General features: G+C 38.1%; 1 protein-coding gene, 1 long non-coding RNA gene and 1 pseudogene across 2 annotated transcripts; 2 read left to right on the plus strand and 1 right to left on the minus strand.

The window, feature by feature from the left end:
- Positions 1 to 3,775: 3,775 nt before the first annotated feature.
- On the plus strand, positions 3,776 to 19,076 carry LOC144371315 (uncharacterized). The gene is made up of 3 exons (XR_013431406.1): positions 3,776 to 3,924; positions 16,905 to 16,974; positions 18,403 to 19,076. It is a non-coding gene; the product is annotated as an uncharacterized LOC144371315 (long non-coding RNA).
- Positions 5,971 to 7,695, plus strand: LOC144371313 (glyceraldehyde-3-phosphate dehydrogenase pseudogene; annotated as a pseudogene).
- Positions 19,077 to 27,238: 8,162 nt separating the features above from the next.
- On the minus strand, positions 27,239 to 46,153 carry LOC144364792 (nuclear receptor-binding factor 2-like). The gene is made up of 4 exons (XM_078033738.1): positions 46,133 to 46,153; positions 37,105 to 37,189; positions 30,432 to 30,472; positions 27,239 to 28,713 (listed from the first exon to the last, which is right to left on the minus strand). The coding sequence occupies exons 1-4, from the start codon at positions 46,151 to 46,153 to the stop codon at positions 28,006 to 28,008; spliced, it is 855 nt and encodes a 284-aa protein (XP_077889864.1). The 3' UTR covers positions 27,239 to 28,005.
- Between the last annotated feature and the right edge of the window lie 25,936 nt (positions 46,154 to 72,089).

Here is a 72,089-nt window from a genome sequence, read left to right on the forward strand (position 1 = left end):
TGACAAGGGACACACTGGTACTGAAGAGCTATAAATTGTTTATCTGAATTTCAAATTTAACAGGTTGCTTGTATTTTTGTTTTCTGTTTCTGGTTTTCCTACATGATGTATACTTCCAACTTAGTGTAGCTTTTGAAGTCTAGGAGGCCTGTAAAAGAACAAGGGATTAGAAGTTTTTAAAAATCTACTTTTAATGCTCACCATTTTCACATTCACCTGTGTGTCCTTGGATAAGTGGCCTGATTTCTCTGAGCCTCACTTAACTGTCATAAACATAAAGACAGTATTGCTCACCCTGCATTTCTAGGCTGTATGCTGATAAGTGAGATGAAATGAAGCATACCCTGGAAAACAGTGTCTTGAAAATGAGATTATTCCTAAGAAAAATCCAGTTTTTTGAGTGTTGTAGTTTGGGGATTAAAAGCCAGTAAACAAGTCCAGAAGGAATAGGAAGAAACCAGGAAAGGGAGAAATGATTGGTCCTCTAATTATGGTGGTTCAGCTTATAATTTTTTGACTTTACCACTTTACAAAAGCAGCAACATTCAATAGAAACTGTACTTTGAATTTCAAATTTTTATTGGTGTACCTATTTGTACCTATGTTTGCGGTACATATTTATACCTGTTGATGTTTTGCATAGTGATCACTTAGGTCATTAGCATATCATATAGCAAAACCTTGATCATTTTTTTATGGTGAGTATATTCAAAATGCTGGATTCTAACTGGTTTAAGATATAAAATGCATTATTGTTAGTTATATTAGAATGTTCAATATAATCATCAGGGAAATGCAAATCAGGAACACAATGGGAAACCTCCTCCCCCCCATTAGAATGGTTATCACAGACACCACACGCTGGAAAGGCTGTGGTGGAAGGGGAACTCTGAGACACCAGGGTGGGAATGGAGATGGTGCAGCCATCGTGAAAATCAGGATGGCATTTCCTCAGAAAACTAAATAGAACTGCTGTATGATTCAGCAATCCCATACTGGGTATATAGTTGAAGAAAGGGATCGAGAGTCAAGAGATGTCTGTGCTCCTGTGTTCATGGCAGCACTGTTCACAGTACCCAGAGTGTGGAGCTCACCTAGATGTCCATTAGCAGATAAAAAGGAAATGAGGTGTCAATACAGGATGGGATGCTCTTCAGCCATAAGAGGGCATGAGTTTCAGTCTTTTCCCAGGCTTGGGATAGGTTGTAAGGTACTGTCCTGTGAGGCGGGGTGGCAGCAGCGAGGCAGGACTCCCCAGTGACTCAGGCGACCCTGAGGGTAAGTAACTGATACCACACAGTGCTCTGTGTTGTCAGTCGTTTAGTCACAGGCATTCAGCACATTACATAAAGTATTCACAGTTTTTCATAGAAGAGGCTTCAGGTTAGATTATTTTGCTGAGTGGACTAATGTAAGTGCTGAGCACATTTGAGGTAGGGTGGGCTGAGCTGTGGGGTTTGGTGTGTTAGGTCTGTTCAAGGCACTTTTTTACGTATAAGATATTTTCAGTTTGTTATGGGTTTATAGGAATGTAATCCCTTTGTAAGTCCAGGAGCATCTGTAACTGTGAAAAGTTACTGTACTGACCTAGAACACAGAATTAGCATGAAAATGAGGAAAGTGAGTTGCTCCATGTTCTCTAGTAGTTCGGCGCCTCTGCTGTGTTTTTGTACCACACTCTTTTATGTTTTTCCTTCCACAGCAAGTGAACTTCACAACCTCTTGCAGCCATTTCTGCTGAGGAGAGTGAAAGCATCGGTAGCTAAAGAACTTCCCAAGAAGACAGAAGTAGTGATATACCATGGCATGTCAGCATTGCAGAAAAAATACTACAAGGCTATTTTGATAAAAGACCTAGGTATTCAGAGGGCAGTTGGTCCATTAAGAAACTAAATGGGGATGTGATTTTTTATGCAGAGAAATATTTTATGATTACACTCACTTTGTGTAGCAAGAATATAAGGTAGAATTTTGTATTCTGAATGATACGCCAATCACCTGACATGGAACAATAGCAGTGTTAAGTGTAGCTCAGACTTGGTTGTTGCATGATGGAATTTCCCTTTTTACTCTTGCGTGCTTTTTCTTATGCCTGCAATATAGCAAACACTTTTAAGTGTCTACTCATGATTTTTATCCTCTATTTGTTTTTTTCTCCCCTCTTAAAACCACAATGGCAGTTATAGAAGAAATTTTAGAAGTTTACAATTGTTTTAACAAAGCACTGCTAAGTTTACCTTGTAGATTTCCTTCTCAAAAAAAGTGAGGAGTAAGAAAATCCCATATGGATATGATTTTAATTCTTAGTGAAATTCATTGCCATTTGGGAGGTTAGTATAAATTTGAGGGAAATACTATGAAATGAGTAAGGTTATGTTTGTGTTTTGTTTGTGTTTTGATTTGTTAGTCCCTTTTCATATCTATCTTTAAAATTTCAGATGTATTTGAAAATGAGATGGCAAGGAAAGTTAAACTTCAGAATATCTTATCCCAGCTTTGAAAGTGCGTGGATCACCCGTATTTGTTTGATGGTGAGCCAATGTCCTGTTTCCCCCCATTATTTTTCATTAGTAGTTCTGTAATCAAAATCATAGCTGGACTCTTCAACAGAACTGCTGCATTTATGTGTCTACTCTGCTCCTTCTCATTTTCTCTATATTGATGATATCTAGTGTTAATCATACTGAAGATTTCTTCACATGTCCCGTAATATCCCTTAAGCTGATTTCCTTTTTCTCTCTTAATGCAGGATCTATTGCATTTGCCTTGACTCTACTTTTCTAAAATCTAGAAATGTTTCTAAGCTTTTTTGGAGGGCAGGTAGCTTTTCTTTCTTTCATGATAGTAACAGTTGTGGAGAGGAAAACTGGCAGCTTTACAGAATGGTTATAATGGGGATTCATCTAACCCTTCTTCAGGATTGGATTTCCTTTTGCCTTGAGCCCCTTGGTCACTACGCCCAGTTCCCTGTGTTCTCTGTGATGCCCAGGCATTGTCATTTCACACTTTATTAACTTCTCAGATCCCTTGACACAGCAGATGGCTTTCTCCTTGGGACGCTCTTCACTCAGCTTCTGGGGTAGCAGTTTTTCCTGCCTTTCTTCCTGCCTGCATGCTCCTGTTCTGTGTCCTTTGCTCTCTTCTTTCATCCTAGTGACTTCTGTACATGTCCCTCTAAGTACTGCTCTTGTTGCCACAAATTTATGTGTAGTATTTCATTTTCATTCCCATTGGGGTTTTTGGATGCACTCTGATGGGCGATTCTCTGGTCCTGGGATTCCCTAGTGTAGAAAGATTGCAAAAGGTCTGCTGTACTTGTTTTAAGGAGTCTATGCCAAGTACCATTAGGAGCTGTTTAAAAGTTTAACAGAACTTTAATCAAGTGCACATTAGAACTTTTTTTAAGGGAGAAGGGGCATTAGGAACATAGATTTTGAAGGACATCTTCCAGAATATTCTGACTGCTGCCTGTACCTTGAGGATCACTTTTATACACACCTAAGCCTATTTCTTGATTTCTTATCTAGAGTGAGAGCCTTAGAATTTTCTTTGTGGATCTTCTTGATATCTGGCATCTTCCTTTCCCTCAGTTTCGTAAAGAGTGAGTTTGTTTCTTAGATAAATATTTATTAGACTTTTTGGATGTGCCAGGCTCTGCAGTTGATATTAAGCAAATAATTAGAAAATGCCTTGAATAGGTGAGACTGGAGGGCCTACTGCATTAGAAAGAGCTTGGGCTCTCTCTGTTGCCTACCTATTTGGTTTTCTACTCAAGAATTTTGCCCTGACTCAGGGCACATGATTAGGATTGGGCTCTCTGCTTTCAGGTGTGGAACCAGAGCCTTTTGAAGTTGGAGACCACCTGATTGAGGCTAGTGGGAAACTTCACCTGCTGGATAAGCTTCTGGCATTCCTGCATTCCAGGTAGGAATAGATTGACATGTACTGCTCTCAGGGAGTGACTGGTTCAAACCTGAGTAATGAAGAACTTACTGACTCTTGAGACTGATTCAAGTTCCCTTTTTTAGAAGCCTGGAATTCAGGGCCTACTTTCTCTGCAACTGTACACCCCCCCATTCCATCTCATCCAACCCCACTCCTCCACTTTTATCCTTTCTTTCCTGAATTTCTACAGCATTTAGGATCCCAGTCCAGGACTTGGCAAGCCCTACCTTACTCTGCTACCTTGTTATCAGTGTATGGTCACCTCATCAGTCCAACTATGTTGGTTGCATCCACAAGGACAAGTCAACATTGAGCATGGTTCCCAGCTAGAATCAAAGCCAGCCTTGTCAAACCAACACCCAAGACACATTTTCAGGTGGAGTCTGTTTACTAAGAAGGCTACGCCATAAATGTAGTTACCTGACATACTAAGTCTTGGGAGGTGGGGGTTTGGGGGAACTACCAACCAGGATCATCCAGCAATGCTATCCTTCAGAATCAAAGAAATAAGACTTTCTCAGAACTGAGATAATTAAGACCAGCTGTACAAAAGATACTTAAGGGAGTCTTGTGCCCAGAAGTCAAAGAAAATTACTGTCATAAAAGTAAATTTTACTAGAAGAGTAAATACACAAATGAAAAACATTTTTATCAGTAAAGTAAGCCATCAAATCACAAAGATAAATGAGAGAAAGTAAAGAGCAAATAATATTCAAAACAACTAACAGGAATAAGCCTTTACCTATCAATGACCTTGAATGGAAAAAATTAAAAGATAGCTGGACTGAATAAATCAAAAAGCAAGATCCAATAACATGCTTCCTAAAAAGAATTCACAACTAAAAACATAAAATGAAAGAATGAAAAATGATATTCCAAGCAAAGGGAAACTTAAAGCTAGTAGAAGCAGTAGCTACATTTACATGTGATGAAATAGACTTTAAGATAAAAACTGTAAAGACAAAGTCACTAATAATAATCAAGGATTCAATAAGAAATGTGATAAATTTATGTATACCTAACATCAGAGCAACCAGTTTTATAAAATAGCCACTATTAGACCTAAAGGGAGAGAGACTAATACCATAACAGAGGGGAATTTCAATACCCCACTTTCGTCAGTGGACAATTCATCCAGCCCCTCCACCAAAAAATGAACAAACATCAGAGTTCAACTATATGTCAGAACATTCCATTCAACAGCTGCAAAGTACACATTCTTTTCATCAATTCATGGAGTTTTCTCTAGAATACACAATATATTAAGCCCCAAAATAATTCTAAATAAAAATTTTAAATGAAATTATATTCTGTATCCTTTCTGATTACCATGGGGAAAAAACTAGAGTCAGCAACAAAATTAATTTAGACATGAACACTGAACAACATACACTTGAATCAATAGTGGTTTGTCAAGGATAAAGGAAGAGAAATATTAAAATTTCTGGAAACAAAATGAAAACAACATGCCAAAACTGACGGTATACAACAAAACCAGTATCCAGAGGAAACTTGATAGCAATAGTGCCTACATTAAAAAAGTTTTTTAAAAATTTCAACTAACCTTAAAATGCATCTCAATGATCTAGAAAAGCAAGAACAAACCAACCTCCAAATTAGAAGGAATGAAAGATCAGAGCAGAAATAAATGCAAAAGAGATTAAAAGGGCAATACAAAAGATCAATAAAATGAAGAGGTCATATTTTAAGAAGGTGAACAAAAGCAACAAACCTTTAGCTGAACTAACTAAGAAAAAAATAAGACCCAAATAAAATTAGACATTAAGCAAAAGAAGACATTAGCACAGAAATACAAAGGATCATTATGAGATTCTGATAAAAATAAATACGATATGCTAACATTTATAAATCTAATCTAGAAGAAATGGACAAATTTCTAGACACACATAACCTATCAAAATAAATCTGAGAACTCCACTTCTGGTTCACAGACAGCCACATCTTCTCCTCTTGTGCACATCCTCTTGTCTCTTGCGGTGCCAGCCATGCCGTCCCTAAGACATGATGGTGAGGGTCAGAGTAAATGTATTTGGCCACATTGGGTGCCTGGTCACCAGGGCTGCTTTCAAGTCTGGCGAAGTGGATATTGTTGCTATCAATGACCCCTTCATTGACCTCAACTACATGGTCTGTGTGTTCCAGTGTGTTTCCACCCGTGGTAAATTCAATGGCACAGTCAAGGCTGAATACAGGAAGCTTGTTATCAATGGAAAGTCCATTTCCAGAAGGAAGATCCTGCTAACATCAGATGGGGTGATGCTGGTGCTGAACCTATTGGGGAGTCCACTGATGTCTTCACCAGCATGGGGAAAGCTGGGATTAATTTCAAGGGTGGTGCTGAAAGGGTCATCTCTGCCTCTTCTGCTGATGCCCCCATGTTTGTGATGACCGTGAATCGTGAGATGTATGACAACTCCCCCAAGATCATCAGCAATGCCTCCTGTAGCACCCACCAACTGCTTAATCCCCTGGCCAAGGTCATCCATGACAACTCCAGCATTGTGGAAGGACTCAAGACCACAGTACTTGTCACCACTACTAATCAGAAGACTGTAGATGGCCCCTCTGGGAAACTCTGGCATGATGATGTTGGAGCTTCCCAGAATATCCTCTCTGCATCCACTGGTGCTGCTAAGGCTGTAGGCAAGGTCATCCCTTAACTAAATGGGAAGCTTACTGGCATGGATTTTTGTGTGCCTACCCCAGTGTGTCAGTTGTGGATCTGACCTGTTGCCTGAAGAAAGCTGCAAGATTTGATGACATCAGGAAGGTGGTAAAGCAGGCATTAGAGGGCCCCTCAAGGACCGAGTTGTCTCCTATGACTTTAACAGTGATATCCACTCTGCCACCTTCAGTGCTGAGGCTGGCATGGCCCTCAGTGATCACTTTGTCAAGCTTATTTCCTGGTATGACCATGAATTTGTCTACAGCAACAGGGTGGTGGATCTGATGGTCCACATGGCCTCCAAGGAGTAAGAGCCCCTGGACCACCTGCCCCAGCAAGAACACAGAGAAAGAAATAGGCCCTCGGCTGTGGGGAGTCCCTTGTTCCTAACTCAGTCCCTCAGCAAGAATCTCCCCTCTTCCCAATTTCCATCCCAGACACCCTGAAAAAGGAGGGAGGTTTAAGGAGCCCTACTTTCACCACCAATAAAGTCTACTGCACCTCCCAAAATTAAAAAAAAAATGAGGACATAAAAAACCTGAATAGGCTAATAACAAATAATGAGATTGAATCAGTACTGAAGTCTCCCAACAAAGAAACCTCAGGACTGATGGCTTTATGATTGAATTTTGACAAACTTTTAAAAAAGAACTATAACCAATTCTCAGATTTTTCCATATGATTGGAAGGGAGGAAACATTTCCAAACTCTAGGAGGCCAGCATCATCCTGTTTTCAACAACAAATAAGGACACAACAAGAAGAAAGAAAGTTGTATAGACCAATATCCCTGATGAACAAGGTTCAGACAACCTCAACAGAGTACTAGCAAACAAGATTTAACAGCACATCAAAAAGATTATTTCCCCTGATCAAGGAGGTTTTATCCCAAGGGTGCAAAGATGGTGTACATGTGCAAGTCAATAAGCAATCTATCATGTCAACAAAAGAAAGAATAAAAGCCATGTTATCCCAGTAGATGCAAAAAATAAGATTCAATATCTCTTCATGATAAAAGCCCTGATCAAATTAGGTATAGAAAGATTATAACTCAGCATAATAAAGGCTATCCACAACAAACCCTCCGCCTGCATCACAGTGAACCTGGGAAAGCTGAGTACAAGTCCTGTGTCAGGAACAAGACAGGAAGAGGGAGGGGGAGTGTGGCATGTGTAATACGACGGAGGATGGTGTGGCTGTGGAGGCTTTCAGGAGATGTGTTCTAACCAGGCCTCTCCTACTTTCCCTTGGGTTCATGACTGCTTGCCATCTCCCTACAGAAATTGGACACAAGAGCCTGTATGTTCAAGGGATAAAGTCTGGGCAGGACAACACATTTTGGGGCCAACAGACTAGGAAAGAAAGCTCAGGTAGCTGCTCCTCTTCCCTTCCCCTTAAGTCCCTAGGACTGACAAATCAAGGAATTGACCCCTCCCAACGTTGTTTCTCTATTTGAGAATTCAAAAGTAAAGTTCAGGAATGGCTAGGTGGTGAGATTTTTTTAAGGAGTGGATGACCAGATGTGAGATGTCTGAGGTTACCTGCTGTAGGATTTAACTCCCACCTCTATTAAATAAAGTTCACTGGTGCTGAGGATCTGGACATCTACCCTTTCCCAATACATATTACCAGTTAGACTAGTCAAACATCTTGGGGAATATTGCATATAACAGGACATCTGAGAATTAAAATATCTTTTTTTTGTTTTAGAGGGAGAGAGAGAACTTTTTTTAATATTTATTTTTCAGTATTTGGTGGACACAGCATCTTTGTCTGTATGTGGTGCTGAGGATCGAACCCGGGCCGAACGCATGCCAGGCGAGCGCGCTACCACTTGAGCCACATCCCCAGCCCTTAAAATATCTTAATAGAAAAAATTAACAGAAAAGAAACAACTTTACAATTAAAGTACAGTAAAGACCTTTGGATAATTAGCAATATGATTTTTTAAATAACCAGATAAAAATGTCATTATGAAAAAAAGATAAGTAGTGAAATCTATAGGGCAGAATGTGTTAGATATTTTTAAAAATATAGATCATCCCAGAAGAAAATAAAAAAAGAAAGAAATTATAAAAGAAAAAATATATACGTATGTAGGAGACAACATCTAAGAAATACAATAAAGATAAAATTTTTGAAGACTAGTGGAGACAATTTTTTTTTATAATCAAAGCAGAATCCTTTTAAACAAAAACTGTACAAAGGGAAAACAATTTTGTGAGTATTGTAGGGCTGAGCAAATGAGAAATATTTGATATTGATAGAAAGAGGGGTTCCCACTAGGAGAAGATACAAATATGGATTGGGGAAGTCAAAAAAGAACCCTGCAGCATCAGATTGGGATTAAAAGTATCAGTATGAACTCATAATTTTTATATATGATATATATACACATATAATTTCAAATTATATATATGAAATTGAAACATTAAAATAGAAAATTGCAACAGTTTTTCAATTCTCTCTATCCTGAGAAATGATGATCTAGAAATGATGACCTTTGGCAAGATAACTTGTGCTAAGATAATTGAGAAATAAGTTTCTTTGCTGTTCCTTTTCAGACTTCCAACAACTAGTTTTAATACCCACTAAGATTAGTGCTCAATTAAACTATTAAATAAGTAAACAGAGCTCAGATCTTGTTTTCTAAATATTTCCTACTAAAAGGACACAGGCACCAATTCAAAAGGGCTCCTACTGGCCAAAATCTGAATTTGAGCATCCAAATATATGATGGTAGTAGTAGATTATAATTCACTAAATAAAATATCTTAAATTCATATCAGTGAAAATTAGGTATAAAGAAAGGTAAATTCTTCCAGCAAATGTAGACAGAATAATAGAAAAAAAATCACTATTTTGCAAAAATCATAGAAATAATTAAGTATTAATTATTCTAACCTTTTTGGAAAGCCATCTGACAATATTAATTGAAATTTAAAGTACATCTACCTTTATACCATTTTCCAATCCTGACAATGTCCCTTAGACATAAAGACACAAACATATAAAAGGACATGCTTAAACTGAATATGACTGACCATACTATTTGTTTATAGCTGGCATGTATTCTAGGTAAGCTAGCAAAATGTTTGGTTAGGTTCCATGTCATGCTGGTGGCTATTGTTTTAATATTACTTCAGTATGTAATGGTTACATGCATACCTGTAAGGTTAGAAGTTGCACTAAAAAACAAAAAAAACCTGGGGCTGGGGATGTGGCTCAAGTGGTAGGTAGCACGCTCACCTGGCATGTACAGGGTGCTGATTTCGATCCTCAGCACCTCATAAAATAAAATAAACTTGTAGAAAAGTTAAACATCCATTAGCAAAGGACAAATAGTCAAACAAATGATACAACCATATTGTAAAATATTTAAAGTTGTATTATCATTGATTAAAAAAACAAGAAAAAATTGTAGCAGAACTACTCTTTGCCAATTCCCTTTCACCATGTAACAAAATGGTGGTTTTTATTGTTGTATTTATGTAAAATGTATCCAGTTAAACAGTAACACAATGTTAACTGTAGTGTTTACAGTTAGAAGTGACCATGTCACCTCCGGCTTGGTCGCGCACCTATAATCCCAGGTATTAAGGAGGCTGAGGCAGGAGGATTGCAAGTTTGAGGTCAGTCTCCACAATTTAGTGAGGCCCTAAAAAGGGCTGGGGATGTGGCTTAATGGTTAAGCACCCCTGGGTTTAATCCCCAGTACTCCCCCCCAAAAGTGACCACATCACTAGTTATGACTGATTGATAGTGTAAGTGAAAGTTGATTTTATGAGAAATTGCTCCAAACTTATGAGGTTTCTTGTGTTTCTGGTCATAGGAGTAACTAACTGAGTCCAGGATTTTGCTATTATTTTTGACAATTAGAAAAATACACTACATTTAGAAAAGTTTTGAGGCATTTAATAATAGAAAGCTCCAAGCCATGGTCCCTGATAGAAAAGAAATAAACGAAGAAAACCTTTACCACATTCAGGCCTTCTTCCTGTAGACAATTTCTGGACCATTGCACAGGGAGGATCTCCCCCCCCACACACACACACCAAAAATATAGAGAAAAAAAACAGGAAATTGCCAAGTTAAGGAAAGAAAAACAAAGTTCAAGGAAACTTGAGTTTGGGTATGGAATTCCAAGAGGAAGGAGATAACACAGAATAAGACTTACAGATATATTATAGAGATCTTCGTAAATTAATAACAGTGGAATCTGAATTGCAGGATACATGTCCATGAGCCTAGGCAAGATTAGCTTCCAGGAAAAGAGTTTCCAGAAAGAAGACAATTTCTAGAGATCCCAGTAGGCTGGAAATCATGGTTCCTATCAGCCAGGGTGGAAACATGGGAAAAGCACCTTGAATACTAAAAGATGGATAGGAAAGACCCCAGAGATGCCATGCCTTGGAAGTGAGGCCAAGGTAGCCCTGGACTCAAGCCCCTTAAACACTCTTAAAAAACAAACCTCAAGAGAAGTAAACTGAACAAATAACTACTGGTGAGAACATTGTCCAACAATAATTTTTTTAAAATACTAAAAACCCAGCAATCAGCAATGTATAATTAACATCCAGCTTCTGATAAAACATTACAGATAGGGAAGGGAAATATGACTCATAACCAGGAACAAATATATCACAATGGAAACAGATTCAGAAATGAAAGACAAGACAGAACTGTCAGACAGGAATTAAAACAGGTGATGTAGTTATGCTCACATGTTCAAAAATGTCAACGTGAATATAATCAGTGAACAGTGGAAGTTATAGATTTGGACAAAAACGGTAGAGATATCAAGTAAAATACTTAAATATTTTATTGGGTGTGATTAATAGAAGTTCAGAGACTAGAAAAAACAGTCTTAAAATAGCAGAATTTACCTAACCTGCATTAAGAGAAAGAGAAAAAAAATGTCTTAGTGATTTGTAGGAATAATAAACTAATGAATGTTTCACAAGTAGATGAGAGAGATTAGGGCAGAAAAATATTTGAAAAATAATGGCTCAACATTTTTTTAACATTTGAATGCTCCAAACAGAATAAAAAATCTCAATGAACCTTGAGCAGAAGACACACATACACACACAAATGACACCACTCCAGAATTAAGTTATTCAAAACCAGAAAAGTGACCAACTTGAAAAATATATAAATGATAATATTTTGAATGTAGCATGTTAAATAAAAAAGTAAAATTATATCTGTTTCTTTTTAGATTATTAATGTGTAGCTATTAGAAAAATCTCAGAATACATAGGTTCTCACATTTTTCCATTTGCTAGCACTGCTCCACAGCTTAAGATATGCACCTTTTCCTTATTACAGTCAAACTTTAAGGAATAGCACAACACTCCACATACACTTTGAAAGTCTTATAGTATTGTTTCTATTTTCTCTTCCTGTCCTTTGTGGCGTTCTTATTGTAATTTTCAGTTTTACATGTTGTAAAGCACACACTAAATTTTGAACCTAATAGTCAATTTTCCATTAAAGACCTTAAAAATTAGGGGACAGTCTTTTTTACATAGCCACTGTATGTTATTTACCTTCTTTTTCTAGCTCTCTTCATTTCTTTGTGTAGATACATATTTACAAGTGACAACATTCTCCTTTTGCCTGAAGAACTTTTTGTCAACAGTTTACACAGTGCAGATCAGATTCTGCATAATTATATCAACTGTTGTTTACACAGATAAAAAGTATTCTTTTATTTATTCTTTTTAAAGGATAATTTATCCTTTTTAAAGGATAATTTCACTGGATTGAAAATTCAAGGCAGACAGTCTTTATTTCCTCTTTCCACATTTGAAAGTTGCTATAGTGTCTTTAGACTTATATAATTTCTGAGAGGGCTATAAAAATGCTTATCTTTCCCCCTCTATATCTGTATAATGTCTTTTTCTGTATGGATGATATATTTTTCAAGTTGGTCACTTTTCTGGTTTTGAATAACTTAATTCTGGAGTGGTGTCATTTGTGTGTGTATGTGTGTCTTCTGCTCAAGGTTCATTGAGATTCTTTATTCTGTTTGGAGCATTCAAATGTTAAAAAAAGTTGAGCCATTATTTTTCAAATATTTTTCTGCCCTAATCTCTCTCATATACTTGTGAAACATCCATTGGTTTATTATTCCTACAAGTCACTAAGACTTTTTTTTTCTCTTTCTCTTAATGCAGGTTAGGTAAATTCTGCTATTTTAAGACTGTTTTTTCTAGTCTCTGAACTTCTATTAATCACACCCAATAAAATATTTGTTTTTTATGGATTGGCTAGCTTCACTTAGCATAATCTGCTCTAGTGCCATCCATTTCCCTGCAAATTCCATGATTTTGTCATTCTTTAGTACTGCGTAATACTCCATGGTGTATAAATGCCACAATTTTTTTAACCATTCATCTATTGAAGGGCATCTGGGTTGGTTCCACAGTCTAGCTATTATGAATTATGCTGCTATGAACATCGATGTGGCAGTATCCCTGTAGTACACTCTTTTAAGGTCTTCAGGGAATAGTCCGAGAAGGGCAATAGCTGGGTAAAATGGTGGTTCCATTCCTAGCTTTCCCAGGAATCTCCATACTGCTTTCCAAATTGGCCGCACCAATTTGCAGACTCACCAGCAATGTACAAGAGTACCCTTTTCCACACATCCTCACCAGCACTTGTTGTTGTTTGACTTCAGAATGGCTGACAATCTTACTGGAGTGAGATGATATCTTAGGGTGGTTTTGATTTGCATTTCTCTGACTGCTAAAGATGGTGAGCATTTTTTCATGTACTTGTTGATTGATTGTATGTCCTCCTCTGAGAAGTGTCTGTTCAGGTCCTTGGCCCATTTGTTGATTGGGTTATTTGTTATCTTATTGTCTATTTTTTTTTGAGTTCTTTGTATACTCTGGATATTAGGTCTCTATCTGAAGTGTGAGACGTAAAAATTTGTTTCCATGATGTAGGGTCCCTATTTACCTCTCTTATTTTTTCTCTTGCTGAGGAAAAAACTTTTTAGTTTAAGTAAGTCCCATTTGTTGATTCTTGTTATTAACTCTTATGCTATGGATGTCCTATTAAGGAATTTGGAACCCGACCCCACAATATGCAGATCGGAGCCAACTTTTGCTTCTATCAGATGCAGAGTCTCTGATTTGATATCAAGCTCCTTGATCCATTTTGAGTTAACTTTTGTGCATGGCGAGAGGAGGGGATTTCAGATTCTTTTTGTTGCATATGGATTTCCAATTTTCCCAGCACCATTTGTTGAAGATGCTATCTTTCCTCCATTGCATGCTTTTAGCCCCTTTATCGAATATAAGATAGTTGTAACTTTGTGGATTAGTCTCTGTGTCCTCTATTCTGTACCATTGGTCCACCCGCCTGTTTTGGTACCAGTACCATGCTGTTTTTGTTACTATTGCTCTGTAATATAGTTTAAAATCTGGTATCACTATACCACCTGATTCACACTTCCTGCTTAGAATTGCTTTTGCTATTCTGGGTCTTTTATTTTTCCATATGAATTTCATGATTTCTTTATTTATTTCTACAATAAATGCCATTGGGATTTTGATTGGCATTGCATTAAACCTATAGAGAACTTTTGGTAATATTGCCATTTTGATGATGTTAGTTCTGCCTATCCATGAACAGGGTATATTTTTCCATCTTCTAAGATCTTCTGGTGTGTGTCTTTTAGCCACAGCACTGTTATTGTATGAACCACTGTAAAATGGCAAACTTAAAAATATTTTGTTGGGCTACGTATGATGGCACATGCCTGTAATCCCAGGGACTCAGGAAGCTGAGGCAATTTCAAGTCTCAAGCAAGTCTCAGCAAATTAGAAAGGCCTTAAGCTACTTAAAGAGACCATATCTCAAAATTCAAAAAAAAAAAAAAAAAACTGTAGCCAGGGATAAAGTGCCCCTGGGATCAACTCCCAGTACCAAAACCCAGCCCAATTCTTTTATTGGTCAACAACTCAGTGTGTGAAACTCTTCTTTTACATCCCTAGAAAGAACAGCTAGACCTTGACCTCCAATGTTTACTTTGTCACAGCCAAAGCTTCTGAGTAACCTTTATTTAAACTGCAACAATTAAAATTCAAGCTGGGAGTGGTACAGCCAGTGTTCTAACACAGTCAATGGCAAACTAAATAGATAGATAGATAGACAGACAGATAGATAGATGGATAATTACATCTTTTTTCCCATGCATTTCTCTTTTATTTTCTGACGAACTTACAAGGTAAAAAGTAAAATTTTTCCCATTTTATAGAGGATGAAATTATGTTACAAAAAATGAGTAATAAATTTGTGATCTCAAACCATGTGGATTTTACATCTTTAATGATAAATTTTTCCTAAATTGCTTAAATTGCTGAATTGTGCAGCAGTCATGTCGTAATCAGAAAATTACTGCCAAATAATTGTTTAAGTTGTAAGATATAAAGTAGATACTAAATACAGACACTTAAATATTTTGTTGAAGCTATTGCCTGTATAATTAAACATTTTCAAAAGGTGTAATTTTTAAAAAATTGTCTCATTTTGGAAAAATGTATGTGAAGTTTTAAAAGCTATTTATAATGAATTTATAATATTTTAAAAATGTATTTTTTTTGCATTTATATGACCAGTTATATATAATTACAACTAATCCTTTAAGAGAAGTATAAGAAAGATAGTATGTGTCTAGGAAGTGAAGTATAAAAAACTCAAGACATGGTAGAGAAAAGGGATGAATAGCCATCTGTAGAGGAACATGCCTATAATCCTGGCATCTTGGGAGTCTAAGGCAAGAGGATCACAATTAAGGCCAGCCCCAACAACTTGGTGAGGACTGAGAAACTTAATGAGACCTCATCTCAAAAGTTAAGAGCTGGGGATGTAGCTCAGTAATAAAGGAAGCTATAAATCCCCAATACAACAAAGAGGTGGGGAATAAATGGAATGGGAAGGTTTGATGTCTTTAAAACTGAACCCTCAACTCTTAAAACTAACCCTCAGTCCTTTAAGAAAATACATCATGTGAAAACACAGTAGCATCCTGTAAGTGCTAATAGAACTCAACATTCTGGGATTTGGGTTTTGTTTGTTATGGGGGCCGGGTACCAGAAATTGGAACCCATAGGCACTTAACCCCTGAGCCACATCCACAACTCTTTTCATTCTTTTAAATTTTGAGATAGTTTCTCTCTCACTAAGTTGCTCAGGACCTCAGAGTTGCTGCCATTGGCCTCAAATATGAATTACAGCTGTATGCCACAACACCCAGCTAAAACTCGACATTCTGAAAGTCATTTTTAAATAACCACAAACTGTCAAAAATGGACAGAATCAACTTTTTTTAGAATCTGGAATTTAATCCAAAACTTTTAGTAACCAAGAGACTAATGAAGAAAAGGGCAGCTAATTTTTGATATCGAGGGAAATCTTTTTAGGCACTGATGACCACTAAAATAATGGAATACGGACTTCAGTGACTACATCAAACAAGAAATTCAGCCTTTGAGAAGAAATTGGTACAACTTACTAAACAATTACTGTGGTACTCAGAGATACACAACAACAAACTCCGAGGCAGGGGAGAATCTGATTATTACAGTTAACAAATTTACAAAGTTCAGATACCCAATTAAAAAAAAAATACAAGGCATGCACACACAAAAGGAAAGTGTCTCATTCAAAGGAGAAAGATATATTGACAGAAATATTCTCTGAGGATTCCAGATATTGAAGTTAGACAACAGTCTAATAGACTCAAAAAGCTTAAGCAAAGGCTGAATAAATAAATAACTAAAGGAAACCAGGAGAATGATGATTGACCAAAATAAAAATACAAATAAAGAACTTGTATAACCTACTAGAAATTTTGGGACTATAAGTGATTTTATGACATATTAGAACTAGACCTACCAAAAGGCATATACTGAACCATGCGTGGGTAATACACACCTGTAATTCTAGCTACTCAGGTACTCAAGAGGCAAGAAGATCACAAGTGTGAGGCCAACCTGGGCAACTCAGACCCTATCTCAAAATTAACATTTTAAAAAGGGCCATGGAAGTAGCTCACTGGTAGAGCACTTTCTTAGCATGCACAGCATACTGAATTCAATCTCCAGTACCAAAAACCAAAGGTATATACTAAAAATTTTTTTAAAGAGAGCAAGGGAGGGAGGGAGGAGAGAGAGAGAGAGAGAGAGAGAGAGAGAGAGAGAGAGAGAGAGAGAGAGAAAGAGAGAGAGAGAGAGTTTTTTAATATTTATTTATTTTAGTTTTTGGCGGACACAACATCTTTGTTTGTATGTGGTGCTGAGGATTGAACCCGGGCCGCACGCATGCCAGGTGAGTGCACTACCACTTGAACCACATCCCCAGCCCCTATACTAAAACTTTTTGAGGACATACTCTTAACCCTCCTTGCAGCATGTTCAAGTAAGTAAAAAAAGAAAGAGCATTTAGAAGCTCTGTGATGGAATTAGACACATAATGAAAGTTGATGTTAATAATATCTAATATAAAACATCTATTAGAAAAGATGTCAGAGAAGTTGGGCTTCTGTTGACTTACTTTTCATTGGCTGATTTGTCTTGGAACAAGCACTGAACATCTCACCCATAGTAAGCTGTTCTGTGAAACAGATTATCTGTTCTATGAACAAATGAAGAGCCAGTAAAACTGTACAGAACAGATAAAACTGTCAATGCACTATATTGGCTGGATTCTTATTAAAACTTTTTAATCAGGAAAGAGAAAACTGTTTTGAAAAACTGTTGTACTAAAGTCACAGGAAATTGGAGTCTATTTAATTGGCTAATTTGAAAGAAAGACCCAAATAACCAAAATTATAGTACAAATTTGAAACTCATTTGTGATCAGTTTTCTTACTCATTCCTAACAAACTGAACCACATTTCTTTTTCTTTATGCTCTGCTATAAGTTAACAGTAAAAGCCAAAGAAACAGCATCAAACATACTCAGATTTTGATTGCTTTGTTGATTCTTTCTAGTTACCAGTCTAAAAAGTCCATCTTTACAAAATTTAGGATCCAATTATCAGGTTTTGCAAAGGGTTTCTGAAGATCTTTTTGTTGTTGTTGTTTGTTTTTTATCAATTAAAAATATTTCCTTTACCAAGTCACTTTCAATGAAGATTTTCAATGGAAAGTGTGGTGTTCTGCCTTGAAATCCATTTGATACTTGGGAAAAATTAAATCTAGTTAAAAATTAAATCTCTGGTTAAAATTAAATCTCTATTGGTTTCAGACTATAGCTTTTCTTTGCTCCTATATCATTAGATTTACATTACACAAGTTTTCTTTTGGAAATAGGTACAGAATTTTCACAGCTGTATTCAGGTAACTAAAGACTTTGTGTCCCCAGAACATTTTGTACAGTCATTTCACTTAACACTGGAACTGAGACTTTTGAAGGAAGAAATCAATTATGATGATAGGCTCCAGGTAAGAAATGAATGTTCAGTCCTTTTATACTCAGAAATTAAAATATATGCATAATAATTTAGGCAGTCATTTTCTGGTTTGTCACAACAAGCTAACTGAAGGTTAATATTAATGTATATTTAATTGTATGAATTTTAATGGCCCTTATTATAACTTTTGGCTTAGAAACACTTTTAGATTTTGACATTTTTGTTATTGAATTTGGCTTTCCTAAGTCCCAATTTAAATTATTAATATTTTTAGCATGGTAGTTGTCATTTGTCAGTTTCTCTCCAGCTTAAGTGATGATAAATGTCAATATCTCTTTCAGGTCAAAAATATCTTGTATCATGCAGTCATACAAATGGTGAGAGCTTTGAAGGTACATGAAGATGAAGTAGAGGATATGGAAGAAAATTAAGTGTGTCCTGTTGGATAATTATAGATTGTAGAACCGGGATTACCTCCCCTTGAATGATGACACATATACACACTGATTTAAGCTTCACAAAACCTTCAGTGCCAAAAAATTCTCTTCATAGTGATTACTTGTTACTGACACCACAGCAGTATACCATATGTCACAGCTCCTGTGGTTCAATGTCATAAAACAAGGTAAATTTTAAAACAGCAATTCTGAGCTGTTTTTGTATCATAGTGTATATGATGTTTGTGAAAATGTCAGATTTAAAATGATGTATTTATGTTTGGTAAAAAATTCTATGCTATATTGTTGATCAAGTGTAAATGTGCCCTTGTACAGTTTAATAAGATAACTGATATTTTTTACTACATTGAGACAGTTACTGTGAGAATAGGACACAAACACCAGCTATTGCCTGCATTTGGGAAATTGCTGAGTCGCTCAGCAGGCATGTCATAATCAGAAAATTACTGCCAAATAATTGTAAAATTTGTAAGATATAAAGTATATACTAAATATAGACACTTCAATATTTTGTTGAAGCTATTGACTGTATAATTAAACATTTTCAAAAGGTGTAATTTATTTAAAATTGTCTCATTTTGGTAAAAATTTTGTGAAGTTTCAAAGCTAAATATTAAACTTAATATGCTATATAAATATATACATATATACATTTAATGATGTAGTTTTTTAAAACATTAGCTTGCTTTTGTTAAAGTGCAAGTGTTACATATGGCTTTGTACATTAAAGTTAAAAGGGGTTTTACATTTTCCATTAAGAAGACTTTATCAGAAATTGAGTTACTTATTTCATCCTCTTTTGACATACATACTACTGGGACTGAAAAGAGCTTGCAGTTGAGAGTTTGGATATGCATAATAAAAAACTGTGTGGCTCCAGTAAGTAGCATTAATTTACAATCTTGATTTTAATAGCTAATGACTACTATCAGCTGTCTAACTTGAGGTGTGTATAGGCCTAACTATACAAAATATTATTAAAAAAACAGTTCCAGGTGCAGTGGTGCACATTTGTAATCATAGTGACTTGGAAGGATAACTAGTTCAAGGCCAGTCTCAGCAACTTAGCAAGACCCTGTCTCAAAATTAAAAGGCTTTCGGATATGGATGGGAGGGTGAGTGGCCCTGGGTTTAATCCCCTGTAGAAAAAAAGGGGGTGGGGTGGGGTGGGGAGGGATTCTGATAGCTCAAGTTCTGGGTATTTTCCTGATTGTTTGTTTTCTTTTGTTTGTTTGCGTGGGCGTTTTTTTTTTTTTTTGTTTTTTCTTTCTACCATTTTTAACTCCACGTAGACTATTTTGTCACTGTCTACCCCAAAGTTCAGCCAGGATTGTGAGCAAATACCTTTCATGTGAACTCCCAACACTTGGCACAAGGACTAATGAGATAGCTAACTGGCCAGGAAAGAAAATTCTCTAAAGAAAGGAAATTGGACTAGGAAATACTTAATATGATTTGGTGAGCTATGACTTTTTAAAGATTCCCCTGTTGATGAACAAGATATGTAGCCCAGTGGAAGAGAATTTACCTAGCATGTGTGAGGCCCTAGGTAGGTTCAATCCCCAGAACCACAAAAACAAGATATCCCTGTTGATTCACTTATTTTTACACATTTATTTTTGTGCTGCTGGGGATTGAACCCAGGGCCTTTAACCCCGAGCTACATCCCAAGCCCCATGAGCTTTGACTTTTTAATAACCATTTTTTCAAATATGTCTCAACTAATTGTAGTTTCTTTTGCCTGATGCTTTTGTATGTTATATCTGATTTAACTTTTGATATGAAATTAAAGGCAAGATACTTCTGGATATTACCACCTGCTGGTCCCCTGGTCTGCCAAGAGCCAATTGTCTATGATGATTTTTCTCCCCAAAAGCATTTGCCTCTTTCAGTATTGCTTAAGCCACATTTTAACCATACTACAACCCCTTTTATATATCTGAAGCCAAGGAATTTCTGGCCAGGCAATGGCTGAAAACTTGATGAGATTATTCTATCTATCTATAGTCTGAAGAAAGTTGCCATGATCTGAAATTCATGCTAGTGAACTAAATTGTGCTAAGTCTATGGTGGAGAGAGAACACTGTTGTGCTTATATCATAAAAGATATTTGTAAACTTTGGAAGGCTGGGGAATTTCAGGTATATCCTTGCCCCTTTTATTTTGAGGCTGGCCTCAAATTTGTGGTCCTTCTGCCTCAGCCTTCCAAGTCACTGGATTTGTAGACATGTGCTACCTTGCCTGGCTAAATGTGTAAAACAGAAATATCAAGATCAAGGAAATGTTCAGAGTGAAACTTATGCTGAATAGTTAGGACCTTCCCATTATAGTATATAATGTTTTATGGATTTTTTTTCTGATTAATGAATTTACAAGTATTTAAATCTGTTTCTTTTCTAATGTAGGAATTTAAACACATAAGAAATCAGTATGTTACTTCCATTTTGTGGGTATGGGTTTAATTATGAGATAAGAAAGACTGGTAAACTTAAGAAGAAAAGTGCTCTCATACCTTTATTTTACTCTATATGCATATATCGAATATATAGAGATAGATAGATTCAGTATGTTTTGTTCTAGATTCCGACCTATCAAAAATATTCTGCAGACCTGATTAGATAAGCACTTTCATCCTTGGGGAGAAAAAAAGAGAAAGTGATTTAGTTAACATTCAATACACTGTGCATTATAAATTAAGGTGTAGCACATTGACCAAGATACAAAGCTTATACCATTCTCATGTTACCAAGAGTCAGACGTGGAAGCTTTCTAATTGCAAAATTATTACAACCTTGGTTCCTTAATAGGTTTACCTAGGAAATTATACCTTGAAGTCACATGGTAAGTGTGAAAGCTGATTAATAAAGTACTTATATACCCACAGTAACCTATTTTGTATTTATTTATTGGTACTAGGGGTTGAACCCAGAGGTACTTTACCACTGAGCTACATCTCCAATTCTTTAATAGTTTTTGTACATGTTGTCGGTCCTTTATTTTATTCATGTTTATATACAGTGCTAAGAACCAAACCCAGGGCCTCTCTAAATTGCTATGATTGGACTTGAACTTCTGAGCCTCCTGCCTTACCCTCCAGAGCAGCTGGGATTACAGGCATGCACTTCCACACCCAGGTACCTGGTTTTTTTGTTTTGTTTTGGTACCAGAGATTGAACTCAGGGGTACTCTACTGAGCCACATCCCCAGCCCTATTTTATATTTTATTTAGAGACAGAGTCTTACCAAGTCTCACTTTTGCTGAAGCTGGCTTTGAAATTGTAATTCTTCTGTCTCAACCTTCCAAGCCACTGGGATAACAGGTGTGCACCTTAAAAATGAAAAACGTTGGCAGGCTACATCCAGGTCACACTAGCTGTATAGGAAGTTGAGTTCCCTTTTGTTAATAGGGTGGTTTTCAAAGCAGACTCAGCTTATACATAAGCCCAGTAGGCTGGGAATATAGATCAGTGGTACAGTACTTGCTTACTATGCATAAGACCCTGGGTTCAATCCCCAGCACCATCTAAATCAAAAGTAAACTCAGTGTAAATGATCCATCCAGATTCAGTCAGGATTGGAGGAGTGCCCTTTTGTGGTTTTTGTCTTTGAAAATACCTCAGCCCTGTAGCCAATGAAGGGATGTCAAGGATGTGCTATATATGGGGATCAGAGCTGTAATACATTGAGAGGAGATGGATTCTAAGGACAAGTGAGGAGTTAAATGCTGTTTCCCATCTCTCTAGTCTTTGACCCTAAATTTGACAGGTATGAATGATGTGAACAGCGGGGGGGGGGATGTCAACAAATACAAATGAGAAGTACAAGCCAGATAGAACTGACTTCTTTCCCAAAAAGAGCTGTGTGATCTTCTCTGCCATCACAGAGGATGGTGACTCCCTCTCAGGTCTGTCACACTGTTGCAGAAGAGGGAAGAAAAGGAACAGTTCCTAAAAATCACTGCACCATCTGAAGTTCACAGTGGAAACCACAAAACTTATAAGGAATAAAGCTTTAGGGCATAACACTCATAAAACTTCAACAATGACACATTATAAAAGAAAAAAAAAACTAGGATTACACTTTTGGTGATATTAGGGGTTAAATCCAGGCCATGAAGCATACTAAGGAAGCTCTCTTCCGTTAAGCTACACTCCCAGTCCTATAATATTTTAGTTTTCACCACTATAAGAGGAAGGCACTACAAGAACAACTTTAGAGAAAAAGTTTATTTGGAGCTCAACAGTTTCAGAGGTCTCAGTCCATAGATGGCCATCTCCAATGCTCTGGGCCCAGTTGAGTCAGAACATGTGACAGGAATGCAGCTTTCCAGCCACACCCTACCTGCCCACAGTTAACCATATCAGCGAATTAATGCACTAGTTATGTGTAAGCTCTCATAAACCCAGTCATTTCACCTCTCACATGTGAGTTTTTTAGGGAACAACTTCCATCTAAGTCACAATGTGCATCGAATGTTTAAAAATTATAAATACTACAAATACAGGCTTTCTACCATGAAGACCTAAACTTTGCTTATGGAAGTAGTAAGGATTGATTTGAGTCATGAAGTAACTAGTAGGAGGACGGTTATGTGAGATTAAAGGGAAAGGTAATAGCAGACATAATTGGGTACAGATCACTACTACCACCATAACTAGGAAATAGTTGTGTGCATTCGTTTCAGTTTTTCTTGCAGGAGAAATTGCCAAGTAAACAATTCACATTCTGCTAAAGTTTTCCCCTTATATATTAATCGTATTGGAACCAATTTTGCATGTTCAAACTAAACCATTGCCTGACTTTACAAAAGGATATTCTTTGAATCAAAGCTTTCTAAGCCAATGAAGCCATAGGATCTCAAACATTAGAAATTTTGAAAATCTATTTAGTGGTCATCATATAATATAATCTATCATTTTCATGTTACCTCCCCTGAGATATGAGTAGCAATTCAACCTATTTAGATTAAGTCAAGTGCCAGTGTCACATATCTTCTAAGTACTATACAAGCTGCAAAATATTTGCTACTTTCACATATTCAGAGTTAGGGATGACTTTGTTAGAAGTATTCCATTCACATCTCTCAAACTTAGGTAGTTAAATTTTTCAGAGTCAATCTAGTGTGTTCCAGTATTTGAACATATATTCCACAGTGCTCAGTGGGCCAGGAGCCAGTATTGTCAACTAAACTTTAGGGAGGGGTTTGATTCAAAGGAAGAGGGCTAAGGGTGTGACTCAATGTAGAGTGCTTGCCTAACGTGTGATGCCCTAGATTCAATCACTAGTACCAATAAAGATTCTCATTTTTAAATGTATCCTTGGTTCCTTCACCCTTAATCCTATCATACTTGTAATGCCCCATCCTTTTAAATTCTATTCCTGATTTAGTACTTATGTTAGAGAAGCAGGCTAAGAACTGCAAAAATTTACCCAACCCTCACTCCAATTCATATGACTACTGAAAAATCCTAATGAACAAGATTATTCCAAATATTTCTTGATTCTCCAGACCCAGTGCCTAACTGTTCCCTCCTCACTTTTAGAAAAATGGAAGGATAATCCACTTAAGACTCCTTTACTTTTTTTGAGAGGGAGAGGGGGATACTGGTGGATTTTACCACTGAGCCACATCCCAAGATCTTTTTAATTTTTGCTCAGAGCCTCACTAAATTGCTGAGGCTGACTTTGAATTTGTAATCCTCCTGCCATGGCCTCAAGTAGTTGCTGGGATTATAGATATGTGCCACCATGCCCAAGGTCCCCATTTAATTTTTTTTAAAGGATACCACTAAATTGTTGATGCTGGTCTTGAGTGGGACCCTATACCTCAGCCTCTGAATTCACTGGGATTACAGGCCTGTGCCACTGAACCTGGCACTGGTCAGCCTTGAGTAAACCCTAGCAGCAAAACATGAAAAGTATGAGCAGACAGAAAATAAGTGGGAAAGCCTCTCATCCCTGAGCTAAGTTGGCCCGGTTCTTAAAGATATTTTATCTTTTAAGTCAGATTTCTGTATCTATTGTAGACAAAGCAAATTAATTAAGATATAAATCAGATCCTTTTCTTCCACAGCCAATCTAGCAATGACCAGAAAAGAACCAGTTTCTCACTCTCCACCAGATTGCACTGTTGGTCAGCAATGGCTTTTATAAAAATAGGCACACTTCCCACATTAAGGTAAAAATACCCTTAAAAAAAAAAAAGCCAGGCGCAGCAGCTTGTAAGACTGAGAATCACAAGTTCAAAGCCAGCCTCAGCAACCTAGTGAAACCCTATCTCTAAATAAAATACAAAATAGGGCTTAGACTGCGGTTCAGTGGTTGAGTGTCCCTGAATCAGAAGCACAAAGATTCCAAGTTCAAAGCCAATCTGGGTCATTCAGAAAACCCTGTCTCAAAAGGGCTGTGGATGTCCCTTGGTGGTAATAAGCTTGCATACCATGCATGAGGCCCTGTGTTCAATACCTTCTACCAAAAACCAAACAAATACAACAGTGGTGCAATACTGTACTCCTAGTGACTCCAGGCGGCTCAGCCTATGGGCTGAGACAGTAGGATCCTGAGTTCAAACCTCTCTCTAATAAAATATACAAAGATGCTTGGGATGTGACTTAATGATTAAGTGCCCCTGAGTTAAATCCCCAGTACCAAAAAAAAAAAAAAAAAGACAAGGCATTTAAGTTAAACACACATTCAAAGTTTATCCAGTTGACCTGTGAATAAGGAAAACAACTCAGTGAGACCCTGTATCTAAATTTTAAAAAAATACAAAATAGGCCTGGGGATGTGGCTCAGTGGTGGAGTGCCCCCAGTTTCAATCCCAAGTACAAAAAAAAGATGTATGTATGTATATTCACACATATACACATAGAATATGTACATATGTAAATAATATATTTGTATGTGAGACACAAAAGTACCCATTGTAAAAAAGCAATAAGTTCCAGTATTTTAATATCTTGAACTCACTTGAAGAAATATGTGCATTTCAATAATCCTGATAAAACACTAGAGAAGAAAACAATTTTTGGAAAAAAAAATTTTTTTTTGGTACCCAGGATTGAACTCAGAGCACTCAAACACTGAGCCCCATCATCAGCCCTATTGTTACATCTTATTTGGAGACTGGGTCTCACTGAGTTGTTTAGCACCTCACCATTGCTGAGGCTGGCTTTGACTTAAATATTCTCCTTTCTCAGCCTCCCAAGCCACTGTGATTACAGGCATGTGCCACTGCGCCCGGCAAGAAACTGATTATTTTGCAAATAACTTACTCCTATTATGTTTCTTTTAAACAAGATTTCCAGGTTGTATGGATTACCATGACAATATGATCTAGATAAAAGTATTACACCATACTATTGAGTTTTTCAAAGAAATGTTTTCTGAAAAGATGAAAATGAGAACTCGGGATCAGGCGTTAACACCCAGTTACTTCAACAGGTAAATTCAGGAGGACTGCCAAGCTTGATACAAGCTTGTAATTCCAGTAGATCAGGAGGCAGAGGCAGGAGGATCAAGTTCCCAGGCCAGGCTCAGCAACTTAGCCAAGAGTCTATTTTTAAAAGGGGTGGGGATGTGGCTCAGTGGTTCAACACCCAGGTTCAATCCCTGGTACCCCCAAAAAGAAACAGTACAGTGAGAGACCACCACTAAGAAGAGACAAGACCCACCTTACTCATACAGAACAAATTATTTAGGGGAAGCAAGCTATTCTAAATCCCTTTAAGTGCCTCATACTAAACAGAAAAGATATAAGAACACCTAGCAATCCTAGCCAGGAAATGTCCAGAGACTACGATGTAATAAAGAAAATAAGCATTATTTAAATCTACTCTGGAAGGTATTCTGCTGCAAAGGAACCATCGCAGTCCTAGTCAAAACACACATAAACCAGGTGCAGTGGCACGCGCCTGCAATCCCAACAACTCAGGAAGCTGAGAATTGCTTCAGGTCAACCTGGGCAATTTGGCAAGAACCTGTCAAAGGGAAAAAACAATTATAAGGCTAGGTTTACAAAATCTGGGATGTTATAACACTGAGATGAACAAATTAAGTAGTATAACTTTTAAGATGGTTTCATCTGCAACACAATAAGACAGGAAAAATATGACTTCTGCATGATCTCTTCACCCTTCCTACTTAGGCCAGTTTCCTCACAGAGCATGGGAGCATAACCCTACCTACTGAGCCCAATGAAGTCCTCCCTCAGGAAGCAGTATGTGCCTCAGTCCCACAATTCCACACAGGAAGTCCATGCTTTAACATACCTAGTGATCTGCAAAGAAATGTTTTCTTTACATCCTCTTCTTCTCCAACCCCTTCTCCTAGAAAAAAGCACTCACTCACTGTGCTCCACTGGGTAAGGGTGCTACAAGAATGGCTGCAAGCTGCTTAGAGCAGCCCTGGACACTTTCCAGGTGAGTTCTACCAAAGAAAGGCTTGGAACATTTAGCTCTTGGGGATTTTTACTTGATTTTGCCCAAAATTTCCTCAGGAAATTCTACACTCTCCTTCAACACCTTTAAAGGGGAAAGGGACTGCAAAACAGTGGAAAATCTTTAACACACTAAAATAATAATTTGATAGCATCTGCTTAAATTCCTATTTAAAGTTTACAATATCCAGATGCCACACAGTTTGCTTTTCAACCACCAACCAGTCAACAAGGGTATAAAACACAATTACTTTATTGATTTCTTACAATCAAATACTGGCAACTAGTATTACTTCCACTTATGCATCATTAAAAAAAAAAGGATCATTCCTTAGTATTTTTAAGTGATGCATTATATAACAAAGTTAGAACTTAAAATGCCCCCTGATTAATTATGTAAACTGCTAATTTTTTTAAAAAAAAAGCATAACTAATAATTTGGTTCTTTTCTTCATAAAATGGAAATTTAAATATTTCTCCTGATAGTCTTGAGGTCAGCATTATGTTATTAGTGAAAAATGTGGGTATTGTAGTTTCATCTAGAAAAGTGTGTATCCTATACACCTTACTTAAACAAACAAAATGTGCATAACAAAATGCATACAGTCAATGCATGATAGAAAGCATGTTTCAAATATATGGCAGGCTCTCAGGCCACCATTTTATTTAGGTTTTACATTATCATTTATGGCATTATAGATTAATTATACATAATACACTTTTATACATTTTAACTCTGAAGAATATTAATTGGTGCTTGAGAAAATTATTCTAGGTAGCCATTTGGTTTGCATCAGGAGAAAGTGAATCTCCAAGAGTTTGCTGTCTGCCAGGTGGGAACCATTAACTCTAGTGAGTAGATCAGCTACTCAATATATTTCACAGTGACTGATTCTCACATCCTGGCAATGCTGCTCCTGCCAATCAGCCAGATGGTAAATCACATCTGGAATTACTTGTATGTGTTTTTCCCTTTTTTTATTTTTTTCTTCTTTTCTGGATTAACTGTGTTGCTGTATTTCTTCTGATCTCTCCAAAAGTATTCCATTTCAATTATTCATAATTCCTTTCAGAAAATCCTCAGACAGCTCCATAAGTGGAAGTTGTGGAGATGGAAAATCCAAGGGAGGAAGATTGGGTATTGAAATATCCTTGGCTTTCCCAGTATTTGCTGCAAATTTGTGCCAGGTTGAAGAAGCTGTAGCAGTGTCTGAATATAGTGGCAAGCTCCATAATGCTGACTTTTCTATAAAATCAGCATCCACATCCAGCTCCTTATGTACTGGAACTTTTACAAGTCTTGCTTTTTCAGCTTTTAGTGCTTTATTTTCTTTCCTTAATCTTTCATTCTCAGCCACAAGGCACTCCACATGCCTTTTCAAATCTGCAATTTTAGTTGCCTGGTTCTCAATAATTGTTTTATCATCCTTCGGGGCTTTGCTTCTAATACATGGCTGTGTTGGCTCACTCTTTTGCTGAAGTAAACATAATAATGTTTCTGAATTCCTGTCAAAGACTCCATGAATTTCAGAAAGGTGTTTCTCTGTACAAGGGCTGTAGTTTGGGGAAAGAAGGGGACTCTGACCCTCTGCATCCTCAGCAAAGGGTTTGTGAGATGCCTGAAGTTGGGTAGCTACATCCTTGTCTGTGTTCTGAGCTTTTGATCGTTCTTCACACTTTGCCCTTTTCCACTTCTCCTGAATGAGGAGGGCCTGTTTCATGTGGCTATCCCTTTTCAGTTCCAGTGATAAATGAGCCTATTTCACAAAAGGAAAATTACAATTTGCAGAATTTAATATTGAAAGTCTTTTTTGCTGTTAATATATGCTATTCCAAGAGCCTTTCTGACTTAACACTTAAAATTTTTATACTGTTTGCAATTTAGTAAAGATTCAATAATAATATCAAAATAACATAAATTAGAGAATTTTGTATTTTTTTTTACTTAAGTGAAAGCACCTATCATTAAGTTAAAATCCTAATCTCAATAATTCAGACTTTTTCTGACTGTGCTTTACACTTCCTCCATCTGCAATGCCATGCCATTTGTAATCATCTTAGAATTGGAGAAATCCTTTCTCTTTAGAACTCCGTTCTATAGTAACCAAAATGAAAAGTCTTCCTGTTAATAGAGATTTAGAAAGCTCAATGCAGGCAGATACTAATAGCAGGTTCTATAGTATCAAAGACACAAAGTTAAATATCCTATGATTCAGTGTTAAGACGTAAGTGGGTTTTCCCTGCCACTGATATCCCTCTCAGAAATTATCTCCTTATTTCAATTAGACATATATGTACTAAGTACTTCCTAGGTACCTGACATTTTACAATCAAGAAATCAGAAGCCAGGTTTGGTGGCACATGTTTAAAACCCCTGCTACTTAGGAGGCTAAGGCAGGAGAATCACAAATTTAAGACTAGCCTGGGGAACTTACCAAGACCCTGTCTAAAAATTTAAAATAGGGTTGGTGATGTAGCTCAATGGTAGAGCACCTGTCTAGCATGTATAATGCCCTGAATTCAACTCAGACCACTGTTAAAAAAAAAGGTATTTAGATAAAGGTATTTTTTAAACCTCAACAAGCCTTCCTCTAGCATAAGAAATAAAGTCACTGGTGACACATATTTTGAAGTTAAGAACTTTTTAACGTAAGGCAGGGGGCATAGTGGTACAAGAAGCCTGTAATTTCAACCATTTGGGAGGCTTAGGAAGATCAAAAGTTTAAAGCAAACTTGGGAAACTTAACCAGACCCTGGTCACAAAATAAAAATAAATAAAAAGGCTGGAAGGATGTGGTCCACAGGTAGAGCATCCCCTCCGTTCAATCAGTACAGGGAGGAAGGAAGTCAAAAATAAAGAAAAAAAAAATGTCTAAGAATTCAAGAACAAACAAATGGGAGACTTCATATTTAAAAAATCTTCAATAAGCAGATTTATCCAATTGGATCCAGGCATGGTGGTGCACACCTGCAATCCCAGCAGCTCAGGAGACTGAGGCAAGAGGACCACAGTTTCAAAGCGAGCCACAGCAACTTAGGGAGGCCACAACAACTTAGCAAGACCTGGTCTCTAAATAAAAAAATAAAAAGAGCTGGGGATATGGCTTAGTGGTTAAGCACCTCTGGGTTCAATACCAGGCACTAAAACAAACAGCCCAACAATGGTCAAATATGAGCTACTAACAGGATGCAAGTTTCGGCATGTCTAAAAGAACAGGAATGAGGTTGGGGGAGAAGGTTGTTTCTGTATGCCATTATATCAACAGTTCACTTAGTTTTCACATTTTACACATTTCTAATATAGCACTTAAAGACCTACATTTGATGCCCCACCATCAAACAAAAACAGAAACCCTGCAGATTTTACAATCAAAGAACTTAAAAAGGGGTAAAATGCTTTTTTTTACACATAATTCAAGTCTCCATTAAAAAATATTTTCAAAATTTTTCTGTAAACCTTAAGAACATGTCTTACCTGCTCAGACTTGGTCAGCTTCATAGCATCAGAAAGATATGCTGGCCAGAAAAAGAGGAACATTAATATATGAGTATCATCCTATAATTACCAGGTAAAAGAAGTTTTAATACTTCTCATACAGAAAAAAAAATGATCTTACAAGCAGTAATGCTATGATTAGGTTTTTGAGGGAATTTTTTTGTTTGTTTGTTTCAATGCTGGTGAATGATCCCAGTGACTAAACAAGGGTTAGAGCTCTTCCACTGAGCTACATCCATAGCCCTTTATACTTTGAGATAGAGTCTTGCTAAATTTCTGTGATTGGCCTGGAACTTGTGATCCCCCTGCCTCAGCTTTCCCAGTCTCTGGGATTACAGGCATTTGATACCTTAACTGGCAGGTTCTATGCTTTAAAATCCCTATGGAAGGGCTGGGGATGTGGCTGAGTGGTAGAGTACTTGCCTAGCATGTGGAGACCTTCATTTGATCCCCACCATCAAACAAAAACAGAAACCTTACAGATTTTACAATTAAAGAACTGAAGATGATTTCATTTGAAAAATAATGTTTAGGAAGGATTAAAAAGTAATAAGAACCAGGCAGGTATAGTAGTGTATACCTGTAATCCCAGCAACTCAGAAAGCTGAGGCAGGAGGATTGGAAGTCTGAGGCAAGCCTGGACAACTTAGACTTTGTCTCAAAAAATATAAAAATAGCTGGAGATATTGCTCAGTGGTAAAGCACACCTGGCTGGGTTCAATTCCCAGTACTTAAAACAAATTAACAAGAACCTGTTAGGTATTTAGTCCAAAATAACTCCCATTTTGAAAATTAGCACCTGACAATCAAGCATGACCTTCCTTTTAGGCTCACCCCCAAAGACTCCCTAACTATTAAAACTATAGCAATGGTACCAAATAACAATCACAGTGTTTTTTAACTACTCCCTTGTACCTGACTATATATTTAAAAGACATTTTTTTCCAGTAGGCTGCAGCACCTTACAGAAGGGCAGTCTAATAGATATTCTCTGTCAATAAACCTTTGCTTAAACTAAGATGTATGCCCCATGGATATTTGCCCCAGCTACCCTAAAAAAAAACCTTTCAGACCAGGTGCAATGACAAGCACCTATAATCCCAGCAGTTCAGGAAACTGATGCAGAGGATCTGAAGTCCACAGCCAGCTTCATCAACTTAGCAAGCCCCTGTCTCTAATAATAAAAAAGGGCTAGGAATGTTGCTCAGTGGTTAAGTACCCCGAGTTCAATCCCAGGTACCAAAAACAACAATAACCACAACTCTCTGACCTCAGGATCAATCTCTGGGTGACTTAATTAGTTAGGTACATCCTAACTTTCCCTCTTTTAGTAGATTGCTAGGAGTCTGCCATGGGTTGAATCTTAAATGCCCCAGGAAGCAAGCGCAAGTGTTGAAGGTTTGTTCCCCAGCTATTGGCACCATGGGAAGGTATTGGAATGTGTAAAAGGTAGGGCTTAGTTAAAGGAAATTGGGTGACTCAGGGTTTGATGTGAAAGGCATATGTGTCCCCATCTCCTTTCCCTCTCTGCTTTCCATTACCATGAAGTGAGCAGCTTTGCTCTACCACATATTTCACCATGATGTTCTACCTTGCCACAGTCCCCAAAACAACAGGGCTAATAAAAAACATGAACTGAAACAATGAACTGATGAAACCTTTCCTCCTTTCAAGTTGAATCTCTCAGTTATGAAAATCTACAACAAAAATTTGGTAACAAAAAGCAGCAAAGTCTTTGCTATCACTATACCTGATAGTGGCTGAGAAATCTTTTAAATTGAGACAGAGGAGGTGTCATGGCTTAGAGATGTTGACTACAGAAAGCTTGTAATGTTGTAAACAGAGCTTAAAGTGCAATTCTTGTGGGAACTCAGAAGACCAGAATGCTGATAAGAATGTGTAAACTAAAGGCCAAGCTCATGAGGTTTCAAACAGAAATAAGGACCCTATTGAGAACTGGACTAGAAGCCATTCATGTTACATTCTGGAAAAGAACTAGTATTCATTTTATGTATGCCAAGAGTCTGTGAGGCTGAATTTGAAAGAGATGGACTAATTAACTTGGTGGAGGAAATTTTAAGGCAGTGGTCTGTGTTTAGCTTTCAATTAATATATCATTGAGAATGGGAATAAAAAAAGAGAAAATAGAGATTTGAAAAACTTTAGTTTAGACAGAAAAGTAGAACTTTTAAAGTTGTGGCCACGTAAGGTACCACTGCTAAAGAGATCAATCCCATTAAAAAGAAGCTAAGGATTTTGCACCTCAGGAATCAGCAAGACCCATCATAGAGTCAAAAATTTCTGTTTGATAAGAGAGCCCAGAGGAGCCCTACTACCACAGATCCAGGGAATTGTTTTCCTTGTGTTCATCTTTCAAATGAATCAGAGTCTGCCATAGCTGTTGTTGAATCAGGCCATCTACTGCTCCAGCTGGTAGCAGACTTTGTCATCCATACAATGGTGCTTTTGCAAACATGAAGAATACAGGAGTTATTACATGGGGACCTGGGAGATCCCATCAAGACTTCAATCAGCATAGGGCAGTCAAAGCTTCTTCCAAGTAGCCTCTGAGAAGGCAATGTGTGAAGCTGTGAGAATGAAGCTAAAGATGCAATGGAGACCCCAGTAAGTCAGAGATGCCAGGAATGTAGAATGCCTGCCAAGGGAAGTCACAGGCAGAGAGTAGAGCCAGCCAAAGTGAGTGGCCACATGCACTACAGTTGGCAAAGACAGAAACAGGACTGCCTAAACCCTTTGGAGTTCACATCATATCACTGTGTCTCAAAAGCAGCACAAGAAGCTACAGAACTCAGTATTTGCCCTGCTGGGTTTCTATCTTGATTTGGTCAAATCCTTTTCTTCTTTCTGTGGTCCTATTCCTCACATTTGGAATGGAAATGTCTATCCTATGCTACTGAATGTTACAAGTATATAACTTGTTAAATATTCCAGTGGCTCACAACCAAGTTTGCCTTGAGTCTCAGAGTAGACTTCAGATTTGGACATTTGAGTAATAAAGGAACTGTTAAGACTTCAGAGACTCTTTAAAATAGAATAAATGCATTTTGTTTCATGAGATGGACATAAGCTTCTGAGGGCCAGCAGCAGAATGTTATGGTTTAGAACTTGAATGCCCCCTTGAAGGCTCATGTGTTGATGGTTTGATCCCCAACTGATAGCATTATGGATAGGGAAGTTACAAACTCTGTGGAAGGGGATGTGTTACAGAAGGAAGTTAGGCCATGGAAGGCATGACCTTGAAGGGAATACTGGCCACATCTCCTTCCTCTCCCTCTGCTTCTCAAGGCCATGAGATGAGCAGTTTTCTTCACTACACTCCCTACCATTAAGTTCTGCCTTCCAACCATTAATTTTGATACAGGGCCTTGTTAATTTACCTAGGGCCTTCCTCAGTTGGTGAGGCTGGATTTGAATTTGCAATCTTACTTAGCCACCCAAGTCACGTGACAAAAAAAAAAAGATGGGTCTGAATGACCATGGACTGAAAACTCTGAAATTGTTAAGAAAAAATTTTCTCCTTCTAAAATCAATGTAGAAGGAGAAAAACTTTTTCTTTTTCTACATTGATTTTCTCAGGAATTTTGACAATGTCAAACACAAAGAACTAATCATAAGTTCTATAAATATTCAAACTCTTGGTACATTTTGAGGTTTATAATATCAATCTGTTTTTCATTTTGTGCTTCTATGGATTTCTTCATTTACTTATTTTTACTTACATTCTGTATTTCATTTTGTTTCTCTGTGAGACATTTTAAATATGTTTTTGAACAAGATGGGGTATAAATAACATTAATAGTGGATCTATTTCTTATATTTTGTTTACTATAAACTTTTTGGTATGCCTCATTCCTATATTAAGTCTCTTTTTCCCCTTCTGCAGATACAAGACACTGCTTTCTGCCTGATCTTTATTTGTATTTTAATGATTTTCCAATTTCATGCTTAGAAGTGTCTGCTAGGTTCTACCATTCCTAAGAAGCAAATTAATTAGACGTTCCTTGTCCAAAGAAAACTAGGTGATTATAGTTTTGATCAAGCCTTACATGCCAGATTTACATTTTCCTTCACTTTGTTCTCGTCTTTTTTTTTCCTGTATTAATTTTGCATAGCTTGTGTATTTTTCTTCATTAACATTTAAATCTGTTGAGATGTTCTATCTGCTCTTCAACTCTTCAGATACATTGTGGATGAATTTTCTACCTGCATAAGTTTTTTCTCCTTGTCTGAACTACACTTTGATTTATCCACTCCTTTTTTTTTTGGTACCAGGTATTAAACCAAAGGGCACTTAACTACTGAATCACATCCCCAGCTCTTATTTTTATTTTATTTAGAGAAAAGGCCTTGCTGAGTTGCTTAGGGCCTCACTTTTGCTGAAGCTGACTTTGAATTCACAATCCTCCTATCTCAGCCTCATGAGCTGCTGGAATTACAGCAGTATGCCACAGCATCAGCTGTTTTATCTACTTTCTTATCAAATAGAATAGCCTTTGCAAAACTCAAGAAATGCCTCCCTTTGTAGTGCCTTAAAACAGTATAATGCAGCAGTGCATACCTATAATTCCACCAGCTAGGGAGGCTAAGGCAGGAGAATCAGGAGTTCAAAGTTAGCCTCAGCATTTTAGTATAAGGCCCTAAGAAACTCTATGAAACCCTGTTTCAATTTAAACAATGGCTAAGGATGTAACCAAGTGATGAAGTGCCCCTAGGTTAAATCCTAAGTAATAAATAAATAAATAAATAAATAAATAAATAAATAAATAAAAGGTTATTTTAGAAGGATAAAAAAAAACTCAATCTGATTGCATGGTCATAGATTTCCTCCACAAATTCAAAACAGGAACAAATGCTCACCAAGAGAAATTTGGTAAAAGAATAGGCATCTCAGGAAAAAAGAAAACTAACAATTCTGATTAAACTGCTTCCTCCAAATAGGAAACAAGGCAAATATTTAAAGTAGATATTAAGAAATGATGGGGACAGGAACTAAGAAAATCTGAAGAACCTACTACTTCTTCCAGCAAAGCATGGTAGTGCATGCCTATAATCCCAGAGACTCGGGAGGCTGAGACAGGAAGCTCACAAGTTCAAAGCCAGTCCCAGCAACTTAGTGAGGCCCTAAGCAACTCAGGGAGACTCTGGCTCAAAATATAAAAAAGGATGGGGATGTGGCTCAGTGGTTCATAGGCAACTTCAATCCCAGGTATCCAAATAAACAAAAAAAACCTATTGTGAATAAGTCAATTTAGAATACAATGAGCTCATTCCAACACATCAATTTTGCAACTCTAATACATGGCTATTTTTTAAAATATTTTTTTTAATTTTAGGTGGACACAATACCTTTATTTTACTTATTTATTTTAATGTGGTGCCAAGGATCGAACCCAGTGCCGCACACATGCCAGGAGTGTGCTACCACCGGGCCATAAAACCAAGTCTAAACTCCAAATCAGCCCAGTTGGATTTACTAATCACATTAAGTTCTATCTCCATGATTTAAAGCTAATGATTTAACAAGCTATCATCTTTTTTAACCTAAGAATGTCACAGAATTTAGACCAGGTAAGGGTGATATTTGAAGCCCTACAGCAGTTTCAATTATTCAAATATCAGATTAAGAGGAATGCAAGATTTTCCCTTTATTTATTCAGTTAGCTGGAATCTTTGGTTTTGTTGTTGTTATTTTGGTACTGGGAAGTGAACCCAGAAGCATCTCAACCACTGAGCTACATCTCCAGTGCTTTCTTTTTTTAAGAGAGAGAGAGAGAAAGAGAGAGAATTTTAATATTTTATTTTTTAGTTATTGGCGGACACAACATCTTTGTTTGTATGTGGTGCTGAGGATCGAACCCGGGCCACATGCATGCCACGTGAGCGCGCTACCGCTGAGCCACATCTCCAGCTCCCCAGTGCTTTCTTAATGTTTATTTTGAGACAGGGTTGAAGTTGCTTAGGGCCTTGCCATGTTGCTCAGGCTGGCCAGGAACTTGCAACCATCCTCCCTCAGTCTACCAAATTGCTGGCATTATGGATGTGTGCTTATGGAACTCATATGTAACATGACTTAAATAGTTAAACAATATGTTGCTTTTGTAATGACTAAAATTTAATAATTCAATGGATAACAAAATATTGTTTAGGAAAGACTTAACAATACTGAATTCATAAGAGTTAATATTGTACAAAACCCCCCCATAAAACTCACCATAAAATATACAGATTTATGTGGTACCTGCCATGTGCCCATCTTGCAGCACAAATGTCAAGTATTTGAAATTCAGACTCCTTCAAACAATATTTACTATGAATTGGCAGACTTCTTGCAATTGGCTCATAAGTCTTTAGGAACACGGCTGTGTATAAGAACTATATACCAAGGTGCCATTTATGCCATCTTCATGTTTCAGACAGAAGACTGGTTTAGGAGAAGCTGGGAAATCCATCATATTTGAAAAATACTCTTAAGCTAATTTTCTGGATGATCAGCAGAATGATCTAACATGCATATGCAGGACAACAAACACTACTGTTGTGATTTCCATTCTAAATAAAGTGGTCAGAGATACTGGGAAAAACAAATTGCTCTTCATTTTTACAATCAATATTTCTTAAAAAGACAACTTACCCGCAGCCTTCTTGTGACAAGAAATAGCCTCTTCATATTTCCCTGCAGCTAATAAACGGTCTGCTCGTCTGCTCTGCTGATAAGCCTAGAAGACAAACATCTATACATTACTATTAAGTACAAGACATGACTTTAGAAAACAACAATAGAGGTTGAGTTGGAATACCTACTTACTGTAAGGCTTTGGGTTCTATCACTAGCAACTGCCCCCCAAACAAACCAACCTTTTAACAAGATAAATGATACTATTTGTTGTCACACCTCAAATCATCATTACAGCTGTATCTATATCAGGATCTATGAAAAGAGTAGATAGAACCTAAAACTACTGCATCTAAATAAACCCTCTTTCAGTTAACATGAAGCTCTTCATTGACCCACATTCTTCAACTCCAGAGGTTAACTAGAAAGAGTCACAATTATAGTCTGTTACTCAAAATGTTTTTTTTTTTTTAATTTTTCAAACTTCTTTCAAAATAAGAGTTATTTCATAGACAATTCCACTAGTCTTAGGGTAGGGAGAGGGAGCATGGAATGAATAGACAAACTCTAGATAGGGCAGAGGGCTTGGAGGGGAAGGGAGAGGGCATGGAGTTACAAATGATGGTGGAATGTGATGGTCATTATTATCCAAAGTACATGTATGAAGACACAAACTGATGTGAATATACTTTGTATACAACCAGAGATATGAAAAATTGTGCTCTATATGTGTAACAAAAACTATAATGCATTCTGTTGTCATATATAAATAAAAAATAATAATTTTTTAAAAAACTATTATCAGAGAACCACTTATCATATGGTAAAATTTAACTTTTATTATTATCAGTTCATTCTTCCATTTCAACATAAAGCTGCTATTTGTCTCAGAAATTAGAAATCTGTACTGGGCATGGTGGTATTTTCCTATAATCCTAGCTCATCAGGAGGCTGAGGCAGGAGAATAACAAGCTCAAGATCAGCCTCAGAAACTTAATGAGATGCTATTTCTAAAAAATAAAAGGAACTGGGGATGTAGTTCAGTGCTAAAGTACCACTGGGTTCAATTCCTGGTACCATTTAAGAAATTAAAGAAAAAATGTTTGCACTTGAGGCACTATGATACCAATACCAGTATTAAAGTGATTTTTTTTAAATCAGATACAACTCACCAAAAGAACAAAGGAAAACTACAAAATTCTATAAGCAAATGACTTAAGGATCTCCACATTTAAAGGTAGACAGATTAAATAAGCAATACTGGCCTTTTATTTATATATATATATATATATTTTCATGGTACTAGAGATCAAACCCAGAAGCACTTTACCTCTGAGCCACATCCTCCAGTCCTTTTAAAGTTCTATGTCAGGGCCTTGCTAATTTGTTTTAGGGCCTCAGTAAGTTGTGATCCTCTGGTCTATGCCTCCTAAATTACTGAGATTATAGGCATGTGCCATCATGTCTGGCTATTGTATGAATTTTAACCACAGAGTCAGACTAAGCAAAAATATGTTCAAAACACATAAATGTTTTCAGGTACCTAGAAATGACAGGCTCTGGGGAAAGAGAATATACATAATGAAGAAAACTATTAGATACAAGAAGTTATGATTAACATTATTTTTCTAATGAATATATTCTAATATTATTGTTAAGGCTTTTCCTTGAAACCCCACAGACCATCATAACTAGGAGTGGAACAGTGTAGACCTATCCCTACCGAGAATCAGGGGCTCTGGTATCAAATTCTTGCTCTCCCACTGAAACAGTTAATTTATTCCAACCTTCAGAGCCCATTTGCTGACCTATAAAATGATGGAATTGGACTAGATTCATGGTCCTGAAGTTTTAAATGGAATTAAAATCATGAGAACTAGGTAAAGATGTAAATTCTGGGTCATTAGGTTTGGAATAAGGCTTAAGATTTTACAAAGGTATATAGCTAGTTTTATAGCTGCTGGCTCACAGACACATTTTAAGAAGCAAAAACAAGATGGTATTTGAGATCACTGCACTCCAATACTGTCTCTATGATCTTTGTGCCTTTGGGGACTCCAATCATTTTCTCCCTTGTGATATGGATATTTGTGTGCCTCCATAATTAAACTTCAAGCTCTGATGACAAAATAAATGGTTACTTGAATTTCTGAACAAGAACAAAAAGCTCCCAATAGGTGAAGTCAGGACTTCTCAGCTCTCCCATCTTCCCTAAAACCTCCCCATGGAAAAATCTAATCTCTAACTCTGCCCATTCAGGATTTACCTCTCACTATAGTCTCAGATATAAAATTTTCTAATAAACACACTCATCAATTTAGGTTATTTCAAACCACAGCAAATTCCTTTTTTTAAAGTAGTTACTATTAAATTCTTATTAAACATCTACCAAGTGCAGACAGGGTAGAGCCGACGTTCCAACTCTCAGCTTGAACACTTTTATAAACACATGAACTTGGCTTTAACTATCTGTTTCAATTTTCTTATCTATAAAATGAGAGTTATTGTGAAAATTAAACTAATTAGCACCCCCTAAATGGTTTGTTATACTAAGTACCATGATAGACAATGAAAGTGGAGGTTTTTTTTGTTTGTTTGGTTTTTTTTTATATATCACCAAGAGGTTGACAATGAACAGTGGGATACACCTGTAATCCCAGTGACTTGGCAGGCTGAGACAGGAGGGGCACAAGTTTATGATCAGCCTCCAAAATTTAGAGAGGCCCTAAGCAATTTAAGAGAATCCTGTTTCAAAACTGGGGGGGGGGTAGTTAAAAAATAAGCCAGACATGGTGGCACATGCCTATAATCCCAAAGGTTAGGGAGGCTGAAGCAGAAGGATCACAAATTCAGAGCCAGGCTCAGCAATGGTAAGGCACTCAGTGAGACCCTTTCTCTAAATAAATTACAAAACAGGGCTGGGGATGTGGCTCAGTGGGTGAGTGCCCTGGAGTTAATCCCCAGTAATCAAAATAAAAAATAAACAAAAAAAAAAAAAACCTCTGGGTGATGTGGTGCACATGTGTAATCACAAGAGTGCAGGAGGCTGAGGCAAGAGGATCTGAGTTCAAAGCCAGCCTCAGCAATTTAGCAAGGCCCAAAGAAACTCAGGGAAATCCTGTCTCTAAATAAAATATTTTAAAAAGACCAAGGATGTGGCTCCATGGAAAACACCACTGGGTTCAATCCCCTGTACCCCCTCCTCAAAAAAGTGACAACAGAGTACATTAAAGTTTATATTTTAATAATTATAGATACTGCAGGAAACCTATTTTGGTAGTAATTTTCTTATTTTTAAAAGAATCATTAAGATTTCCCATTTTAAAACTGATCTCCTTAAATACTTTTCTTAATAGAGTCAAGTCATTAAAAGTAGCTATGGTGTGATGACGAAAACCTGTATTCCCAGTTGAGGCAGGACTGTAATTCAAGTCTCAGGAATGTAGAAAGGCCCAATCTCAAAAAAAAAGAAAGAAAGAAAAAAAGAAAAGTAGTACATGTGAAAATTTCTGTTATTTCAAAGTAAAAATTATGAAATTTTTTATAATCCATGACTCCTATGTTACAGTAATCATATTGCCTTGTCCACTAGACACATAAAGAATCCCATCCAGATTTTTGTTGGGTATTTTTTGTTTGTTTTATGTGGTGCTAGAGATTGAACTCAGGGCCTTGTGCATGAGAGGCAAGCACTCTACAAACTGAGCTACATCCCCAGCCTCCAAATTTCAATCTTAGAATCAGATACTAAGTTAATAATGTCTCAAGAGGTTGTAAATAATGTGACATTCAGAAACTTGGAAAGACAGGTAGAAACAGATCTGTAAAGAGAAGTGAAGCAGTCAGCCTAAAGAGTCAGAGACTCCTGTCTGAATCTGAGGCTCCCTATGTTCTTAGACTCATGTATACTATACCCCTGCTTTTCCTGCTCCTTTGTTTAGAGTCCAATAAATCATCTCTTTTTGTTTAAGCTGATTTCAAATGGGTTTTCATCATTTGCAACCAACAAAAACCTAGCAAATATAACCTGTTACTAAGTGGCTGATCTCACTAACAAATATTTTCTTTCTACCTCTACTGGCTTTGTTTTTGCAACTGAGGATTGGACCCAGGAGCACTTTACCACTGAGCTACAGCCCCAACTCTTTTCACTATCTTTTTAAATTTTGAGATACGGTCTCAAAATTTGCTGAGGCTGGTCTAGAGCCTAGAATTTTCCTACCTTAGCATCCCAAGTTACTGGGATTTACAAGAATGTGCACCTGGCTATAGGCCACTTTTAAAATACACATTCCACACTGCACTCTTACCCAAAGGAAAACAGTATTATCTTCTATAACCTTCAATTTATTAGTTCATTTAGGGGAAAGCTGTAAAGACAAATGAAAAAAACCAAAATGCCAAAAAGTCCACAGAGGAAAATATACCATACTCCTGACTTTATAGTAGGGTTGTCTGTTGGGAGTCATCCATTTCCCCCTTCCTTTATTAATCAATAGAGTAACCTACAGACAACTAGCAAGCAGTATCTACAACCAGTAAGCACTGAAAGGACTACTAAAAATTACATTTAAGATATTCAAGTCAGGAGTAGTGGTTTCAATCTCACAATCACTATCCACTCTAAATTTTAATGTTTTCATCTGTAAAATGTGAAATATCTCATATAGCTATTAGGAAGACAAGATAAATAATCTACATAATGCTAATCCCATCACTTAGTAATTGCTGGACATATTTTAGTGCTCCACTGCCTTTTCCTAGAGTATTTCCATTAAGCCCAGCCTCACTTGTGCCAGGAGGTTAATTTTCCCTAATATTTTCAGGGCAACAAGGAAAGGATTCAAATAGCCCTCTTTACCTTAAAAATGTCACTGCATATAATATAATAAAGTCACAAAGACTCCAGGAAAATACAAGGCTATTCCTCCTTGGACCATCATATAATTATTTTTCTTGGATTAGAATCTCAAAAGCAAGTGGATTCATTTACCTCAAATAAAGAGAGAACTGACTACTCTGGGGGAAAGTTCAGTTACTCAAGAAACATTCCAAACACTTAAGAGACAAACATGTAGGAAACACTTTGACCTGCCTTTGCAGCACAAGTGAGTAAATCATGACCAATGGTCATATGTAAATTAAAACCTTACATCATCTCCCAAACTGAAAGGAAACAAACCAAGAAATAGAAATAATCTCACATAATTTTTTTCAAGTACTGGAAAACTAAAAAACATTCTACTAGTCCTTTCTCCCAATTTTCTAAAATTATAAGACAAGGTCTCCCTAAATTATCAAGCCTAGCTCAAGAAACCTCAATCTCTCAAATTGCTTGGATTACAGGAATGTGCTTTGCACCATTTATCTCACATTAAGTTTTAACATATGTTACCGGCTCACAATACCAAAATTAAATGTACGAAATGAAATGCCTAAATAGACACTAAGAAGTTTTATGTTACAATCTTTCCATATTCACAAAAAGGAGAGTAAACCCTTTGGGGAAAAATAATAATAATAACCAGATGAAACAAACATATCAAAGTTGAAAGACTATTTTTTCTTCAATGGAATTGAAATTTATTTTTCTTTTTAACAACTTTTGGGGGAAAGATGCATTATTTGTACAAATTTCCTTTATTTCCCTTGTATTGGCAATACTGGGGATTGAATCAGGAGTACTCTATCACTGAACTACCCTCAGACATTTTTCTTTTTAACATTGAGACACAGTATCACTAAATTGCAAAGGCTGGTGTCAAATGTGTGATCCTCCTGCCTTAGCCTACCAAGCTACTGGGTTACAGGTATGCACCACCACTCCCAGCTTGTTCTAGTTAAACATTGGAATGACTATTTCAAATTCTTCCATATCTTAGAAAATTTAATTGTGAGAAATAAGCCTTAGGGCTCTTACTGTAAAACTAACATAAAGGAATCAATACTACAGCAGAGGCAATACATGCTGACATAGGATCTACAGTTCAATATAGATAAGGGCCAAGGTGAAATGAAAATGAGAAAATTAATAGAGAAGCACTGCTAAAAAAGCATCCAAAGCATGAGTTTGATCAATATTTTACTCAGTACCCAAGAATATATTAGGTCAATACCTAAGTAATTACTTAATTTCTCTCAATGTAGGTTCATCTGTAAAACTGGGAAAAAGTTCTTACTAAACCCCAAGGATCCCTGAGGACATATGATTATAAATCCATGTAATAATAATCCTATACTAAGTTCTTATACAATGAACTTGGACAATACTAGAATGTGTTTAGCATAATTTTGATAGAGGCCTCTCAATTTTACTTAATAACACAATTATTTGTTTTGTTTGGTACCAGAGACTGAACACAGGGGCACTTAACCACTGAGCCACATCCTTTTTATTTTGGGGAGGTACTGGGGATGAAAGGCAGGGACACAACCACTGAGCCACATCCTGAGCCCTATTTTGTATTCCATTTAGAGACAGGTCTCAATGAGTTGCTTAGCTTTAACTGACTTTTAACTCCCAATCCTCCTGCCTCAACCCCCCAAGCCCAGCAGCAGGGATTACAGGCGTGCATCACCATGCCCTGCTATTATTATTATTTTTTTTTATTTTGAGACAACGTCTTGCTAGATTGCTTAGGGCCTTACTAAACTGCAGAGGCTGCCTTTGAATTGCCTATGCTCCCACCTCCAACTCCAGAGCTGATGGAATTATAGGTGTGAGCCATCAGAGCCTGGCTCATTTTTAAAACCCTTCAAGTAAATATCAACCTCTATTTCACTATTATCTTCCAATAAATAGCTAGGTAACAAATCAGATATTTCAAATCACAAATGATTTAAGAATTCAAGATGCCAAACATGATACTTGCCACATACTTTATGGATTATGAAACTGTGCTAATCTTTTAAATATAATTATTTTCAAAAGATAACACAAGCCTGGCATGCTGAAGCATGCCTGTAATACCAGTGGCTGGGGAGGCTGAGGCAGGAGATCTTGATTTCAAAGCTGGCCTCAGTAACTTAGCAAGGACCTAAGCAACTTATATTGACCCTGTCTCTAAATAAAATTACAAAAAAGGGCTGAGGATGTGGCTCAGTGGTTACATGCCCCTACTAATTTTTCCTAAACTGCTGACTCTGTTCTTTATTTTTACCACAATCACCAGTTTCAGTCTTCTCCTAAGCCATGACACACCTGTAGAGCAGCTGACTGGGGCTATGCAGAAGGCTGTATCCAAATAAAGTGAAGCTAACTGGAACTGAACAAGTGGTCATTTTGCAAGGACACTTGAACTTTGAAGCACATTGTAAATGGCTGATTATTTCTAATAGCCCTATTAAGTTTCAGAATTGAGTCACCCAAGTTTCATTGCAAACTATGTCTACCTTAAAACAAGAAAGGTACAAGGCAGTTTTCTGGCTTTAAAAAACTCCCTAATGTAGTCCAAAGTTTTTAAGGGTAAACAATAAAGGGGGGAAGGGGTGGGAGAGGGGCCAAAGTAATAAAACTGGAAGAGTTTCTCAGAACAGCTAACCTGCCAAAGTTAAGTTGGAATAATAACTTTAGATGATACCAGTGACTTTGAACCACAGCCGCTGGTTAGAATCTTAGGCTTTAAAGCTCACCAAATTCAAAACTGTGTAAGTGAGACTTTAAGTTACGGGCTTATGGTCTCATTATAATACTGTATCTGATACATACTCTACTATGTATCAGATACAGTACTAAGTGGTTTGCACATATTTCCTCCTTTAACCCTAACAAAAAACCTGAAATAGAGTGAGATCAAGTAATTTTCCCCAGGTTAGGCATCAATTAAGTGACAAAGTCAGAATTTACCCAAGCAGTCTGGCTTCAGAAACTATTTTCCTAAACCACCAGGCTCCATTGCTTCTCTATATAGTGTGAACCAGTTCAAGGCTCTTCCAACACAGTAGGGTTGAGAAGACCAATGTGAGAAATTATTTCTCCATAGTCCTTTTTCCCAATTCCACCAGCACAAATGAACTGCAAGCCCATGACTAAAAAGTTTGTCCTGTCTGCAACTTTAGGTGCTCTAAGTTTTATAGATAGATATCTATATCTATATCTATAGCTATAGCTATAACTATATATCTCCTAGATTAGAAAACTCACAGATGCAGGGCTGGGGATGTGGCTCAAGTGGTGGCGTGCTTGCCTGGCATGCGTGCGGCCCGGGTTCGATCCTCAGCACCACATACAAACAAAGATGTTGTGTCCACCAATAACTAAAAAATAAATATTAAAATTCTCTCTCTCTCTCTCTCTCAAAATAAAAAAAACAATAAAGCTATCATTAAAAAAAGAAAAAAGAAAACTCACAGATGCAGAGGCCAGTCTGGAAAGAACCGTTTCTTATTGCTTAAAAGACTTTAGACTACCAGTACTTTTTCTGAGAACAACAAACAGCTTTTATACTTTATGAGCCTAAAGTGATGAAACTGAGCTAAAAACAGAACGGTCCTGTTTTCTTCCCCCAGCTATCCCTAATTTATTCGGGGAGAAGAGAGACTATTTATGAACCCAAACTAATGCAGTAAGTAGGTGAAAAAAAAAACTGGAGGTAGGGGTTTTACTCTACCTCTCCAAAGTCGGGGAGCTTAGACTCAGGCCCCCTGTGTTGAAACTTACAATCAGCATTACACACCATTTCTGTCCTAGCCAAATTCCGTGCCTCCCAGGCTTCAGAGTGGCTGCTACCTGGCGCTTGGAGGCATCTCCCCCACTGCAGCAGAGAAAAGGGCATCCCCAGGAGGCAGCAGCCCCTCGCCAGGGGCCCTGCAACAGGGGGCACCCGAAGTCATTGGGAGCTTCCCTGCGATCTCAGAGGAAGGCAAACTCTGAGGCGGCTTGCCCGGAGCCTCTGTGAACTGAGGGCCTACCGGTGGCCCTCAGCCTCTGCGACTGTCACTGCTAAGACTGCCCCCTGGCATCAAGGGTCTACCTGCACTCTGGGGACTATACCCGACGACTGAGGCAAAGGCATCCACCGTAGACGCAACCCTGTGAGCCACTTACCAGGTTGAGAGGTGCTTCCATTACTTCCAAAGACCCCAGCACGAGCAGCGCCGTCGCCAGTGCAGTAGAGGGAAGTAGAAAAAGAGCGCGAGGAAGCCTGGGAGACAGCCGCCCCTCAGCGTGCCCAGAGAGATTGTGGTAGGCGCAAAAGAAGCAACCACCCTACCACTTCCTTTTCCAGTGCCTCGGGCTGCCCCCTGAGCCACATGCACTTCTGATGTCACTGCCGGGGGCTGACTCAAGGTGGGAGTGAAGACGAGGAGTAGGTGGGGCTCACTGAAGGCGGGGCATCGGCTGATGTCTGCTTCAAGAGTTTTGTTTTGTTTTTTCCCCATGAAATATCTTCTGAAAGGGTAGTCAGATGTTTTGTGAGGAAGTGCATGCTTTTAGTACCTTAAGATGGCTATCTTCCAATATTGACTTCTCTCATTTCCTTCTCCCTGACTTTTTTTGAAATTCACTCTGCCTAGCTACATCCTCTCTTGCTCTTGTGTACCCACCTTTATCCTTGTACCTGTTGATGTTTTTCAAAAAGTAGATCTGAGGGCTGTGGTTGTAGCCCAGTGGTAAAGTGCTTGCCTAGCACATCTGAGGCACTTGGTTCAATCCTCAGTACCACAAAAAAAAAAAAAAAGTAAATAAATAAAATAAATGTATTGTGTCCATATACAACTAAAAAAAGCAAATTTGATCAATGTTAAACCATATACTGAACTGGGCCATGATGGGAGTTAATGTGAATTATTCAGCAGGGCTCTGCCTTGAAGTTGAACACAAAGTAATAAAATAGCATGTGTTACAAATAGCCAAGAATAATGATGCATTTAACAATTACATTCTAAGCCATGCTGTTACTGGTGTTTATCGGTGATGAGTCCTTGCTTCCCCAATGTTGAAGTATAACATCAGAGAAGCATGCTGAGGCAAGGTTAGAGTGGAAAGTAAAAGCTTTATTAAAGGACAGAAGAAAAGACTTCTCCTGGAGGAAGAAGGGGGAACCAAGAGGTGGAATCCATGGAAGGGAGAATGTGTTCCCTTTTTATAGCTAAGGTCTTTTTTTTTAACTCTCCCACATTCCTGTCCTCTGTTTTGTTACTTTTCAGTGATGGAATGTAAGTGCGAAGGCCCAAAGTGTGGGGCACAGGTGGGCCAAAGGAGTAATCTGGGCAGGAAAGACCTTTGGATTAGCATCTCCAAGTTTGCTGGGAGCTGTTTCATTAACATTTCTTGGGGATCCCCTCTGGGCCTTGGGGGACATTAACATTCCAAGAGTTGTTCTGCTTTTCTCTGACTCCATTCTCAATGTGGCCTTCATTTTGGATTTTACTCGACATTAGACCCGATTTACCTAACTACACTGACTACCTATCTTTAAATCTGTCTTCAGTGGCATAAAATTATGTCATGAAATCCATTGACAAATGTGATTTATGCTGCAAAGATGGACCAGAGCTGTGATGGAGAATAACCAAGATGCAGTTGGATGGTGAAGGAAATTTTCCCAGGGGTGTGTGATTTTTCAGATGGAACCTTTAAAGAGCCAGCTAAGCAAAGAGCCTTTCAAGGAAAGTAAATGTACTGAAACTCTTAGCTTAAAAAAAAAGAGAAGAAAGAAAGAAAGAAAGAAAGAAAGAAAGAAAGAAAGAAAGAAAGAAAGAAAGAAAGAGAAAGAAAGACAGACAAAAAGAAAAACAAAGGCTGCAGCATCTCTATTATGGTGGAGACAGGCAAAAGAAGATGTCAAAAGCAGTGGGAAAATGCAGCCAGGCATGATGATAAATGCTTATAATCTCAGCTACTTCAGAGGCTGTGGCAGAAGAAACACAAGTTCAAGGCCAGTCTGGGCAATTTTAGCAAGACCCTGTCACAAAAAGGGCAAGGGAAGTAGCTTAGTGCTAAAGAGTAGGTTAATGCAAGAACATGAATGGCCTTAAGTACCATCTCTTTTTTTCTTTCTTTTTCTTTTTTTTTTAAATCAAGGGTTGAACCCAAGGGTGTTTAACCACTGAGTTATATCCCCAGCCCTTTTATTTTTTTATTTTGAGACAAGGCATCACTAGGTTGCATACAGCCTCAATAAATTGCTAAAGCTGGCTTCAGTTATGTGATTCCCCTCCCTCAACCTCCCAAGCTGCTGGGATTACAGGCATGTGTCTCTGTAGCTGGCTTTTAAGTACAATTTTAATGCATAATGAAGCATTTAGATTTTATTCCAAAGTGCATTGGAAAATAAGTGAAAGTGTTTTTTCTTCTCCTTGTTTTGTTTTGTTTTTTTTCAGTGCTACTACTGAGTCTCAAAGGAGAAGCACCTAAATGGACAAGTGGCACATACTTGTGACTATTGAGACACACAGGAGTATAATTGTCCACTTCATGCTTTGCTTCTCTGCCATTGAGGGCTTATTTTTTAAAGGACATTTTTTTATCCATAATCTTGGAGGAAACAGGATTGCCCTTCTTCCACATCCTAAACCCAGTTATCAATCCTTGAGCACACATCTATCTCAGGAATAAAGTAATTCAGATTTTGGGCGTTGGATCCAGAAGATCTAAGAAATCTCCCAAATTAACAAGTGAATTATGACCCCTATTAGGACACATCTAGAATGTACCCTTTGAATCACCTTCGAAAATCTTCTGTTCACACTGATTGGTAGAATCACAGACTCTGGAGACAGAAGTTCCCCTGTTTTTACTTTTCTAACAAAGCAATAAAATTTATTTTTCCTTCTTTTCCTCAAAAAACATGTCTCATTATTGTGTTGGCAACAGGGTCAAGAAGGAAATTTTTGGTAACAGAAGAATGCCAAAGTTGAGGCAGCCTCAATAATTTAGGGAAACCTTCAACAACTTAGTGAGACCTAATCTTCAAATTAAAAAAAAAAAAAAAAAAAAAAAAAAACGAAAATACAAAGGTCTGGGGATGCAGCTTAGTGGTAAAGCACCCCTGGGTTTGATCCCCAGTACTGGAGGTTTGGGGGGGTAGGGGGAGGAGAGTGAGAAAGAGAGCACCCAAGAACTTCTACAATGCAGGAAACATCCATGAACATTTGACTTGCAAAACAGGAAACACGTGGGCAACCCATTTATGCCCTTGACCCAGGTCCTTGCCTGCAAAAAGTAACAGGACACAAGGAAAATAAGCTAGTGCTAGAAAAACTGGTGTGAAATTGTGTAACATCTCTGTCTTCTGTCTTCAGCCCTTAGCTATTGCAACCAATGGGTTGCTGTTTCTCCCTTCGAAAATGCCTTGCATTCTCCCTTAGATATCTATCTGCTTTCCTAAATAAATTTGTATCTCTGATTAGCATGCACTGAATTTTTTTCTCATTCTTGTATGCCAAGTACACCACTTGTCCTGAGTCAAGTTCCCCTCTCTGGGACCTCCTCTAATGACAGAGCCCCTCTTTTTCTTTTAGGTTCCTAGAATCAACTTAGAACCTTATTACTATTGAACAGATCCTGCCCAACCTTATTACTATTGAACAGATCCTGCCCAGAAGCTATTTGTAAGTGTTCTTCTCTGCCACTTTAACCTTTCAAAATGTGCTCCATTGTAACAGTGGTCCATATTGTGCTTTGAACATAACCCTGACTGCTCTAGCACTGTAACATATTTGTAAAATAGACCTGTTTCTTTCTCTTCCTCTCTCCAAGCCCCTCCCTAATCTCTACTCTCTAATCCCTAATCCCAAAGGAACAAGATTACCTTTCTTCCCCATGCTAGGCAGAGTTATCTGTCCCTGAGCACACACCTACCTTAAAAATGAAATAATTCAGACTTTGGGAATGGCTTCAGATCTCAGAAATTACTATCTTCAAAATTAACAAGTGAATTACAACTCCTACAGAGTGAGTGCCTTTGCTTCACTTTTCTTTATATTGGAATTGCAAGAACTTTGCCTGAGTTTCCCAGTAAAACAAATCACATTTGGGTCTTCATCTTCTCCCTCTCCTTTCTTTTTTCTTTTGTTGTAACATTGCTGATAGGGTTCAACAGCAGAACACTAATTCTAGATTTTTATGATCCAATTTTTTTTGTTCTGAATAACATTGTTATTGGCTAAAAGATAGGAACTCCAGCCCTAGTGTCCTGTAATTGCCAGGTTGCCCATGAGAGAAAGGGGTTCCTGATGATGGCTGACGTTGGTGGGCATGGCCAACATATATGCTCTGTTTTTTTTTTCCAGAAAGACCCCTGATCCCCATCAGGGAGGCTCCCCTACCTCTACAGAATGACTTGGCCCATTCCTTGCAGCTGTATAACAGGGGTTCCCTTGATGCTTTGACTATATCCCTTGTGGCTTTGAAACTTACAGATTGTTTTTTCTTTTTCCTAAACTTTTCCTGGATCTTCTCTAATGTTCTTTTTAACCTCCTCCTGATCTTCTCTCTGATCTTCTCCTCCCTGATCTTTTCCCTAACCTACTCCTCCCTGACCTTCTCTTTTATCTTTCCTTTAACTTTTCCCTGATCTTCTCTGATCCTCTTTTCCCTAAACTTTCTTCCTCATTTTCCCCCTGATCATGTTTTTTTCTGATCTTCTCTGATCTTCTTCTTCCTAACCTTCTCCTCCCTGATCTTATTCTCCCTGATTTTCTATTTCCTGATCACCCCTTCATAATCTCATTTTCTCTGAATTATCTCTATAAAAGCCCTTGTTTCTGAAAATGGGCAGGATCATAGTCTTTGTGACAGGAGTTCCCTGTGTTTCTCTTTTACTAGCAACGTAATAAATCAGCTTTTTCCTTTTTCTCAAAACTGTGCCCTTGTTATTGGGTCAGCATTAGGGACAAGGACTGAGCTTTTTGGCAACTGTTGAAGTTGGGATTAGATATGTACAGAAAGAATTATACCCTCTATGGATGAGCATGTTTCCTGGTTATGATCCCCTGCCCTTTCTGTTCTGCCTCCCTCTGGCTTTTTCTGAAAGTATGAAATGCAGCATCTTCACCCTGATCAGGCCCAGCTGAGTAAAGTTCTGCTGCAGTCTGGCTGCAGCAAAATAACAGGGGGGGTGGGTGACGAGCATTGTGTACTTTGATACAGCAGGAGTGGGAGCCGTTTATTGTAGGACAACAGTGGTATTTATACATTCAACACAGCTTATCTAATTAACATAAACTTGATACAGCAGTCAACCAATAAGGAATATCCACACTTAATGGTTCACTGGCGTTACTTCACAAACCACTCCCTCTGGCAAAATGCCAGGCGTCATTCCGACTTGTTTACAGACTCTAACAAGTTTAATTTGGCAGCTTCCAGGTTTAAGCTGGTGTACTTCCATCTTTTCACCCAGCAGTGTCTGTGAGTCCAGGTCCAATGTAACTGCTGCAGGATGCCTGCAGTAGGTGACTCAGAGTGTTGTATTGGGTAGAATTTTTCCTTCCTACAGTGCACTGAATGGGGAAGTGAGGGGCAAGAAAGCCATACTGAATTACTCCCTTGTGTAATATGTGTAAAATTGTGTAAAATGGGGCAACTGGTTGGTGAGGCAGGCTCTGCTTAGGTTTGGTTATAACGTGAACCTGAAGGATAACCAGTATTCCATTGAATTATTTGAGAAAAAAAAAAGTAATATAATTTTATTTTTGTCTCTTGGCAAATAAATATGCTTTTATTTTCTTAAAAATATATATATATATACATTCCTTGAAAGCCGTTATACATGTAATGTATTTAACAGATGTAACTTCAGTATAATACTTTTCTGTGGTACTTTTTACTCTGATTAAATGAAGCATCTTTCTGGCATCTTATAACCAATTTCTCTCATACTTTATCATTTTTAATTTTTTTGAATGTACCTCCTCTTTCCTCCTAGGCCCCAGATTTCCACTGTGTTGACAAGTATAGTTCTAGCTTTATGCTATCTTGTAACTGTATACTGTCATGGTACACATGTACTATAATTTCTACAGGTATATGCTGCTTGGAGAGGAGTACTCCATATATACATAAACAGTTTTCATGAAGAAATAACAGCAATTTCTACTCCATCTTTACTTCGTGAGAATTTGTTGTGTTTCCTCATCAATATTCTGTATTCTTTTGGTTGTTGTTGTTTCTTACTGGAAATTTAAATCGGGGGCACACAGAGACTGGGTCACACATAGTTGCTTAGGGCATTGCTAAATTTCAGAGGCTAGTTTTGAACTCAGGATTATCTTGCCTTACCCTCCCAATCCAATGGGATTAGAAGTGTGTGCCATGAAACCTTGTTCCATTTTATTTTTATATTGAAATATATATTACTTCTGAAAATAATTTATTCTTGATATTAAAAAAGCATAGAATATCATTTTTCCCACAAATGACCCCCTTTTTTGGGAAAAGATGTCATTAATTTTTTTTAAAGATGTCAATGGTACCAGATGTATACTTTATTGTCTTCTAAATGGAAAGTTTATTATTATTGTTATTATTATTATTATTATTATTATTAAGCTATGTATGAGTTACAAAAGTTTATCTGTTCATATTATAAGGTATATACTCTTTTCTATGGCTTCATAGCATACCTCAGTGTGTATCAAAATGACCTGTTTGGGGTTAGGAGGAAAGAGGAGAGTTCATAGTGTTAGAAATGATGGTGGAGGGCTGGGATTTTTGTTTAATGGTAGAGTGCTCACTTCACACGGGTGTGACTTGGGTTCAATTCTCAGCACCACATAAAAATAAAGGCATTGTGTTGTGTCTGTCTACAAGAAAAGATTCTCTCTCTTTCTCTCTCTCTCTCTATCTATCTCTCTCTCTCTTTAAAAAAAATTTTATTAAAAAATAAATGATGGTGGAATATGATGTATATTATTATATAAAGTACATGTATAAAGAAGTGAATTCATGTAAATATACTTTGTATAAAACCAGAGAAATGAAAAAGTGTGCTCTATATGTTTAATAAGAATTGTAATGAATTCTGCTGTCATATATAATTTAAAAATAATTAAAAATGAAAAATAAATGATGGCATTATGTTCTAATTGGAAATAAATACTACGCCTTTTAAAAATTGAGAAAAATAAGGTCTGTTGGTCAGTGATAAACTTTATAAAGTATAAAATGTATCCTGAATATTTGGTAATACATAAACCCAGACTTAGGTATTTATAGTGTTTCAGCAAAATTAAAACAAAATACTGTAGAGATCATTTCTTGCAACATATACTCATAATTATATGATATGCATTTTATACATATACATATATACTACCATTATATATAATTAATAAATGATTATTACTATATCTCACATTACCACATTTATTTCAAATTAATTTGTCTTTTGAAAGCACCAATGTATGACACTCATTGGATATATATATATATATATATATATATATATATATATATATATATATATATATATACTTGGTGTGTCTTTAAATTTGTCACTTTATATATTATGTTCTTTTCTTTACTCTCCTTTTTATAGAATTTCTTTTTCCAAATTATTGAGATTAGTGAATTTTAGACACTTCAGTTTAACAGTGCAGTCTGTAGATTTTCTTCTTAACCTCAGGTAAAATACATCCCACTTTTTATAGGCTTATTGTTATGCAAATGACTTCTAAAAACCTGCATATATAACACCCTAACCTGACTTTACTATGGACTATTGATATCTGAGTGGAGGGGATCTCAAAGTGATCCATGGAAAAGGCAGGATTGGAATGGGTCAGGATGTGAGATTGGTGGATGCTGAGTATGTAGTAGTGAGTATTCATGAAAAAGTGCTGGTGGAGTAGATAGGGGTAGAAAAAAAAGTGCTGCGAGGGAAAGAGGGAAAGAATGATAAGCTCAAGGATTCAGATTTAAAAAGTCTAGTGGTGGATTATATTCTAAAACATTAAAGTCAGTCAGCCTCAGCAACTTAGTGAGGCTGTAAGAAAATCAGCAAAACCCTTTTTCTTTATAGAATATTTTATTAAAGGCTGAGAGTGTTTCTTAGCAATAAAGCATATCTGATTTCAATTTGTAATATGAGAGACAGAGAGAGAGAGAGAGATATCTTAAAAATTAGAAAAGTAATTAGTGACACTCTTAGTGTCAAGGATGTAAATAATTTAAAAGTAATAGTGAGCTAGTTGGAAAACACATCTAGGTCATTAACTGCTGATTTTGAAAGTTAGTATGCTCTCCAACATATAAAAGTGAGAGAGGAATTATTTATTAAGTTTTGTATAAGAAAAAAGAGGAGTTTTGACACAGTTTTTTGTTGACCCAAACGGGGTCAACTTTAGTGGGTGATTAGGGTTCTGCCAAGATGATAGATCTTTGAGTAATTTTGAATAATGTGATTTTATCTAGTCTTCAAAAACAAAGATTAAGGTCTAATATAAATCAGGCTAGGCCAAGTAAAAAAACATTTAAATGAAAAATAAATGTATGAATAAACACATAAAACAATATTTAAAAAAAGTTAACATTCAGAATATTTATTCAATTATATAATCACCAGTAATATAAAAACAATGACAACTAATAAAAAAATGAATTAATAAAGGAACAAATAAATAATGGAACTAATTAATTAATTAATTAATAACAAGTGCAAAGATGTAATGTGACTGGAATTTTCAAAGTCATTGTAGCCATGACAAAGTGTAAATTTACATTGAAATGGTGTTTTACTACTTACTGAGACATACCGTATGAACTATAAATTCCACTCCTAGGTGGGAAGAGTTGAACACAGAACGAATTCACCTGGCTCTCTTACTTGGGAACTATGCAAAAAATTACCTTTTTCTTTTTCTCCCAATTTTATTACTGCTTCCAAGAACACTACCCCTCTATATACATACCATCATTGTAGACTTGTAGCAAATGAACTCCTCTACTGCTTAAGTTTTCCTTTTTTTATTGCTCTTTTTCTCCCTACTCCCATATAGTCAACCAATACTTATTTTGTAATGAAAAATCTACCTACTCAGCAAACTCCAGTCTTACATCTTACTATATCCATTTTCTGCCTTGTGTATGACAACTTTGAGATCCCCTGCATCAAGACATCAATAGTCCAAAGTGATAAGACTTGGCGGTAAAATATGCAGAATATTAGAGATCAGTTACACAACAAGAAAGCTATACAAAGTGAGCTTCATTTAAGGGTGAAAATAAAAAGAAAATCGATAGACTTCACTAGTTAAAATAAAGGATCCAAAATTTATGAATCTCAATAATTTGAATTATACCTGTGAGTCACTTTTTTGGGCGGAAGTGATATGGGGACATTGCTAATGAGTTTAAAGCTCAAACTGTTTTTTTATGAGACAAAAACAGAGAAGTAAAAAAATATTTTAAAAATTGTGATATCATTTTCATAAATAAAAATATAGACATATTTATTCACAAATTGTTTAAACTTATAAACAGTTATAACTGTCAATGCACTTCCCTCTGGGATAGGTCCTAGTATTGGAAGAAAATTTTGCCTTAAAATAACCGCATTTACAGAACCTCAAATAATAATAATAATAATAATAATAATAATAATAATAATAATAATAATAATATGACCTGGGGATGATTTTAGGGTTGTGAAGCATATCTATAATATAAGTTACTTGAAAAGCCATCACAAAAAATTTTATACACTGTCTGAAGACATATATGTATAAATTATATATAAAATGTGTTTATGAGTTTTGTAGTGAGGGTGCACAAGTCAAATAAACAGTCTTTATTTTTTCTTGAATATTTTTGGTTGTACATGGACATAATACCATTAGTAGTTTGTCTGTTGGTTGGTTTTTTAATGTGGTGCGGGGTGTTCAACTCAGTACCTCCTGAGTGCTTGGGAAGCACTCTACCACTGATCCATATCCCTAGTCCTCAAAGTCCATTACTAATTTATTTATTTTTATTTTTCAGGGAGTGTATGTTTGCAGTGAAGGGGATTGAATCCATGGCCTTATATAAGCAAAACAAGCACTCTACTGAATAAGCTATATTCTCAGCCCTGATCTGTAGTCTTTTAACAATGACAATGGAGCAGCCTGTCATTCAGAATTTGATTCTGTGCCCACTTGGCTCAGGTTGGAGGCAGTGCCTGAAGCCTTGACCAGTCTCTTAGGTGAAAACTGTCCAATCCTCACACAGCTGGAGATGAGGGGGCGGGCTTCCACAATCTTCTGTTCTTTTGGTGTCTGGAGCCCACCATTCTTTCAATCTTTTTGTAGGCTTTCTGTTCTGGATCCGGAGCCCAGTTTTCTGTGTTATGCAGAAGCTGAAAACAAATCACAGGGAGAATGCTGAGAACCCTGAAAGTCAGGAAATGGTAAGCGTGCCTTGTTATCTTGAGACTGGGAAGGAAGGTTCCTTAAAGCTGACAGGAGTAGCAATGGTGGAAACTGGCAGTCATGACTAGGGACTCCTCCTTGTCCTCTGCAGAATCTTGTGGCCAGAGGGTCTCTGTGGGGTAGCTTAGCATTCACCTACATCTAAGTAGTCTAGTGAGGCTTAGATCAGCATTTGAAAACCTGGGCATTTTGTTCCATAATTGTATGCTGTTTTCAGCTTTTTTCTAAAGCCCTTTTTGGGCTTCCATGTGCCATGAGTCCAGCATGTCTCCAGATTGCATAGTGAAGACTGAGATAGTTATCAGGAGAGAACCACAAATCCATTTGTTGTACTCATGCATGAGATAGGCTGTTGACTTTAGGGCTTGTTACTCATGAGGGTTTGTTTGTTTGTTTATTTACTTAATTGTGTGTGTGTGTGTGTGTGTGTGTGTGTGTGTGTGTGTGTGTGTTGCTTTCTTTTTGGTACCAGAAATTCATCCCAGAGGCGTTCGTCCACTGATTCACATTCCCACCCCTTTTTTAAAATATTTTTATTTAGGGTCCCTTTGAATTTCTTATGGCCTCACAAATTTGATGATTCTAAGCTTTTAACTCATTCTCTTCATGAGTCCTGAGATTTTTAAATGTAGGGGAAGCAGTATCTCAAATCCAGAAAAAAAAAATGAAATCCAGAACTTCAGTTTAGCTCTCTATAGTATGGTCTCAGAATAAACCCGTAGTTTTCTAGCTCTCTGTTCACATATTCAAAACTAGGGTTCTCAATTCACAGTGAATAAGTATAAAATAGAATAGATAGTATAATGACAATGGAATGGAGATAATGGGCCTCACTCAAACACACCTGGCTGCTAACTGAAAGATATGTTAATGAGCACCACTAAAGCCTATTTCAAATGTAAAAGACCTTGAAAGCCCACATGTGGGGACACCTTCAACAAAATCCTTTGTCCCAGGGGACCTTTCCTATACAATTGTCAATGAAAATGGCAGTAGAATTTAAGGATTTGAGGTCCCTAGCTTCTTTTCATCTGTCCCTATGTCCTCATTTCAATCTTCCAAATCCCATCCCTTGTCAGTATTCTCACTATTAAAATGCCAGGTTATGAGGTTAGGAATTCAATTTGCATTGTGAGTCAGCCATCGAAGAATATAACATGGGGTTTGGGTGGCTGTTGTAGCAATTGTTCCTAAAAACTTTGGCATTTGTAAAGAAGAAAACAAAGTTGCCATAGTTACACCTTCAAAATAATTTCTCTCCTCTCACAAGAATTTTGAATATCCATTTGAATTTTCACATAGATGGAGAAAACTGCCTCTAGTGACCTGAGCTTATAAACCAATTCTTCACATGTAAATACAACAAATATTTTACATGGGTTTAAAAATGCATCAACATTTTTCAGAATACATCTGTTGTGTAAGAGGGGGAACTTGTTTTCTGTTTTGCTTAGATCTTCACCAAAAGTGGTCCATTATTTCAGAAAATCACATTCCTGATGACAAAACTAATTGTGATACTTGAGTCATAAACTAACACCCATGTCATCAGCCTGGACTAAAAATAATCGTTTGTGTGTGTATGTGTGTGTGTTATTTCAAAATGTCAAATACAGAAACAAAAATTTTCATTTGAACACTTATTTTCTTCTCTTGATTCAAGTCCAAACTTAACTAAAGAAGGTACAAATAATCAGGTGTACACCTCCTGCCCAGCTCACTTAAGTGTGAACCCTTATGAGTGTGCTGTTTGGTTTCTTGAAGGTTGGAAGCTCTTGATAGATATATCCACTGCAGAAGAATGCAAGTCGGAATGTCAAAGGAAAACCTTCAATGTAGGTCACATGATATTGCAAAAGGGTGACAACAGCAGGAATCCACATTGCACATTGGAGGAATTAATTTGAAAACAACAATAAAATAAAAATTACCATTATCTGCAAACAAAAATCTCTTGAAATGGATTGAAGATGACAAGTCTCACTCTGTACAGTTGAATTTCCACTTCAAGCACTGAGAAGACACAAACAGGCCAGGACCCATTCTGGTATGGAGGCAGGGGATCCTCTGAGAAGTAGCCCTTCCATCCAGCCCTTCTCCAAAATGACTCCACCCCCAACAGTCATGCACTTTTCAAGGGAAATAAAATATGTATGTGTATTTCCTCATCTAAGAATTTAAAATGTTTTAAATCACAGCAGAAGTTTAATAGTTTGCCATTTATTATGTAATAAATTACTTAAAAATTATATAGGTATTGAGCATCCTCCTTCTTACCTCATTTTCCATAAGACCTGTTATTAAGCAAAAATCTCATAATAGTAATTTTTTAGGAATAATATTCTGCATTGCAAGAGAATCCATCACATAGTGCTGTGTTCTATTTTGTTGTTCTATTATGAATTATTTTTCTTTTACTTCTCCATATTACAGCCATTTATATAAATAATGTATATATGTGTGTGTGTATGTGTGTGTGTGTGATATCTATCTATATAATTGATGATCTATGTATTTATCATCTATGAATTTCATCACAGGATAGTGAAGGGGGCATAAAAGGATGTGTTTTAAAAGGAGAAAACCAGAAACATGCATGTGAAACCCACAACCAGTGACACTGAAGCCAACCACACAGGGCAGCAAAATCTTTGGTTAGATATAAGACACCCCTGTTTTAGTATTTAGTGCTCTCTACAAAATCCCAACACTTAGCAGCTTAGGACCATCATCCCTTGTCATCATTTAACATTCCCCATGGGCCAAGAATTGGGTAAGGGAGCAGAAGGCAGCTCATTTCTGCTCCTTGGTGCTGGGAACCCCTTCCAGGGACTTAAAGCAGAGGCAGGGGGTACATGGAGACCATTCTTTTAGGGTCCATGCTGGCTGTTTTGTTTGAGGTAAAATTCTTGCCTTAGGATTCTCCTTTGAAATGAGTTTCCTTACAACAAAGTGGCTTGGTTTTAAGAACATGCACCCCAGAAAGCCAGGCAAAAGCCATATTGCCCTTTTTGGTCTCCCTTGAAAGTCTCACAGCACAATTTTCCTTGCATGGGTCAGGGCAGTTCACCATGGTGTGAGAATGTGACTTCCTCTCTTCTTAATCTGGGAGGTCAGCCCAGCAGTGTAGGAAGAGCTTGTAGGATGAAATGCAAATTTGTATGACCAATCATCTGCAAAATACAATCTGCCCTAGCAGATAAATAATCAATGTTTCTCTTGAAAGAAAGAGTTTTGGGAATTCCTTGAAGAGTGTAGTTCATGCTTTGTCTCACAAGTAAATTTTATGGAGAAGTGAACTTTTATCTGGCAATTTAGTTCTGGTTTGTTTCAGAAGTAAAAACACCTGACTTCATATCTTTTGGAGAAAGTGTAAAAAAAAAAGCCAGTTGGATTCATCAGAAGTTCTTGCTCTGGAATCTGAGACATGGAGAAAAAAAGATACACACACACACACACACACACAGAGAGAGAGAGAGAGAGAGAGAGAGAGAGAGAGAGAGCAGACAGACAGACAGACAGACAGACATACAGCCAGACAGAGTTTGGGTAGGTGTGTGCACAACAAAAACAAATAAAACAAGAACTGTGTTCAAGTTCTCAGTTGCTTGCTTGAAGAGTGAGTGGATTACCATACTGACAGATCGGCCAGGATCAACCAACCCAAATTCTTCCTAATCCATAACTTCTCCATGGATAAAATAGATATAATAACCATGATAGCCTCAGGCTGTGCCACTATGTGGCCACAAAACTTCCCCCTGAGAACCGGCTTTGTACGAGGAATTTAATAGAAAACCTAAGTTTTCTAATTATGAAGTTTGCTGTGCACACAATTGGCCTTCAATAAATGCTTGCCAATGGATGAATCAAGACTCTCTCATATATTTCCTGTCTATTTGTCTTCCCTGAGCGGTGAGACACAGAGCTGGAAAGGCTCCAGCTGGCCTGGGTCTCTGCATACCAGCAGGTCTTAGCATGTGAGTGTCAAAATAATCCTGCAAGGAGAGACAACCGCCATTTTTCCATCATTGGATATAAATTACCTGTCCACCACAGTAGTTATTTGGGAGTCTTACTTCAAGTTTTTCCTCTTTCCAGATGGCCCCTTCTCATTGCATGGAGCTATTCAAATACCACAAAACCTAAAAATGAATAATAAACTGATACTTCCTCTGTTAAATAATAATAATAACAATAATAATAATAATACCATAAGCCTGTAAACTTTAATATTTGCAGAAAATATAAATTTAGAGAAAGTATTCCAATTCTTATAAAAGTCAAATAATGTTTCACGACAAAATTATATTTTCATATCAATATTATTCTTCATAGAGAGATATTTCCAAGTGGCTCTGTTAAAACAAATAAAAATGCATTTTTGAGGTAATGGAAAATGTACTCTCCAAGAATCCTCATAGCTTATCACAATAACAACATCCATAGTAAACTAAAATTGTACCACTTGAATGAGGAAGGGTAACACAACTCACTAAGAAAATGGCCATTAGACACAAACAATTACTTATCCCTTTCATACTTTGCAAGGACAGTGAAGCTAAAAAATATTTCTGTGAGAGTGATTCAAGGTATTTCAAAGGAAGTTGAATTCTTTGTATGACCATCATTATTGTCAAGACTTTAAATTTAAAAATGACCTATATGTAGGGTTACCACAGAGTATGGCAATTTATGGTGTGGTTTGCAAAGGTTTCAACTATGAAAAAATATTATTATTCTTGGCTCAGCTATTAAAATGAAATTATTCAATAAGTACCATGTGCCAGAAAAACAACAGGCTTTTCCAGAGAGCTCTTGGGGTAACATTGCCCAACCTTATTGAAATATAATAATATAGTGAAGCTGGCCTTGACAGAAAAATAAAATTATATAATTGTGTAAATAAGACCCGAAGGTCCACATAGAATCATATCTTCTAGATCTGTTACTGTATAGAATAAGGTGATTCTCAAGATGAAGTGATTTGTATAAAGTCACATTTATTTCTCCATGTATTCTGCAAGTGATGTAGTTTGAATCATCAGTGTCCCCCAATGGCTCTTGTGTTAAAGTCTTGGTCCTCAGCTGCTGGCACTACTGCAGGGTGGAGTCATCTTTAGGAGAAGGGGCCTAGTGGAAGGAAGTGAGGTCATTGGAGGCGTGTCTTGAAGCACATACTGTGACCCAGCCCCTACATCAACTTCCTTTCCTCTTTGCTGCAGGGAAGAACAGAAAGATGAAAACATTATCCTGGGATTAGTGCTATTGTCCCAGATTGAGTTTTCATTGGGCAAAATAAACAAGTGTCAAAAGGAAAAGGGAACTCTATTTGGACTCCAGAACATGGGGGCAAGGTTATCAATTCCCAGTTGTTCACCCCTGGGGAGGTCCCTTCCATATGTCCTGAACTTCTTACTCTGTGAAGTGGGATGAAAAGAGAGTCCTACTCCACCTCCAAGACTGTAGGGAGAAAACAGAATAATAGTCTAGTACAATTTTGTGAACCATCCAGATATAAACTATGCATCTGGTTCTCACTTCTAATGAATACACAAACTGACATGTTAAGATGTTGGCATTCAGATGCTCTGTTATGTTCGGCTGAGTTTCTTTAAGTGTGTGTAGATTAAACATTTAAATGCTTCCCGTTAATTTTACTGCATAGCATCTGACTTTTTTATTAAAAAGTAAAATAAGGTAAATTTTATGTTAAGTTAGTTTTATAAATTTACAGATAAATCACTATTACCTTAAATGTTCTAATCTACACACACTTAAAAGAACTCAGCCGACACTAAAGGCATCTGGCATCATTAACAAGTGTGTTATCATATAGAAGTGAGAGAGCAGATGCTAAACTCCATAGCTAATCTTGGATTTTTTATTATTCTGTGTGACCTTGGACAAGTTACTTAATATTCCTGTGTCTCAGTTCTCTTGCCTGTAAAATAAAATTTATACTAATACTTCCCTTTCTTAGTTTATTTTCTGCTGCTAAAATAGAATCAGAGACTTGATATCTTTTTTCCATGAGTATCACAAAATATTTTAGGGTGGGTTACCTACAAAGAAAAGAGTTTATGTAGCTTACCTAACTGAAAGATCCAAATGGTGTAATACCAGTATTAGTGAGGGTCACCCTACCTGTGTCATTGCAGTAAATGGTATCATTTTGGGACATTTCTTAAGTTATCTCAATATGTTTCTTATTCTATAAATTATTTAAAAATGAGATTACTAATTTCTTTTGTTTACTATGATGTGCAGTGAACATTTTTGCATTTCTAAAGTCATATCCTTTTCTCCAAGAGAGTTTTGAGGAGTAATTGCAACAGAATTACATGGAATATCTTTAAAAATACAGATTCCTGGATCTCACAATTTGTTTCTTTTTCAGCATTATACATCTAGTAGCTCTTATTTTGGGCTTTTGTTTTACTGATATAAATTATTCATACTTGTGGTACTAGATGATATTTTGAAATACGTGTACATTATTCATGGTTAAATCAAGCTCATTAACATATTGATTACTCCCCATATTCATTTTATGGTAGTACTCTTAAAATATATTACCAATTTTTAAGTGTACAATTCATTGATATTAAATTCCATCCTCGTGCTGTACAGAAAAATCTCTTGAATTCATTCTTCCTGTCTAATGGTAATTTGGAATCCTCTCACCAAGATGTCTCCCACTCTCAGCCCCTGGCAACCATCATTCTGCTCTCTGCTTAGTGAATCCAATTCTTTCAGATTTCACATATAAGTGGGGTCATGAAGCATTTGTGTTTCTATGCCTGTATTATTTCCCTTAACGTAAATGTCCCCCAAACTCATCCATGCAATAAACATGGGAGTGCAGACTCTATTCCACAGGCTGATTTCATTTTCTTTGAGTGTATATCTAGAAGTGCAATTTCTGGAATATGGTAGCTTTATTTTTAACTATTTGAGAATTTTCCATACTATTTTCTATAGTTTTAGAATTAATAGAAGCTGAATCCAAAATAACTATGTTATCAAGTAATTTTAAAAGAGAAGAATCTAAAATAGGATGAGGAAAGAAAACGCCATGAATATGTCTTCAAAGATAGGGAAAAGAATGCAAAAGCATTTCTAGAAATAATAAAAATATAACAAGAATTCCTAGAAATGATCAAAATGTAAATATCATCATGGACAGATTAAAACCTCAGATTGCATAAATATTACAATTGAAGAGATAATTGGGAGCAAACTAGAACTCAGGGATGAAGAAATCATCCAGAACAATTCACAACAAATTAACAGTTAAGAGTTGTGAATGTTTTTGTGGGGAGATCTAATATACATCTTAGTGGAACTTGAAGAGGAAACCATAGAGAGTAAAAAAGAGCCAATGTTTTAACAGATAGTTGCTGAGAACATGAGAATCTCCTAGAATTGCTGAAAGACACCAATGTTCAGACCTAGGAAGTTCATTGAAGTCTTAGTTTAAATTCTTTAAAATCTGCAATATAACAAGAAACATCATAGTGACACTGTAGGATGTTATGTGATAAGAAAACGTTTTTAAAATAACCCCAAAACAGGTCTGTAAAAAGAAAAAAAAGAAAAAAAAATCCCTGAATGCTGAGGGCCATTACCAAATAGGAATGACGCAGCATCGAAATTTCCTTGCCAAGCGTACCCCATGCTGCTTAGAGGACATTCGATGGGACATTGCATGCATGCTTTAATAAGGTGACCTTGCTCAAGGACCAAGGCGGATCCAGGATTAGAGTTGATCAGGTTTGAGGAAGTAACCGGCTCCTTGAGTTTAAGGCATTGCCAGTTTAAGATAATGGGTTTTAGGGAAGTTAGAGGTTGAAGATTATTGCTGGGATTAGGGTGTTCCTGCTGCTTGTTCCTGTTGAGCTCTCATGAGATTAAAATGGGATTTGGAGATAGCCTTGTGGAGTAGGTGAATTGTGGGGGAGACGGCAGAACTCGATTGCCCCTGGACCTGTGTGGAGGTGGTGTGAGAGCTGGAATAAAGAATTGCTGTTTGAACCTGCAAAGGTGTGTGGTGGCTCCTGATTCTGGTGCCAAGCCGAGACCTTGGAACCTGAAGGGACTTTTTGATTGAACAATGGAGAGTAAACTGGACATGTCATAGTGCAAGGTGTTGAGACGCCATTTCCTGCCTACCAAATTGAAAAAAATTATGCCATCTGACAGTAACAAAGAGCACAGAGAATGAGTATTAGTAAAAACTCTCATTTCTGCTGGTGAGAATGACAATTTTTCAATCAGTTAGGAAAAAGTTTGGTGATGCCTCGTAAAGTGGAAATGAGCCCTCCTCTATGATTCATTTTTCCTGTTTTGGGGAAATGTATACAAAAAGACACCAGGACAACATACACAGGAATGATCATAGGGGTAGTGCTTAAAATAACATTAAATATAAAAATAACCAAAATTTCCATCAATAATATGCAGAAAACTAAACTGTAGTGTCAGAATACGATGGAAATTGACCATAATGAAAATGAATGATCCACGGTATCAACATGCAAGAATCTCAACAACATAACATGAGCAACAGAAGTATCATAACAATGTACAAAGTATGGCCTGGGGATGTGGCTAAAGTGGTAGCGCACTCGCCTGGCATGCTTGTGGCCCCGGGTTTGATCCTCAGCATCACATACAAAAACAAAGATGTTGTGTTGGCCGAAAAATAAAAACTAAATATTAAAAAATTCTCTCTCTCTCTCTCTCTCTCTCTCTCTCTCTCTCTCTCTTAAAAAAAAGAATATACAAAGTATGATTGCATAAACAGAAACTCCAGATACAGGCAAAGTTTACCATGAACACATCATTAACTTTGTGCATGTGTAGTAAAAGAATTAAAAATGAATACATACAAAACTTAGATTATTATTTAATTTTTGGGAAAAAGAGATAATTTGGGAAAGGGAAGAAAAAAAGAAAATGCTTTAACTATATTTTATACATAACATTTATGCGTTTGTACCCAGAAAGTCAAGGTGTTCTAAAAGGCACACTCTTCAATAAAAATGCCTGGGCTTTACTCTGCACGTTGCAATAAAGACATCGCCCAGTGTGGTATTTATCAGAGGAGATGGTCCGACAGGGACATAGAGGGCTCTATCGAGGACAGGGGGTTCACTGTAATGGGCCTAAGCAGAGCACAGGGAGGCCCATTAAGAGGCCTTTGTCATAGTATTCAAGAGTGGAAATGAGAGAAAACCCGAGTCACTCCGGTCACTCAGGTCAGTGCCTAGGTCCCCTCAGTGGCACTCAGAGCCCCCAGGACCAAGCTGAATGACTGTTATTTTTAAAATGTTGAATTTTAAGGCTAATGATTGATATGTGACTTCTTTCTGAATGGGGAAAAGTGCAGCGTAGTGACATTAAGGAGAAAGCAGGTGACAGAACACTGACTTCACCTGAGAGTTGAGAAAGAGGAAGTGAAGAGCATCCCCTCCCCCCAACACATCATGGCCACAGCAGGAGAGGGGAGAGTGCCAGACAAGCATGGCGGCCACCTGGCTGTCACTTCTGAGCTGGGGTAGTTCACTGTGCGTCAACCTGGATGTGACCCAGGGCGCCCAGACCAAACACCTTTTCCAGGTGAGATTTGCCCTGGAATTGGAGTCTCAGAAAAGCAGGGTGCCCCCTCCAGTCTGAGTAGCAGCCCCAGTGGGATTCACGTGATTAGCTCTGGGTGTCAGAGCTACCCCACCAGCTTCCCTGGGTGTCCTGGTTGCAGACAGTGGCAGATCATGGACGTGGATGTAACTGCATGAGCCAACTGCGCATCCCCAAAGAGGGCACTATTCCCCTGCCAGGGAAGCCCTCGAGGGCTCTGTTGGTCTTGTTTGAGCACCTCTGCCGTGTCCAGTACCAAATAGTCTCTGGAAGGATGACCAAGTCAAGGACAGACAGGAGGGAAACCTTGGGAAGGTTTCTGATGCCACCACCAATGCCCTGGATGCTGTGGTTTTGTGGTGCTTGTCACCTGACAGACTAGAAGGGGATTCTCTAAAAATACAGCTAACATATTCTATGAGGGGGCATCCACCTGCCAGAGCCGTGTGTGCTGGGCAATCAGAGGCTGAGTGATTGCCACCTTGTCTGTAAGGGGATCTATAATGCTTTTACTTCTTTCATCATTTATTCGTTTTAAAACGGTAGTCATATAAAATTACATAAAGGATACATAATAAATACATAAAACTGTACTGTTATGACTGGCAAACTATATAATGATGCTAACTGTGCTTGACTAAGTTGACCTTCCGGTTTGTTCCAGAGCTTTCTGGCATCCTAGAGCAGTGGGGTATAACTAGCCATGAAATGTTCCTTGGTGGTAAGGAAGGGCCAGGCCTGTCTGTTGGGGGAAAACTAGCACATCTTCTAAATGCATTTCCAAAGCAATGTTTCACAAAGTGCTTATATAGTTTTAGATTTTTAATCGAGTGACATCTTGGCCTAGCATGAATTGTGCAGAATGTTTGGCTGGTCCTTTCAATCCCAGCCCCATCATTAGCTAGTTTTATGACAAGTGGATGCCATTCATGTTCACGCCAAATCTGCAGCTTCGTCAGCTTGTGGGGAAGACTGCTTATTGATGGTGGCCATGGTTGCTGGGGCCTTGTAAACTCCCAGTATACGGAGGTGTCATTATTAGTTTTATGCTGTCATTACGTGGAGGACAGAGAAGGCAGAATCCCTCAGAACATAATTCCAGCAGAAAGACTTGTGCTAGTGGAGCAGGCGAGGTGGCCAGCAGGACTTCTTAGCAGAAATGAGAAATTGACAACAGAAATATGAGTAAACATGATGCTCTGGTTTTTCTAAGATTGATAAAACACAAGGGAGGACCCCAAGAAGCAAAAACAGCCAACAAACACACGTGCAAGATGGCGGAGAGGAAGCTGGAGCAAGATGTTGGAGCCATCGCAAAGCCAGGCCCTGCCCAGCCCGGCTCTCCCTGAGGCCTGCACATCATAAGGAACCTCATAAGCTGCTGCAGTCCGGCTGCAGCAAAATAACTGGGGGGGGGGTACATTGTGTAGCTTGATACTTGTGTACCTTGATACAGCAGGAGTGGGAGCCATTTATTGTAGGATAGGAGGGGTATATATACATTCCACACAGCTTATCTAATTAACATAAACTAGATACAGCAGTCAACCAATAGGGAATCTCCACACTTAATGGCTCGCAAACCACTTCACAAACCACTCCCTCTGGCATTTTGCCAGGCGCCATCCTGACTTGTTTACAGACCCTAACAATAAGCTGCCCAAACACCAAGGCTGTGGTGTTCTTTGGTCCCCAACCACAGCAAATGAAAGTGCCTCTGGAGGTGACATAACAGATGCAGGCTATGCACACAGACTGATGGATGCCTCGCAAAATAAATGCACAAGAAAGACTTGCAGCACCCAAATAGGGGATCCAAATCTTAAAAAGAAATACAGTTTGATCAGAGATGACCACAGAGATTGGGAAGAAAAAAACTTACTTTTTTTCTTTACAAATAAAGTTATTGAAATTCATAATCCAACAAATGGGCTAAACATTACATTAAAAACAAACAAACTGAAAATTGGTTATTACAGAAGTAGAACAGGAAATAATCAGGATGTTTGGAAGAGAGACATGGAAATAGGGCATATAGAAAGCCATTGTATAGAATATATAGTGCAGGGCATGGCGCCTGCTCCTGCCAAACCAAACACTGGACTCAGCACTGCAAAATCGGAACGCTTCAAAGTAGACCCGAAAAACAGCCCGAGTGAAAAGATGGACAAACTGAGTTCGACAGAAACCACGGAAGCCTGAAGATGCAGGGTGACCTTCCAGCAAGGCCCCAGGTCCCGTCAACTCTCCTTGGAAGGAAACTTATAAAGATGTTTTCTAAATTTCTCCAAATGGAGAGAATGATGACCACAGGCTATTCTGGGGAAGGTTTGAAAGGGACTCCTCAGGCAGATTGATAAACATTTACAAAGAAAATCTGCAAGTCCGCCTGAGCCCGGCCAGGCCCCTCATCCACCTCCCAGCACAGGCCTGGGGAGCCCTGCAGTTCTCGCCCAAGTGAGGAGTCGGGGTGGCTGGGCCGGGGCCACCCTGCTGGAGGGCAGCGACCCACCCTCTGAAAGGTGTGGCTGCCTCTGCGGGCATCTGAGCTGGCCAAGCCCTAGAAAACAGGAGATGGCTTTTGCCCGTGTCCTGTTCAGCAAAGGGTTTGAATTGTCCCATTTGTCCTCTGATGCTGAGGATGGGAACCTTGGACTGATGTCACCTCTGACGCCATCAGTGGGGACACACACTCAAAAATCTGGAGGGACTGAGAAGCCCCTGTCATTTCCTGGTCAGGGCAGGTGCTTCCAAATCTTTGTTTTGCTTTGACAGCTAGGCGCCAAGGGAGAGGCTCTCCGGGTTCCACAGTGCTGCCGCTTGTCCCCAAAATGGATTTCCTGTGCACCACGAGTTACAGAAAAGCAGTCCGTCAGGTCAGAGAAAGCAGAAGGACGACTGAGTAATCAACTAGAATCAAGAGAGCGCCTGTGAACGTCTAGTGCGTTCGGGTCCCTGGGTAAGGGTCGTGAAGAAATCAAGACACAGGGGATGCAGAGCAAAGGCAGCAAATGCAACTGCATGCTGACGTTTATTTCTCAGATCCTTTTATACACTTCTTAACATAAGGCAAACAATTCTTTAGTTACACTTTGCCCACATTGCCCTAATAACATGCTTCAGCAAATACACAAAGCTAAACTCTGATCATTCCTGTTTATTTGCACAGTAAAGCCAAGAGTTCCTTTATAGAGTTTATCTAATCCCCTAAAGCTACATGTGTTTCTTTACTATGTACTGTTCCCAGGCCAAGAGCCTCTCCCTGTTGGCCCAGGTATGCAAAGCTTGTGACTTAAGATAAGGGGAAGAGAACATTTTCTCCTCCTAGCTTGGCTTGCCTAAAGCTGACCTTTGTCTCAGCCACTGCTTTTGCACAACCTTGGGCTTTAGGGGCCTTCAACAAGAATACTGAACCTTAACAAGCGCCTTTCCCAGTGGGCCTCAAAGCCACTTCAGAACCGGGATCCTTCCTCCTGCCACTACAACAAAAGAAGTGCCACCCTCCTGGGCGGCTCTGTGCTGTGGCCCGAGGAGGCCACCTGCGATAGCGTGTCACCATTTCTCCACCGCTGCCTGGGCAGGGCCTTGGAGTCTTCAGTTTGATTAACGCATTGATAAGACATCTAGTTCACTTAATACAAACACGCCTGTGGGATTGGGAGTGGGATTCTAAAAAAATGAGCCCACACTGGAAATATTAAATACAGATAGAGTAGTTAAACATTCAGCTAAAATAGCAATAAAATGGACCTCCGATGGGCCTCTTGGGGCATTGAAGGGAGCAGCTTCGTTCTGCGAGTGTGTTCAGACAGAAATAAATCAACCCGGCACTGCCGAGTGGAAATGGGACTCCGCGATATCTTTATTGAAGATTTGTAGGATGCCAAGTCAGAGCAGTGTGGAGGACAAGTGCATATTGTTTTTGAAACTGAAACATGAATATGGTTGTAATTTTAATGTTTCTTGCTGGAAAAAGGTCACATTGGTGAGGCCGGGGCTTTCTTGAAGTCATTTCCCATTGAGGGATCTGCCAGGCTCTGACATCCTGACTCACAGAGGCCCAACCCTTCTGACACACGAGATGGGCCTGTGAACACCCCATGGTGGTTTCTGTCAGCATTTATGATCCTTATGTGCACGGGAATGTGAGCTGATGGCAGGCAAGCCCCACGGTCTCTCAGAGGCTAGAGATGGAGGGAGAGAACGAACAGGAAGATTTCATTATTGAAAGGTAAAGTAATTATATTTGTAAAGTAAAAATATAGATCTAAATCCGTGGGGGAAGTGGGTAAGAGGGGGGTGTGAGTGTGGGCAGCACCGTGCTCATTGCTGCCTCTCTTTAAGGACAGAGACGCTGAATTCATTTCAAAATCATAAGAGATGTACTCTCCTCTCAGGAAAGACAAGGCAGACTGATAATTTTATAATGTTTTGTTAGGTTTTCCGAAGCTACTCGCTGGTACAGTTTGAGTGCACACCTCAATGTAACTTTCCAGAGGTGGGCTTTAAAGCGGCATCCAGCCTAGGGCTGAGTGAGACTATGCGGGCCCTACCTCTGTCCCTTCACGTTCTGTGTGACCATGTCCATTCTTTGAACATCTGTGGCCTTGCTGTCCAGGCCAGGCTTGCAGTGGCAGAAAAATCTAATTCTGGATGCTGACTGTGTGTCTGAGATTGGTTTGAAATACACTGTGAAATGAGGAGAATCCTTGATAGTTTTGCCTTTTGCAATTGCCGATGGAGATGCCAATTTTAACAGCTGCATGGGATCACCTGGGTTCCAAAAATCATCCCAGGACCCAGGGTCTGTATACAACTTCATCTAAAGCAAAATGTGAGTACAGGAAATCATTTTAACCATTGAAATGGGACCAGGACTGGCCTGCTAGGGAGCTGATACCCTATAACAACAGCAACAGGTACACAAAAGACCGCCTTTCAATATTGTATTTTGAACCAGAGTCAGGAAAAAATGAAGTGTGCTTGTTTCCTTGCTCCTTGTTCTCCCAGAACTCTTGTCTGACCACTAGTGAGTTGCCCCAGCTCACCTACCCAGGTTTGGGGGTTCGGGTTACCCCTGTGTATTAGGGGTAAACAGCCTTAGAGAAGAAAATGATCCACCAAGAAACCAAACAAGTTTTAGTGTGTGGTGGGGAAGGGGGGAGTGACAGCTAGGACCTCCCACCCACCTCCCGCGTGGGGATGAACCCGTCTCTCCTAGTGTTGGCTCTTCTGCCCGATACTCAGAAAGAAGCCAAGGTGTGTGGCAGCCATCCAGGCGGTGGGGGACCCAGGTGTTCCCCTTCTGGAAAGAATCTGGGCGCCCCCCCGCCCCGGGCTCAAAAGAGGAGAATATCCAGGTGTAACTGCAGCGTCTGTGTCTTGCTGCTCCTGACCTGTGCCCTCCTGCCTGCTCCTGCCTGTCTGGAGCAGACCCACCACTGGCATCTGCATTCTGCCACGTGCGCAGGCCGGAGGCTGCCAGGGGAGGCCTTAAAGTGTTTTGTTCGTTCATTCAGGATGATTAGGAAAGTAGGGCAGGAGCGTTGCTGTTGCCATTATCTCTCCTGGAGGGCAACGGGAGCCAAGCCTCACTCGCCAGAGGTTCTTCCTTCTACTCAGAGGGAGCAGCCTGCCATGCACCACAGAGAGCTGTGCAGTGTGTCCCTTCCCTGGCATATCATGTTCTTGTCTCTGGGGACTCTGTTCCTAATGGACGAGCCATCAGTCAATAGCTCCAGGTTAGCAGGACAGTGGCTCTGCGTCTGGCCAGGAGTGAAAGGGCTCTCTGACCCTCTTGGGGCCTAGGAAGCATCTCTCTGAGAAGGTAAAGAAGGAGCCAGGGCCAGCAGAATGGGTAGGATCGGTCAGTGTGGAGGGGAAACACAGAGCTTGACAGTGTTCTGTGTGAATGAAGGAAGGGAATGGAGCCCTTTAGGAAACAGGGTTTGCAGTTTTTTGACACTCCCTTCATCAAGACGTGGAGTCTGCATTTTCTGAAACTGGTA

Source organism: Ictidomys tridecemlineatus, chromosome 16 (assembly GCF_052094955.1).
Source record: "Ictidomys tridecemlineatus isolate mIctTri1 chromosome 16, mIctTri1.hap1, whole genome shotgun sequence".
Classification (NCBI taxonomy): Eukaryota; Metazoa; Chordata; class Mammalia; order Rodentia; family Sciuridae; genus Ictidomys; species Ictidomys tridecemlineatus.

Bases quoted from the DNA above. Each gene is read 5' to 3' on its own strand.
- LOC144364792 (XM_078033738.1), bottom strand. From the start codon at position 46,153: ATGGAAGCACCTCTCAACCTG. The intron at 37,190-46,132 runs GTAAGTGGCTCA...TTTGTCTTCTAG, and splicing joins TGGAAGCACCTCTCAACCTG to GCTTATCAGCAGAGCAGACG. The intron at 28,714-30,431 runs GTAAGACATGTT...TTTGTGAAATAG, and splicing joins AGCTGACCAAGTCTGAGCAG to GCTCATTTATCACTGGAACT.